A 72089-nucleotide genomic window follows, 5' to 3' on the forward strand; every position below is an offset into this window, starting at 1 on the left:
GTCGGAGACTATCCCTATCCGTTTCAAAACCGGTAGAGAATGTAGTTTTAGAGCCGGCAACCAAGCTCATTTATGTAAGTAATATCAAGTATTTCGATAGTCTTGCGTGTAGTCTTTACAATACTTAATAAACTAAAAAATAGGAGAGCTTTCAAAAAGCCAATAAGTAAATCACGACATCAAAACCTCGAGTTTTTTTATTTGCTAATCGTTGATCTAGTAAATCTAGCCACAAATGCCTCAAATATACCTCCCGTCAGGGATATATAGCAACTAAGCCTCTCTCCTCTTCTCCAACGTGGAATCGGGGTGAGCTTAATATTAAAGATCTACAAAATGCTCACATATCTTTTGTATTTTTCTGTGTTTTAATCCTCGTTCGGCTGCTCAAATGGAACGAAATATCTGGGACCTATGAGCTTTGTTATTTAATTTGTTTTGACATACTATTCAATTACACAAGAGCAATTCTTAAAGAATAGGACCACAAAGGGATATGTTCGGTGGAGACGAAGGTGACCATTATATATAACTTGCTAGTCAAGTGTTTCGTTGTTTTAGGTTTGTGCCCTGTGCACCTAAACGAGAAGTTGGTAGGTTACCTTTTACCGTTGCGTAACTGAAAGCATGAAAGTCGAATTGGTCCACGTCCATTAAGGTGAGGGAACTGTGGTGTGTTTATATATATATATATATATATATATATATATATATATAGGAAAACTAGTATGTACTTCTGGGTGTATGTACTTCCATCTCTCATATACCACTTTTACACATGAGTTATACTTCTTTATCATTTTAAATATACTTCATTAGTAATTATAAGATACTACAATACAAATCCCACGAAAATTTTTATGAAATTCCATGATTTTTATCTTAATTTGCGTATATACTTCTTTTATGTATAAAAAAGAGTATATAGTAAAAATGAAAGGCTAACATTGAATTTTTTTTCATACAACTCATATTGGAGTATCTTAGAATTAGTATTAGAGTATACTAAAAATGATAAAAGAGTATAAAGTGTTTGTTTAGGTGGTATATTGCATGTGGGAGTACATACTCCTAGGAGTATAGAATAGGTGTCCTATATATATATATATATATATATATATATATATATATATATATATATATATATATATATATATATATATAATGTGCCTAACCGCACTGTAGTTCACTGTTGCGTAATCCTGTAATTATGATTAAAAAATAGTATAGTTATGACTCATAAGATAGATTAGTTACTACAAATATATATGATCGTAACTGAGTACATTATCTAGTCGTAATTATGCACTTTTTTGTTATGTGATCGTAACTGGATCATCTCTACGTACACCCTCAGTTACGATCCAAAAAACAGTATAGTTGCTATCGTAACTGACTTTTTTGTCATGTGATCATAACTCAACTGCATGTGCTGTCGTAACTGACTATTTTCTTAGTCGTAACTGTGATCGCAACTGAGTCACCTTTGTGCACACCGCAGTTACGATCCAAAAAGTATTATAGTTGCTATCGTAACTGACTTTTTTTGTTATGTGATCGTAACTCAACTATCTGTTCTGTCATAGCAGACTATTTTCTTAGTTGTAACTGAGGAACAATACTTCTCGTAATTATACATTTTTTATCATGTGATCATAACTCACCTATATGTGCCGTCGTAACTGACTAGTTTTTTAGTCGTAACTATGGTAGTGTGAAAGTGACTCCAGCAACTAAGAGTGACACAACGTAGTTCACTGTTATGCCTAGAAGTAGAATAAACTCGCCGTATATATATAGTCATCTCACAAGCAATCATGAAGTTTAGGGGGTTAACTTCAAGCTGTAAGGGTGAATTCTCTATTTTTGAAATGGGATGGTCCAAAACAAAGAGAAAGATGCCCTTTTGAAATGAAAAGGCAAAAAAAATGACAAATTATTCTATTTTCACGGGTGGAAAATGGCGTATTCGTTTGTTTATTTTACTAATGGCCCAAGCTATGAGTCCCTACTATACATGTATAACAATCTGACCTGTCGAAGAGATGGCTGATAGTTCAGATAAAAGCATTGGATAAGAACAACAAGCGAATAAAGGTTAGGTTATGTGGAAACCAAGATAGGGTTGCATGATTGTCAAGAGATTTAAAAGTCCTGTCGATGTTGTCTAGATTTATCCTCCATATTGATCTTTCAAAAATTCTTTTCTTTTTCATGATGATTATTGTATTCTACTGAAGTGTTTTTTTTTCCTTTTTCTTTAAAGTTAGCACAAGTACACCAGTGAAGAATTTGCAGCACGGAGTTGAGCCGGTGGCGTAGCATCTCTGTCGGAGAAGAGAGGAGGAAGCCCAGGTCAAGACAGCATATATTCCTGTCGCAGTTAGACAGCATGGATTAGCCTGTAGCCTACTTTGTACATGACAAGGTGGGCCCCACAGGATTGGCTGCTGTCAGGGACGCTGCCAATACTCAAGGGAGCCGGACAAGCGAGCTGGTTGGTGGCGTGCTAGTCTTAATCCAACTGCTGATCGCCAACGGTTGGTGTTAGGTACAGTACTGCTAATATATATATCAAACGAGTAGTTATCCTTTAGAAAATTAAAAAACTGTTGGATGCAGATGGGAAATATTATAGTGCCTGGGCAATATTTATATGCATTTATATTGTGAGCGTCACACTCTGAGATATTTTTTTCCTGGAAAACACCCTGAGATATATAGGTTCTTTTTGGTGAATATTGAGGTATGCCGTAGCCCGGGTTTTACACTTTTACTATTCATGACTTACGAGTTGTGACCTATTTGATATGCTGAATTCATATGATAGTACTAGAGTAACTGTATTGATTAATTGGACATTTATACTTGACCATTTGTTCATACAACTTGTTTTATTTTCAGAAAATAGGGCTCCATGACTTTTTTTTTTTTTTGAAAAACAATATACTTGCACTATTTATAGATGAGTATTTTTTTCTTTCAAAAAGAAAAGAAAAGAAGAGAGGAGTCAGCGCGTGTTAGCAACTTCCGCGCAGAAATGGACTAAGGATTGGAAAAGCCATGACTACTAACCGATTATCAAAATACCGGACTTGTGTAACCTTATTTTGCAAAGTTACAATACCAAAATTTGAAATAATAATAGTAATAATAAAAAAGTATTTCCTAAATTAGCCACTTCACTATACAATTGGCTCTAGGGCTAGCAATTGGACCCGTAAGCTCTAAAACCTGTGGGTTCTACGCCTAACGGGTTCGAGTTCGGGTATAAATTTTCACCTAGAGGTCTGACAGATCAGATACCAAAATAGGTCAAGTCGGGCTTAGGTTTTTGAATTCGCATATGGGTCAAATTGGGTTGGATACTCGTGAAATCTTGTATGGATCATTTAATTTCTACTTTTCACCTAGCCCATCTATCAGCCCAACACTCCTCTCTCTCTCTGATTTGGACTTTCGGTCAGATGCGTGTTGGTCCCTAGCTCCGTGATTTAGATCCTGCACTGCTGTCGTCGACCCACGCTGCCCCTCACGCTGTCGTGGCTGCCTTATTCCACCACACGCTGCTACCACTGTCACCCCACTACCACCGCCACCACACGCCCCTGCCTTCGCCCTGTGCAACAACCACCGCTCGGTGCCTCCGTCTCCACTGGCGGGCTGCTGAGAGAGATGTAGATTGGAGAGTGAAAATCTGGTGGATGCAGATTCGATACCAGTTTTCTCCAAATCAGATTGATACTGACGGATTTTGAGTCAGACATAATTTTACTCCACTCAAACTCGATTCTACCCATTACTAGCCCTAGTTGGCTCTTTAACCGAAACAGAAAAGAAACCCAGTCTATTAATTCTCACTCTCTTCAAGGGCAAAATCGTAATATGATCGCCCATAGCATATCATTCCACCTCACCCTAATCCTCAACTAATCCATCTTCCCATTTCTTAACTCCAAAAACACCAAAAAGGAAATTAGGCCAACAAAAATAATTTAAAAGAAATAAAAAAGAGGCAAAACCACTTCTTCCCCAGTCCACCACCTCCCCCTCTCCTCCAGCGAGCGCACGACGCAGGCAGCAGGCAGCAACCAGCAACCGAAGCGAGCCCGCTTTGCCTCTCCCCGCGGCAACACCCCCCTCTCGCGGCGCAGGTGCGAGTGCGCAATGGAGTGCGGAAGCTGAGGGGCGAGCGCAGGAGTAGAGGAGCGCGCGGCGGGACTAGGCCTGGCCCAGGCCCGGCCGGATCTGCCTCGGGGCTCGCGCCCGCGGCGGGAGATCGAGGGGCGCGTGGCCGGCGAGGCCGGTGAGCTGCGTCCCCGGTGGACTGGGGGCCGCCGGTTGGTGGAATGCGGGTGCGTGGAGTGGCGTCCTGAACTGCTGCTCTTCTTCCCTTTTTTTGTCAGTTTGAGGTGGTGATCTTGTTCTTGATTTTGTGTGTGTGCGCCGAGAGGGGGAATGCGGGACACGGCAGTTGGATTTTCCGTGGAATTGGTGGCGTTTTAGATGATTTTTCGGGTTGGTTTTCGTATGCTGCTAGCTTCTGGGTCCAATTCGGTGCTATCAGATTTCGAGCATTTTTTTTCGCTCAGGATGTGCTGGAATGTGGTTTTGGGAGTACGTTGCTGTTTGCTGGTGTTCTCTGGGGGAAAAGAGTAGAATTGAGCTCGTATTGTGCTTCTGTGGTCACTAGATTCGGTATTCAATTGTTTGTTCTATTAGGCATCGATCTGGTGTGCGTCCTTTTTACTCCTTATTGTTGATTCAGTTGATCAGTCCTGGCTCGTGTGTTACTTTGCCATGTGGGGGGCTATGTTTTGCGATATGAGTGATGCAATTTCGTGTTTAGGCTCATGGAGAAGTGTTACAAGGTCGAGTTTTGGCTCAAATTTTGCTGCTTGATTTCCGTATGGTCTAATTTTGACTGAATCGTACTGATTGTCGTCGTCTGCAATGTGATGTCCTCCAATTGGCTTGGTGATTTAGCTGTAACACGGGGTGGCGGAGGGCATTAAATGTTGTGTCAATTGTCAAAAGAGTAAATTTGGGACCTTTGTCTGCTCATAGTTTAATTGGATGCGCCATTTTATTATTCTGGAGACACTTTTGTTGTTCATATGCTTCTTTGAGGAACTCCTTGACTGATTGTTGTGGACTTTTTGGGAGACTTATCTGAGGGGTGTTTCTTTGGTTCATTTGATGCAATAAGATGTGCTGTTGATTGTAAAATAGTAAAGTTGGATGCCAGGAACTCGTCATTATGTGAGCTATTTTGTTCCAGTTGGGTGGATGGTTTCATCTAGATGTGACGGATTCGGCAGTTTGGGTACTTTGAGTGGGAGAAACAACGATAGCTTCTACTTTTTGTGTGCTTTCTGGGGCATTTTGGTTGGTTTATTCTGTTTACGTATGCTAGCTTCGTGGGTGCAATTGGGTGGATTATTTCAGATGGTGGTGTGATGGATTGCTGTTTTGGGTAATTCATGATGGAACGATGTTTTTTATTTCTGTTCATTCCTTTGCCGTTTATGTATATTGTGCTATCCTTTTTTCTATAGCTTTCATAAGTTTTTCCTTTTGTTTTGGTGCATTTTGGGACTTTGGGTTTGTCCAGTTGTTCAATGACACTGCATTGTATTGCAGGTCATGATATCTGTTCCACTTGATTTTGATGGAATTTGACTGCATTCTACCGTCTCAGAGAGAAGGATTGTAGTAGCACTTAGAGAGGCTAAAAGGTCAGAGAAAATGCCGCCATCACCCTCACCGAGGAGATCTCTGGCACGGGATAATCACAAGAGGATCAACAGTTTTGGAAGTGGGCTGCCTGCGAAACCAAAGGATGATGAACTCATTTTGTTCTCTGATATGCAGAAAGTTGAGAGGGAGAACTTCTTACTGGAACCGTCAGAGGATTTTGATGAGTCGATAGGTAATGCTTACAAATGCCATCCTCCTCCCCTTTATAAGATAGTATTATTTATTTGTCTTTGTTACTTATCGTTTTCTTTTTCATTTTCTTCTTTCTACCCTTCAGCTAAATTGAGCTATTTCCCTGAAGTCAAGCTTGGTGTTAACATTCCTGCACGTGGAGAAAGCCATGATTTGCTTAACGTGGATGGTGATAAAAATGATTATGAGTGGTATGCACACTTGATTGCACGTGTTACTTTGTCTTGTTTCAAATGGTATACATGTTGCAATGACTATCTTAAAAGCATTTTTGAGGATAACACATAAGTCGAGCTTATGGGGGTCGTCGGTCCTGGGGGAGATACTTCCATCCCACCAGTTCCCACACTTCTTTTATCGGTGGACACACAGTCCAGAATACTCAAGGCACATAGTCAACCCTTTTTGAAAACACGAGCACACTGCCCACTCACACGCCAAGGAGGTACTCACGCCGAAAAGCTAATTATTGTGATCAAACCATAGCATGTCCTTTACCGAGGACACAGCTATCCGGATAGATTTAACACTCTGCAGATGTTGTACACTTTACTTACAAGATATGTATAGACTCCAACCTTAGCAACTGGTGAAACTATCATGACGAGACGCAACGACCTCACAACGTAGTCACAATATTCACCCATAGGGTACTAAGATACCAGGGGCCTTTGAAGATCCACAGGAAGGACCACTTAGCAATCCCAAGGCTCTGATATAGCCTTAACAATATCACCAGCCGGACCTTGGGCTACGTACTACCCAAATCTTCTCCTGGTCCCCATTGCCACTACCAGCCTCCGAGTGGGTACCGAACTAAGTTGGAGGGGTTGGGTCAAGTCCTACCCATTCAGATCATGTGCTTATACGATTGGATACTAGATAGGATGTTATAGCGAACCGGTTCTTATACGACTGAGACAAATGTCTCCCAGCAAGAACACCACAAAAACGAACCTTGCTCTAAGGTAGTTCCCACCTTTGTGGGGTACCTTACTCACCCCCTGTCAACAATACACTAGAGTTCTCCAGAAATACAAATCTCACACGCGCACACACCAAGCACACAACACTTCACATTTTTGAAAATGCATGATTAACATATGTAAATATCCTGATTCTTTCTTTTGAACAAAACAATCCTAAGTATGCTAGTAAATAAGCATTCATCCAAACAATCATTATAGTTGATGTTGGGGACCTTCTAGGGTTTTAACAGAATAAAGGTGACAATATCAAGGCATGGTATAAACAAGCTAGGTCATAACTATATTAACATATTCTTTAAAATTATAGTCATTAACTTAAGCATGCATATCCCTATAATTTGAAATGGCTCTACGGGTTGTATTTAAAAACATAGGATCAACATGATCAACGGTGTAAGACTTGCTTTCGTTGAAGTCCTCATCCGCTCCTTCTTCAAACTCCGGATCCTCTGGGTCTTCCTCGAACGCGCCTTCCTCTAACAAACGCAACATACGACAAAAGCGCACACATAAACAATCAATCAAATGATTATATTAAAAACTCGTCGAAAAACGGAGTTAGGACGGAGGAGAAATGGACTTCGGAAGTTTTGCCAGGAGAGAAAATCAGGAAAAAGGAAAAGGAGAATATAACTGGAATATTCCGGTTTTGGAATCGGCTCGGCTCGGGGTCGGCTCGGCTCGGGGGCTCGGCCGGGCCCACCTGTCAGTGAGGGAGAGAGAGAGAGAGAAATAAGGGGGAGAGAGGGGAGTTGGCCCGGCAGATTGACGGGGAGAGCGAGAGGGCAGGAGGGAGAGAGGCGACGGGGCGACGGTGAACGGCAGTGGCACGTCGATGGAGGACTGCGGCGGGCGGAGCAAGGCGGCGGTGGCCGGATCCGGCCCGGGTGGGGGACGGGGCGAGGGCGTCGGCCGGCGACGGCGAAGAAGCGGCGGCTGGTGTTGTCAAACAAGGCGGCTAAGGTATGTTTCTCTGGGGGGAAGGGAGAGAGAGGGGAAGATGGTGGAGCTCACCGGCGGTGGCTTCGGAGCGATGGCGGCGGCGGCTTCGGAGAGGAAGGGAGGGAGGCAGTGGAGGTGAGGGAGAGGTGTGGTACTGTTCATCTTTATAGGAGGAGCGACGGCGTGGGCACGAGGATTGCCTGTGACGCGCAGCGACAAGACAGCACGGCGCGGCGTGGCGCGGCGCAGAGCAAGGAGCGGCGCCGGGTCACGGGGAGAGAGAAAGAGAGAGAGAGAGATTTTTTTTTTTATTTATTTTTCCTTCCAAGAGAACACGGGTGTGACAACTACTTAGATTTTCATTCGAATTTGGTCACAACTCATGAGGTTGTTGCTTCAAGAAAAGAAAAAAACTCGCATGGTTATCCTGTAGCTCTGTTTCAATCTTTTGTTGCACTGAAGGAGAAAAGGGCAAATCTTTAAATACTAATAACTTAATTATTGGTCACTAAACACTCTTGACGAATGTAAGTTAAGAAATCGGTATTTTTAATGCTGTTCTTTCTTGATTTATGGCAACTTCATATGATAGTATGAATTATTAAAATCTCGCTTCGTGACTTTCTGTATGCATCCCATTTGATGTTCTGTATTAAGTAGTTCATAACAGCTAAACACGATTATTGTCATCAAGGAAAACATGGAATATCATTGCAAAAATGCCAAAATTATTACATTTGGACTTTGAAGAATGTAAATGATGACATAGTTAGTTACCTACTATTGATGTACTGCTTTGGATGGGTAACTATGATGCTAACCACCCATTCACTCTTGTTATCAGAGGATCATTGCTCAGAAATATTCATAGCATAGCTCTGTATCGTGATGCCTATGTAGTTTACCTTACTCAAAATCAAATTTAATTAATGAATTTCTGGCTCTGTTCATACTTCCTGTGCTTGTACTTCTATCCAGCATTTATAGCTTGGCAGCGAGCAATGACTTGACCACCATCTATTTTTCCTATTAACAGGTTGTTAGCTCCTCCGGAAACTCCACTATTTCGTTCATTGGATGATGAAGAAGACCAGTCCATCACTCAGGTTTCTAGGGGCAGAACTCAGAGCAAGCCCATACAAATTTTGAGGTCATCTACGGTGAGTGCTTATGTCCAGAAGATTTTCTTCCAAGAACTATATCAGGTTGCATCCTTTATCTATCAATTTGATTCTATTCTATTGACATTCAGATGGATAATACTCAAGGGTCCAGAAGAAGCAGTGCAAGCCCTAGTAGGCTTAGCCCGTCACCACGCTCTGTGTCAAGGACAAGACCATCTAGTTCAGCTTCCCGCTCAAGTCCACCACTTGTTCTTCAACCACCTACGCCACCACGGAGATCTTCAACCCCTCCGGCTGCTAAAACATTAACACCTCCACGAAGGTCTCCAAGTCCTGCCTCAAGAAGGATGAGTACTGGGTCAAATGGCCCAACTTTGAATGGAACAAGAGGAGCTTCGCCAGTGAAAGCTGATCGCAGATCTTCTTCTCCAAAATTTCATGGATGGCAATCAAATGTTCCCGGTTTCCCTTTTGATGCACCTTCGAACCTTCGCACATCTCTACCAGATCGTCCAATATCCCGTTCAAGGGGTGGATCCCCTTCGTCTTTCAATAGACTAGACACGGGTTCAAGAGGTAGGAGACAATCAATGTCTCCTACTCCATCTAGAAGAGCCAGTTCATCTCACAGTATTGAGCGGGATCGTATGAGCTCTTACAGCAAAGCTTCCGCAACATCATCTGGGGAAGATGATCTGGACTCTATGCAGTCTGTACCAATTAGCTACTCCAGTAGCCCAGCTGTAAAAAAGAGCTTGGCTGTGATGAAGACCAGAACTATTGCAGCATCAAAGAATCTGTCCAAAAATTTCTCCCCTAGTCCTGCCCCAAAGCGGTCATTTGACTCTGCAGTTTGGTTGATGGTAAGCATTCCTCTGCTTTTATGTAACAATGGTGGATTATTTCCTCGTGTCTTGCATATTAGCATTATATGTAATTGGTAATTCATTTTTTAAATTGAGACACTATACATACATTAGTTTTTCTTTAGACTTGATTTTGGTCATCTGGTGCATTTCTTTTGTGTTGTAGATACTTGGCACCTTATGCAAATGATTCATTTCTAACTTCTAGTAAAAACTACGTTGACATGGTGATTGTTGCATAGTTTTATTTGAATGCTGCAGCGGGTGTGCTTTTACTGCAAATCAACACTGTACTTCTGTTTATTGTAATCTAGATATTTTCAAGTTGAAATATGAAACTAAGATGAGATATATGATATCCCTTTCCAGGATCATCGCAAAGCTCCTCAAGATAGGTTTCGACCACTTCTATCATGTGTACCTGCCAGCACATTTGGTGCTGGCAAAGGAAATAATGTGCGCAGGCCTATGTCCTCACACAATTCCTTGTTGACAACTAACAGCAATGCAAGCTCTAGCCATTGTGCCACTTTTGGCTCTTGCATGGATGGCAACCAAGAGCAACATGATTTGGTTGGTGAATGGGAAGCAGATGATAGCTGTCGAGGTCATGAGGACATATTTATGTTTGATAAATTGGATGAGCTTAATGAAGAAAACATTCCTGAGATGAGCACGAAATATACGGATAACTCCCCTATCACAGGAAAATATCTAGAAAGTGACAGACAGGACTTTGACATGGAAGGTAGCAAAACACCTTATCGGTCTTTATGCAGCGCTGCTAATAGTTCTCAGGTTGGCTCTGATAAAACTGCAACTTGCCCAAGATGTGGAAAGTTCTTCAATGTGATGGATGTGGATGAAGAAGCTGACTATTGCGATGAATGTACTTCAAAGGTTGGGAACATCTTTACTGATCCTATTGTACAAAGTATTGAAGAAGCAGACCAGCAGGATGATAAAACTATCAATTTTAAACCTTACATTGCATATGATCCTCTTATAGCCCAAGATTGTGTAGGCTATAGCAGAGAAGTATCTCTTGATCATCAACTAGTGAACAATGAACCTCACACTGATTGCCTGGATAAGTGCCCTCTTATTCACTCAATGGCAGACACAGCTGAGGAAATGTTACTGGGGCAGGAAGGAAAGAATCATGCAGAACATATAAAGCCAGTTGTTGGAGACTCCTCACTTGCTAATAGCAACATTCAATCTAGTGGAAATGACCGCCAACAAACCGAACCAACATCTGTGGAGCACGACCTTTTCAGGGACCCAATGGACAACCACAATCATGGATTATCCCAATGTAATGAACCTGTCTGTGAAACTGTGACCAGTGATAATTTTCATCAATTGGGATCAACTGCATATCTAAGCCCTATGCTTGAAAGTACTGAGGGTACTGGGATATCAGTACTGTTACTCCAGAGGTCAAACAGCAACAAATGGCCTGTCGTAGAAGGGAGGGCCCTGACTCCTATAAATATGCTTTGTTCGGAACCCTATTATGCGAGAGATGGTGTCAATATTATGAAGCGTAGCTATGGAAGGGACAGCTCTTCAGCTGCTTCTTCCAGTGATCTTGGGTCTTCAAGGCAATCAGTAATATGTTTTGAGCGCCTTAGGAGCGGTAAGAGGGGTGACTTCGAAAAGTCTCAGATAAGCAGTACTATGAGTCATCAAAGCATTGCTTCTGTGTCAGATATGTCAATTAGTAGTTCTTCAGCTTCACTTTGCCCTCAGAGCAATGCAATAGGAGGTACTTGTTTCCCAATTGACATTTTAGAAAGCAGTGCTTCAAGAACAGTGATCTCTTCAGAAGAACATGATGGTTCTTGTAAGGATGCTTTGTCAAGTGCTATGGAATGTTCTTCTGCTGCACAGGCTATTGTCAATGACAACAGCCTTGTTGACTTGAACACCTCAAGCTTTGTAAGCGAGGTAGAAGGAGATGCAATAATTGAGAACCATAGTACTGTCAGGATGGCTGACAATGATCATTTCAGTACAAATATGTGTTTGTCGGATACCGAAATGCCAAGTGATATCCGAGAGTCTTCAACTCCAGAGGAAAGTTGCATACCAAGAACTGAAGAGGATACTTCTGCCATCAGTCAGTGCTATACAAGTGGCGCGCGAGAATCCCCAATCGATGAGAACAACTTTGATAATATTCAAGTGCAGTCCGAAGCAGTTCAGGACTCAAATGAGGAAAACAGATTGGATGATTGTTGCATGTCTGCCATCTCCGAGGAGGATGTGTTGGTTCCTGAACCAGAAACTAACATAATGAAACTTCTTAATGATGGTATGAATTTCCATATTCTCTTTTCCACCTCCAAGAGTTCTGCCTGTTTCAAAGCTCATGTATATCTGTTACTTGTGTTACTTGCTTTATCCATGCATTGACCCTCTATTTATCTTGTCTGGGACATAGTTTTTGTGGTTCGGAATGAGCTGATATTTTATATCTAAGATCATTTTTGTGGATATGATTTATTCTTTGAACCAAAGAAAGAAAAAGCCCAAGATGGACGTAGTTCTGGTATTAAGTAAGTAGTCAGTTCAAGTGGTGTGTCATCATTTCAGGCAAGGGGCCATGCATAAAAATATCTTTAATGTGTGAAATTTACATCATGTGTGGGGTAATTTCTAAGTGATTTGGTTCAAAGAACATCTTCGTGAGTTTTTTTTTTTTTTTTTTGCCATACTGTTCTACTATTTCTGTGCACACTGAGCATGGGAGCTGTTAAGTATGAAATTCCTAGCTCCTACTCTTAAATGCACCTATCTGATTGATGCATTTGTTTCATGGGTTGTTTTGAAAGGAAAACAGCGGGGGAAACCCGCACTGTGGTGTGTGTGTGATAAATTAAAAAGAACACAAAAAGAAAACTGTACAGGAGGAGAGAACAGGAGGGAGAAGAGAGGAGGAAACTATACAAGAGAGGAGAGCCAAAGGGACACCAATGATTTCAAAGGCTCATGAACCCTATTTAACTGTAAAAGAAATTCAGAATTGAAGCAATCCTTCCATCCAGGGAGGGAAGGCCTAATATTTTTTAGGATAAGGTTGTTTTTCTGCTTCCAAATGCTCCAGGTAGCAATAATGAAGATCTCCATAAAGAAAGGCTTATGTGAGTCATTTGCAGCCTTCTGTATCATCATGAAGAATTGAAGATTGAGATCTCAATGCAATTGGATAGAGGACCAACAATTGGCCGCTAAGGTGCAAGCGAAGAAGAGATGGAAGGCAGTTTCTTCAATGTTGCTAGAGCATAGGACACAATTGTAGTTGTTGCCCTTAATCTTAAGTTGCTTCCTTTTTAGAATGTTCCTTGTGTTCAGAGTTTCCTGCTAGATGAAGCCTTCCAGAGCCATCTGAAAGGGGGTGGAGGTTGGATGTTTCTGAAAGGGAAGTTGTAGAATTTCTTTGCTATGTATGCTCCATTGCCCTAGATATAGTGCCATTCATCGTTTTGGTCTGAGCGATACTATGAGCTCCTGGAAGGCCTGTTCAGAAAGAGGAATATGAAAGTGCCTGTGAATTGACATGTTTTCTCTGAAAGCCGCTATTGAGACATGCTCATTTTTGACAAAGGAAAACAGTCTAGGCAACTGATCCTTAAGCAAGTCATCATCCCAAAGATCCAACCAAAGAAGCACATATCGTCATTTGCCAAGGCTGCATCGAGAAATGCCTCGAAAGTAGTCAACAAATTTGGAGATGTCTCTCCACCAAAATGAGCCCATATCATTGGCAACATGGGGCACTGAGTGATTGGCGTAATATGTATTCCAAATTAGCTGAACCCAAGGGAGGTCAAGAGATGCTTCAAGAGCAGAGCCTCATTCTGCAACTAGAGATTGACCACTCCCAATCCTCCATTTCTTTTTGGCCTACACCTTTTTCCAGGCCACTAGGGGTTTCTTAGAAGTGTTAATGTCAAAACCACGCTAAAGACATTGTCTTCTAGCTCTGTCTATACTTTGAATGACTCCAGAAGGTAATTTGAGGGTGCACATGGAATAGGTTGGAAGGGTTGATAAGATGAATTCACCATTTCCAATCTTCCCGCCATTGTAAGAAAGTTAGAAACAGCCGATAACCTTCTTTCTACATTGTTCATGAGAGGAGAATGGCTCTTAACTTTTGGATGGGTGGTCCCGAGAGGCAAGCCAAGGTATAAAGGGAGCTTGCCAATGGAACAGCCAAAAACACTAGCCAATTGAGATGCTTTTTCATCATCAATATTGATAGGAACTAAGCATGATTTATCGAAGTTGACCTTGAGTCCGGTGGAGGCAGTGAAGGAGTTTAGGTAAGCCTTCAAGCAGAAAAGCTCCTTTTGAGAGTCATTTAAGAACAACAGAGTACCATTTGCATACTGAATAATTAGGAAATCTTGATCCACTGCCATCTGAATAGACTTAGAGAGAGTATCATTGGAGTGAGCTTTATTGAGAATATATTGCAGGAGGTCTGCTGTGAGCACAAAAAGTAAGGGTGAGAGGGGGTCTCTTTGCCTTACCCCTCTTCTGCATCTAAAAGTTTTCTCTAGTGCCTCATTGAGAAAAACGGCAGAGGAACCAGTGCTCATGATATTCTCCATCCAATTGATCCATCATGAACTGAAGCCAAGCTGCGCAAGCATGAGGATGATAACATTATGCTTAATAGTGTCAAAAGCCTTTTCGAAGTCAAGTTTTAGATGACAATCTCCTTTTTTGAGTGATGGTATTGATGTAAGTATTCATAAGTCCAGGCCAAACAATCTTGAATAATTCTTGACTTAATAAAACCATATTGGTTCTTGTGGATTAGAGGAATGATCACTCTCTGAAGCCTATTGGCCAAAAGCTTGAAGATCAACTTGAGATTGATGTTGAGCAAAGAGATAGGCCTATAGTCTTTCACTGCCACTGGGTTGCTATTTTTTTGGATAAGAATGATGAAAGAGCTATTAATGGCCTGCAGGTCAATGGAACCATGGTAGAATTCCTCACAGAGCAAATAAAAGTCATCCTTGATAATGAGCCAACACTTCTTGAAGAAAAGGTCATTGAAGCCATCTGGTCCTGATGATTTATCAGAGGGCATTTCTTTGATGACCAAATCAATTTCTAGCTTGGAAAAGGGATTTGAGAGGCTGTCAAGGTGATCATAGGACTTGACAAGATCATTTAGATTGAACCGCATACTTGGACTACATGATGAGTCCATTCTTGACTTGAAAGCTAGTACGGCAGCCTTTTCTTCATGGTTATTGGCAAGCCTACCCTCTTGGGAGTCAAGCAATGTAATTGTGTTCTTCCTGAACCGTTCAGTAGCTACAGCGTGAAAAAAATTAGTGCATTCATCACCAAACTTCACTCATTTGATGGCGCATCTTTTCCTCCAATATTCATTTTTGCAATACAGGAGCTTTAGGATATACCTTTTGAGGATCAATCTGAAGTTTTTCTCTTGGGTGAAAAAGGATCTGGCCTCTTCAATTTTGTCTAACGCCATAAGAGTGCCGCTGCACTCAGAGATCAGAAGGTTTAATTGATATAGGCTTTTACTTCGTCTCTTGAGGACTCTCCTCAACAGTTTAAACTTGGCTGATATCTTCTTTGCACTGTTAGTTTCACTAACGGGAGCCATCTAGACATTGGCAACAATCTCCATGAAGCCCAGCTGATCTGGCCAGAAGTTTTCAAACCTGATAATCTAGGCTCTTGGGATATTTGTTCCAACCTGTACATAGCAGGGAACATGATCTGAGGTGGGCTTTGAGAGAGGAAGGAGGGTGCGAGGAAAGTTAATAATGTAGTTAGTGGATGTTAAGCACCAATCGAGCTGCACCGGGAGAGGATCGTGCTGCATGTTACTATAACTGAACTTTCTCCCTTTCAGAGGGATTGACATTTCGAATAAAATGAGCCCCAATCCATGCCACAAGGAGGCCGCCTGAAGCATGGGTTGTTGCTGCTGACTGCTATCTATGTTTAATCTTTCTGGCATTTCTGTCACCCTTAGATGCTTCCACTCTTGCAAACTGAATTCATATTATAGTGCAAAGATTGCACAGATTCATATTAAATTGTTTGATCCAAATACTACTTTGTTGCATCTATCATCTTTACAGTTGCTAACACTAGTGTATTGTCACAGTTATGCATCTTCACAAAACCAATGGCAATTTTTGTGTTCTTTGGTGAATGTAAGTATTTAGAATAATATTCCTCTCTAAATTGCAGAAGAATCATCTGTGACAGTAGAAGGACCAAGGAAACAAATCCAGAGATGCTTCACATTAGAAGAAGCTACTGATACAATTCTCTTCTGTAGTTCTATTGTTCATGACCTTGCATATAAGGCAGCAACAATTGCCGTGGAAAACGAGAAGGAATGTGTTGAGTCTATTCTCCCAACTGTTACATTTGTTGGAAAATCTGTTCCAAAGGAAGATAGTTTACCAAAGCTGCCTCACAGACGGACTCCAAATCGTAAGGTCAAAAGGAAAAGATTGGAAGGCGAAACAACCACGACAGAAACTACCGAGAAAGATGATATTGCTAAAGATTCCTCACCTGTACGTTCCTCTTCCGGCATTACAAGGAATTCTGATAGCATGAAGCCTCCAAAGCTGGAGTCCAAGTGCAACTGTATAATTATGTAAGTAACTCAGTCATCCAAAATGCGAAGGAGATTTGGGATATTGGTCGCAATCCATGTGTGCACGTTTCTTTTCGCGCACAAGCTGGACACAGAGCTGAAGCGTGCCTATCTGCTTCACCCATTACCAGCAATGATGGAGTTCGACACGGATCTTCTGTTAGATTATTTTCTGATGGTGCATTTGCTGTGTTTTAGGTGACAGAATGCACAGCGAGCTATTCTTTTGTAAATTCTTTTTCCTCATTTTTTCTGTTTTATGAAAATTTCTGCATGTCATGTGGTCGATAGCGGTTTGTCTAAAGTGTGAAACTACTAGAGATGTGTCAATAGCATATTTTCTTGCAATGCACGTGTTTTGTTGTGAAAGCACACGACCTGAGCTCAACTTTTCTGCCAAGCATGTGTTTACTGTGGGTACCTGTTTACTGTACTCTCAGCAATTTGGATGTTGTAGGGGTATCTATCCTTTTAGGTATTTAGGTATTCTAATACATCATAGAAAGTTATGCAATAAAGATTGGAGGATCATAGAAGAGAAATTTGAGAAGAAGGTGAGTAGTTGAAAAAGTAAGCACATGTCGGTTGGTGGTAGATTGATTCTAATTAATTTTGTACTAACTAGTTTAGCAATATTTATGCTCTTTTTTTAGTTTCTAGAGGAGTCATATAAAAATTAGAGTACTTTAGATCGAGGTTTTTTTTAAGAACGATGACTATAAGAAAAAAAATATAGGCTAACTAGATAGGACATTTTGTGTCAACCGAAGGATCAAGGAGGCTATTGACATACAAAATTAATGTCAACTATGATATGTTTTTCACTCCATCTCCCCTCTCTTCAAATAAAGCGTCGATAGGTGTACCATGTCACTTCTAAAAGTAGTTTTGATAGCCCTCAGGTGACTGATATTTTACAAATATCTCAATCACAAAAAATGAAAAGAAATTGTGATTATGGTTGGATGATTTTGGATTTTGGTACAAAGATTTAGGATTTGGGGGGTAGGAATTTATCTCTTCAGACGGGTGGTTTAGAGGAATGTTGATGCCAGGAAGCAGGTTGGCTTGGCAATGGCAGCGAAGCAGTATGGGTGCCGTAGGCAAAGGTGGTGGAGGGTCGGCAGTGGGGAGGGTTAATCTTCGATGAGTTAGTTGGCAATGCTTGTGGTGGTGAATCTGGTGGCGAGATGGAGGGGGGGGGGGAGCCCGCGTGTGTGATGGTGATCGAGCAACATCGAGTTAGGGATGCGATGGCGACTTCTGGATCGGAGGCGACATTAGGTGATAAGGACGGGCAAGGGTGGTGGGGTGAGGATAAGGTTAAAAAATGAGGTGGATTTAAGTGGTTAGATCTAGATATAACGGTCTTAAAAATGACTTGAGACCAATACAAGATCTTAGGCAACTTAGAAGTAGGCAAATGCCTTAAAAAACCTAGACAAAATCTTCTCTAACCAACCAGGGCACACAATATTACTCCAAAAAAAGTTACTTTAACTTGATCAAAACTCATTTGTTAATCTTAACATATGGCATGTTAATACCCTCATTTAATAAAGAAACTGCAAATACACCCTGCAAAGTCACTTCAAGTTACAAATACCCTCACAAAAGTTGCATTTACCACCCCACGGGTCTAGGATCGATGCAAAATCCCCCATAAGTGTTCTTACTTGATTCCATATCAACATATTTATCGTGATGTGACTTTGAATTTGTTTGGTCTAGTTTTGTAAAGTGGATTGAAATGAAATAGGCGATCTAGTAGGCTTCTATGTATATTAAAAAGCCAGCCCAAATTTGAGACGTTTTAAAAATTATTTTATATAAAAGAAAATAAATAAACCTATTATATATATATATATATTAAAAAGGTTCTTAAATTGTTTGATAATGGTTTGAATATATGATTGTATGATTTTGTGGTGTATGATAAATAATATATAGTATATATGCATACATATGTATATAGAAATCCAGAAAATAAATACAAAAAAGAAATAGAAAAGGGGAAAGAAAGGAAAACCTCTTTACATTGGGCCGGAATTCCTCCCGCGGTCCACCCCTCTTCCTTCTCTCCTCTCCTTTCAGCCTAGCTGGCCCATCTTCTCTTCCCGCTCTCTCTTTCTTTCTAGACTACATCAACACTGAGCCGACTGAGCCAGTCCCCTCCTCTCTCCCTCCTGCTCACCTCTCTCCTGGGTTGAGCCGCGCTGAACTGTCCAATTAGAGCGCGAGGAGATGCAACCCGTTTCGTCTGTCACCACTCATCTTTCACCTTTGGTAGGACTCCTCTGTGCTTCGTTTGAAAAGGAAAAACGTGGGGCTCGACAATGAACTCAGTGCCAGATCGACTAGGATCAAGTGGGGAATCCATCTAGAAGATCGCAAGTGGGATGAACAAGAACTTTCTAACCAAATTAGATCCTTATCTCCAATTGGGAGGGATTCAAATGTGCTAATCGAGCTTGAGATAAGGTCACTGGCACCTTAAAACGCTAACCATGTCAATCTCAAATTTGATCTCGATCGGGCATAATTAGGTGCCCAAGGCCCTCCTTGAGCTATCCCAACTCGCCTTGAGTCTTTCCCCTAACGCACCGTCCCAAGCCTTGTACCAGAGGACCCCCACTACGTAGAGAACCAAAGCCACCGTCGTTGCCAAGACGTAGCGTAGTACCTCGATGCCCAAATTCTCTTCAAATAAGTTCGTTGAAGCTCGATCTTCATCTTCTACCGCTCGTCTGAGCAATCTGAGCAGGGCAAGAATATCTCGACGAAGCTCCGACCAAGCGCCGCCATGGGAAGTAGTTGCCGTTGTCGCCCAGTACCAGAAATAGAGAAGGTGAGCTCCTAATCGTACGATTTGAGATGGATGGCCATGATTAGTTTCCCCCGTACACCTTTGGTTATTCCGATATGGGTCGTTGGATCTAGATCCGACAAGCCAAATTTAATGAGCCATAATCTGACTTAGCAGTGCCATGTCAACAGACATCGCTTTCATGACTATCCAGTTGGCATCCAGTTAAGTGCCATGTCAGCCCTATTGTATACGTAGCATCCCAATCAAGTTGTCCAATCATCTGCCATGTTGCTAGCTACGTCAGGGCCATATCAGCTTCTGGTACCCATGTGTCATTGCCACCTTTACACAATTACCCACGTGGCAGCCTAGATGTCAGTCCTAGTCAGCAATTCTAGTTTTAATAGTTTTAATATTCTTTGCTGATGTTATAATTAATTATGATGGCGCAATAAATAAGGTTTTCAATATTATATTAATTTTGTTAATCCTAGAAAATAATAAATAATATGTTAATAGTTTGAATAATGTTTTTCTCTAGTTAAATAATTCAAATAAATTCCAAAAAAATCCTACAAAGTCCAAAATTCTAGAAATTTGCTAATCGCTTAGTTCACATGTAGTTTATCTTTTGTCCCATTTTAATATTTAGAAAGCCATAACTTATCAACTGTAGCTCCGATTTGATCTGTTATTTCACCAAAATTCCAAGAAAAACCTAAACTATCGAGTGGTATTGTTTGTTGTGTGCTATTTAGTTCTTTTTAATCTTGATGTTTATTTATTATCTTTTTACTTATTTTCGCGAGTAGACACTAACATTCCAGAGGAGCAAGAAGGACTACAAGACCAAGACTTTGAAGATCTAATTAAGTATTGTGAAGGCAAGTTGTGTACTTGACCATATTGATCTCAGTTTTTAAAATATTTTATTTTACAAATATGCATGCTAATAATATTTTCAGAAAACCAAAGTTAGGTTTTACCCTACTTTTTCCTTTATGGTCATTGTGGATGATGATAATGATAATGACTCAATTAAATATGATAATGGTCTTGTGCAACTATGATAAAAGATGATGATATAATTTGTAGAAACATAGAATTAGGATTTGAGCAAGTGGTGTGGATGAGACCGGTACAGGTTGTATGGTTGTGTTTATGGTAGTCTTGCTCAAATCTATGGACCAGTACGTGGAGCGATCATTCTGAGTCAACGGTATAACCACAAGCCTAGTATGGGATGTGCCTAGCCGATTAATTTGCTTTACTCTTAGCATGGTGCAGACCATTTGGTGGTACGAAATTGAAGAGGTGTACTTCTTCGGATCCGTAATGCGCAAAAGGGGGCTTCCGTTGTTGAGATGTATTCACACGACGGTGAAATCTTTGCGGGTATGCACATATTAAGAGGGGCTTTGTAAAGTCTTTGTAATGATTCATAGCCGCACATCTTGGAAGTGTAATGAAAATCATGACTTATGGATAAAGTGTACAACATCTGCAGAGTATAAACATAATATTTAGCCATGCTCACAGTTAAGGATGGCTAGAAACTCTCACATGATTAGAACTTGATGGTTGATGTGTTGGTTTGGTCAATCACGGTGGTGGAAAATATGATTTAAGTGTTCAACCTTGGTGGTTGAGGTGTGATTTTGGTCAAACTTGGTTGGATCTATGGTTGAGGTGATGGAATATTTGGTTAAGTCAAGATGTGGAAATCTTGAGATTATTATTTACTTTATGGTCATTCACTTAATTATTTTACTCACTTTTCAACTGTTTTGAAATAATTGATGTTTTTCTGCAAATTACCCTATCAAGCTTTATCCTTGTTTAAACTTGCATATGAATTCCTTTTTCCTCACAACTTACAGTATGATATATGCTCACACTTGCTATACCCAAACTACACTCAGTTGGTGAAGATCTTGAGGACTTCATGTAAGGAGGTGCATTCTAGGGAGGTATTATCCGTCGATTGTTTGTGAAGTTGTCCAGTAAAGATGAAGGCTACGATTAATATCGTTTCAGTTATTTGATTCTTCGACCCTTGAAGATATCTTTTGTAAGACAATTTTAATTCGATTAAGATAAATATCATTATGAATATCATCAATTAAGTCATTATATATTGAGGTTGATTCATAGACTCAACATATAGATGAGATTGGATTGTTTTCTTGATCCGGTCTTGACAAAAAACTCAACATTCCTTCATTCCCATGTTTACCGCCTACATTGACCATGCAAGGTCACATCATGGAAAATATATTGATAGGTCATTGTTAAGCACCCTCATGGTGGATTTTGCTCTAGTTTAAACTTATAGGGTGATAAATATAACTATTTTACTTGTAGGGATATTTATAACTTAAGGTGATTTGTAGGAGAGTATTTGCAATTTCCCCTTTAATAAATCTTAGTTTGTCTTGATAATATCATTGCCTCGTAAAATCCATTTCATTACCTCCAATCATGACGTCTGCATCATCTTTGTGTTATTTGTCACCGTTGCCACATGAAATTGCATACCCCATCTCGTATTGTATAAAGTTGCAATAGACTCTTCATTCTCTTTGTCATTGCGAAACATGCTACGAGTGATGTATCCTCTCGCAATTGTGGCGGAGCTCGGCATGCTAAGATTTCCACAGGAAAAGATGACGGAACATGTTTGGCATGGTCTGGGTCAAGAGCACGTCATTGTAAGTATAACGGCGAGGGCTTATCACCTATATTCGTCATAGGTCTGTTAGGCATAGCAGTATGGTCAAGGAGACGATGTAGGCCGAGCATAATGAATTAATGATAGAGATGCAAATAGTTGATATCACTATCATCACATATGTCATCTTATCTAATGAACACCAATAAACATATATTTTTTATGGAGATTACTAAATCCTATTGATTCCTCTGACAGCATGAAACCAGTCTGAATCCACCTCTGAGCATAGGAAGGTGTATTAATATAGTTGAGCATCATGTTTCTATCATTAGATAACATTTACGGTATCTTTTGGTCAAATATTTAAGATCTCTTTGAAATACGTTTTCCAATTTATGTGAAATTTGGTATACACCTCGGTGGGATTTAGGGTTTATTTTGTTCATGTCTAAGTTTATCACGTTTAAAGTTAGTCACGCTATATATTTTTAGGTATCTGTTTGTTTTATTATCATAATCGTGACAAGTCACACTTTATTAGCTCTTGGTTTACACATTATACGGTTAGTATTTTATTAACTTTACCACACTTATAACTAAATTTCTTAATTTTTAAAAAAATCATAATTAACTAACTTTAAACCTAACAAATTTAGGCGCAAACTAGATATGCCTTTAGGGCTAAACTACTGGTTGGCGTAGTATAATATCTCGCAACGGCTGCAACGGAAAATCCACGCTTTTCGGGCAAAAAACACGCTGAGAATCTGGTGACGCAAACGGCACCGGCGAAGCGTGCTGGTGCTGCAATCTGTGTGACGCTGACTCCAGTCTCCAGTCCCAGCGCAACGCAGCCGTGCACGACGCCGGCGGCCCCACCGTCTCTCCGCCGGATTCTCCGCGCGCCGCTTCCTCACTCTTCTCCGGCCGTCGAAGCCTCTCTCCGTCCGTGCACTGGGTGGAGTGGTGAGATCCAACCCGGCAGCGGATTCGTATCTTCGTCCGTTGGTAAGTAATCCTGTCCTAGCTTGCTCGGATGGATTCGCTGTTCTAGGAGTTGGTTTTGTTCCCAGTCAGACCAAATCTTTCTTTCTCTCCACTCATTGAGGTGTGGATTCGTGTGCCCTGCCAATCCGTTCTCCATCCATCCATGGTTCGATTATGTTCTTCTTCATCTCCGGCGTGCAAGATCGACACAAGTCTAGACAATGGGGCTTCTTAAACCCAATATGCTGTTTGCTTTCCAAAATTTTTTGGGGGTTCGATTGTCTGGAGCTCAATTCTGGGGGGTTTATGAGTTTGGTCGAGCTTACTGGGTGTGATTGCGTAGGTTGGTACCTTAATTGGTGGTGGCATTTTGGGGGAAGAGGTGAAATTGCTCCTTGTATGCCGCTTGAAGAACTCATGGTTGATGTCACTGTTGCTCCTGCAATTTGGTTTGGCAGTTTGGTCTAATACAGTGTGGTAAAACTTGAACCCATGAAATGTGTGTGCGCGTCTGTGGTGGTGGTGGTGGGGGGTTCAAAAGAGTATAGTTAGAAACCTTGTTCACTTAGTACAATTGAGTGAAATTAGTGATTAGATTGATGGTCGCGTGTTCTTTCACAATTGGAAGGGTTATGAGTATGCACATTTGATATGCTTTGGCTGATTAGTGCATTGTCACTTTCTGTGGGTCTGCTAGATGCAGTAAGTGGTGTCGTGGATTGTGAAATAGCAAGCTTCAATGCAAGTACCGGTGCTGTCGTATTGGTATGCCTTGCTATCCAGCTTATTTTCGGGGACATGCCACAGGGTTGGCTGTTTTCATTTCCTGCCCGTCACTTGCAGTGTATCAGCAACTCTTCATATCTTTCACAGTGATACATGTCAAATGCCTTTTGAGTTTTGGTGCATTTCTTGTTTATCTTGTTCTTTACTAACAAAAGCGTATGTTGCAGATATTTTTAATGGATTATGGTCTCAGTCTGATATCTCAGAAAGAAGGAGCGTAGCAACATTCCCTTGAGAGACCAATAGGCTATAAAGATGCCCCCCTCACCATCACCTAGGAGATCCCCGAGAGAGATTTGCCACAAGAGGGGACACAGTTTTGGGAGCATTATGCCCGCTAAATCGAAGGATGACGAACTCACATTGTTCACGGATATGCAGAAACATGAAAGGAATAACTTCTTACTGGAACCGGTAGAGGATTTTGATGGATCAATCTGTAAGGCTCACAAATATCATCCTTGTTATCTGCCTATAGTTTTTGTAACATTGTATTTCCTAGTGTGAAGTTTGTGACATGATTGATATTTACTGTTCGTTCTTTATTTCCGACTCTGTGTATCAGCAAAGTTGAGCTATTTTCAGGATTTAAAGCTCCATGACAACATTGCTGCACGAGGAGAAAATCATGATTTGCTTAATGTTGATGGTGACAGAAATGATTATGATTGGTATGTACACTTAATTGCACATGTTTCTTTGTTTTTCTCCATGCTTCATACACATGTTGCTTTGTTTTTCCCCTCAGCAAATATAGTTTCTATTAGATGTTTCAATGAATGTAGTTTATGGAGCTTTGTGATGGATGCCATATCTACTGCATAACATGTCTTCGTTATGTATAGTAGAGACTGATTCTCATCATCTGATGTCTAGTAGCTAAGAAGTGAGTTCCAAATGGCTCAGTCTTCTGGTTAATTGTGTGGTGTGGTTTAGGTAGTTAAGCAGATGAGATAGATCCTCATCATCAGACCTCTGAAATCAAATGCAAACTGCTCTTAACATCAAGTAACTTGAGAGCAAAACATAGGATCTGAGAGTAGATAAGATATGAGTGAGAGGTGCGAGATCGGGGTCCTTGCCTTCACCATTAGCCTGGAGCTGTGGCGTGGAAAGGAGAGTGCCCCCCTTGCCACAGGAGAGAGACGGGGGCTGGGGGCTGTTCCTTGATAATCCCTTCTTGTTTTTTTTTCTGACTGAATTGATAATTCCTTCTTGCCCTTTATTGATGATTCCTCCCCGTTGTATATAGAGGGATTGGCCTAACAATGATATGCATAATGCATAGAAAGTAATAAAATCATTTAGCGAACTCAGACTCTCCTTATTTGATGGACAAGAAACTAGCCATGCAGCAGCTTATGCTGTGCTGCCCCTAGGTGGAGCTTACTGGATGCGCCCAACCAGTAAGCTACAGCTGTACTGAAGGCCCACCAGAACAGCGTGGTGATTTTTTTTATTCATCACTACGCATTCTGTTAATATTTTGGACTTTCAATTAAATTGGTGCTATTGTTCAGTTTTCTGAAATCTATTCCACTAGGCCGCATACAAGGAAAGAGTGCCTTTACCTGTCACTGTATAATTGCTGGCTAGGCAACATAATTAGGTCGGTTAGGCGCATAGTCACTACTAACTGGTTGATCAACAAATAGTGGTTATCAATCTGAGTACCAATAACTGGTTGTTAGAACCTTTCTGTTATTGGTTCTGCTCATTCTTGACATGCAATGAGTTTATATGACTAGTTGAGTTCTCCCTTTTTGCAAACATGGCATACGATGTTTTTTTTGAGTAGTTGCTTTATAGCCAAACATGATCGTTTCTGTTGAGTGATTGCTACTGATTGGTATGTGATTGACAGCTGACACTAAGCACTCCTGTACACCTCAAGAAGCTTCCTGAGCTAGATTCCCTTATTCTTTCTGTCACTTTGTTTTAGGTTTTCTTATTTGAAGTGCACACAAAAAATATAGCATGGCCCTGACTATCCCTGTGTATTCTAATGCTTCCAGACTGTACCTTTCACATTTTTTGTTCGACTTATAGGTTTTTGACCTGTCTCAAACAGTAAAACTCCACTTGACTATAGTGATGTTTCAAGAGCTAATTGTATCATCTAGGGTATACTCAAGCACGGTGACAGGGGCAGTCACAGCCGGCTCACAATCTAGGGCCACACAGCCTAGGGCTGGCGGCTAGGCCTGGCTTTGCCTTGCCCATGAAGTTAGGGAGTTTGAGTTTCCAGACACCACCTCCTCCACGTTTCGAATTTTGTCGAGGCCCAGGGCCTAAACCACCCGCCAACACAATATCATGTACTCGGATGCGGGGCATGCCAACTTGCCTATAGTTTTATTGACGTTTTATTTGTCGGGTGTAAACCATAACATGTCCATCATCTAACTTTTCACTTAACAGGTTGTTGACTCCTCCAGAGACCCCACTTTTTCGTTCATTGGATGATGAAGAAGACCAGCACATTGGTATGGCTCATAGGGGCAGGGCACATATTAAGCCAATATCAATTTTGGGGTCATCCGCAGTGAGTGCTTACCTTACGACAGGTTCCTGGTGTTCAAAATTTTCAATTGACAAGACCTACCTATCAAGTGTAATTATTTTTTTCTTTCTGATTTTACACAGATGGAAAATAATCGAAGGTCTAACAGAAGCAGTGCAAGCCCAAGTAGGCTTAGCACATCACCACGCTCATGTAGTAGTACTGTGTTAACAAGGACAAGATCATCGAATTCATCTTCACGATGCAGCACACCAATTTCTTTGCATCCATCCACACCATCACAAAGATCTTCAACTCCTCCAACTTCGAAGATATTAACACCTCCACGAAGGTCACCGAGTCCTGCTTCAAGGAGGATGAGTACTGGTTCAATTGGCCCAACGTTTAACGGAAAAAGGGGAACTTCACCAGTTAACTCCAGTAACAGGTCATCTTCACCAAAGCTTCAAAGTTGGCAGTCAAGTGACCCTGGTTTCTCTTTTGACGCACCTCCAAACCTCCGTACATCTCTATCAGATCGTCCAGTATCCCGTTCAAGGGGTGGATCCCCTTCATCTTTCAGTGGATTGGACATGAATTGGAGAGGTAGAAGACAATCTATGTCTCCTACTCCATCCAGAAGAGCTAGTTCATCCCATAGCAATGACAAAGATCGTTTCAGTTCATGCAGCAAAGCTTCTGCAACATCTTCTGCTGAAGATGATCTGGACTCCATGCAGTCTGTATCAATTAGTTACTCCAATAACCCAGCTGTAAGAAAGAACTTGGCAGTAATGAAATCCAGAACTATTGCAACATCAAAGAAGCCATCCAAGAGTTTCTCCCCTAGTTCAGCTCCAAAGCGGTCCTTTGACCCTGTAGTTTGGTTGATGGTAAGCATCGTTCTATTTACTTTTTTTATTATGATGATGTAATATTTGTTTTAGCATCACATGGCACGATTAACCTTGCATCTAATTGGTAATTCGTTTTGTAAACTTGAACAACATTGCTAACCTTACATTTTTTTTTTGTTTTTTTAACTGATTTGGGCCAGCTGATGCCCTTATCTACTGATGACACTTTAAAGTATGTTGTCATTGCCTTTGTTTGAAATAAAGATAGGATTTGTACTTTGCTAGTATGTTGTGGCCAATGCTATATTTGACCAGTCGTGTTGCTTGCTTCATATGACCTTGTACATGCTTACACATGGTAAATTATTCTGTAATCATTTCATTATTCAATATAGCTTCTCTTCTAGAACTGCACTTGTTAATTGTTATGCACTTAAACTGATGTATTTGTGCAGTTGGTCTGCTTTTAATGCAAGTGAGAGTCGTTTCTCTTGTTTCATGCCTTCCTTTTGGATTGCTCTCAAGATAACAAAATTATTATACTCCTTTTCTAGGATCATCACAAAGCTCCTCAAGATATGTTCAGGCCACTTCTATCTAGTGTCTCTTCCACCACATTTGGTGCTGGCGAAGGAAATGATGTGCACCTGTCCATGTTGTCGCATAATTCCTCACTCACATCAAGCAGTAATGCAAGCTCCGAGCACGGTGCCACTTTTGGCTCTTGTATGGGCAATGGCCAAGAACAGCATGATGGAGTCAGTGAATGTGAAGCAACAACTAGTTCCGTAATTCACGAGGACATATTTATGTTTGATAAAATGGATGTGCTGAATGAAGGACCCAATTGCCATCAGTGCAGTTTATCAACTACTCGAAGTTACCCAGAATCTCCAAGCACAGTAAAATATACAGAAATTACCAGACAGGACCTTGATATGGAAAGAAGCAGAACAACTCAGACTTCATGCAATGTTGCAAGTAGTTCTGAGGTCGGACATGTTAAAATAGCCACTTGCGCTAGGTGTGGGAAGTTTTTCAATGCAATGAACGCAGATGGAGAAGTTGATTATTGTGAAGAATGTGCTATAATAGATGAGGTTCCTTTAGTGGACCATAAGATACAGACATTGGAAGGACATCAACACGACCACAGAACTACAAACTCTGAACCTTGCATTACATCAGAAGCTCCTCATATAACCCCAGATTGCAGTAAAGATATCAATGAGTCATCTCTTGACAGTCAACTAGAGAATGATGAACTTCAACCTGATTGTCTGCAAATGTGTCCTCCATCTCAGTTAACAGTAGACACAACTGACAAAATGCTGTTGGACCAGCATGTGGAGAATCTCGCAGAAAATACGAGGCCACATGATATTGGTGACTCTTTACTAGGAAATACCATTGACATTTCATCCCATCAATGTAGCGCAAGTGACTGTCAACAAACAGAACAAACATCTATAATTGAGTGCGACATTTTAAGAGACCAAACTAGTGGCCACCATAATGAGATGCCCCAATGCCTGCCAGAGTCAATTTGTGAAAGCATTGAGTTTGTCCATGATACACATACCATTGACAATTCTCATAAACTGGAATCAATTGGGCATCTAAATCTTAAGGCTGAAACTATTAAGGGTGCCGGGATTTCAGTACTCTTACTGCAGAAGTCAAGCAGCAACAAATGGCCTGTTGTAGAAGGGAGACCCTTGGCTGCTGCAAACATTATCTGTTCAGAACCCTATTATACAAGGGATAATGTCAGCATGCTGAACCGTAACATTGGATGGGATAGCTCATCAGCTGCTTCTTCCATTGATCAAGGGTCTTCAAGGCAATCAGATGTACATTTGGAGCGCCTTAAAAGTAGTAATCGTTATGACTTTGAGAAGGCTCAAGTAAGTAGTACCGTGAGTTGTCAAAGCATTGCATCTATGTCAGGTATGACAACTAGCAATTGTTCAGTTTCACTTTGTCCCCAGAGTGATGCAATTGTAGATACTGGATTCCTAACCGACAATTCAGAAAGCAGTGCTTCAAGAACAATGATTTGTACTGATGAACTTGATGGATCGTGTAAGTACACTCTCTCAAGTGCTATAGAGTGCTGGTCTGCTGCACAGGCTATTGTTAATGATGTCAGCGAATCATTTGGAGATGTTCTGATTCAGAACCAAAGTGCAGGCGAGATAGATCATGAAGATAACTTAAGTGCCAACTTGTGTTCAACAGATTCCGAAATGCGTAGTAATATTCCATTGTCTTTGGCTTCCGAGAAAAGTTGCCTACAAAAATCTGAAGAAGGAACATCTGCCATCGCTCAGTGCTATTCAGTTGGCACTCCAGAGCATCCAGACGATGAGTGTGGCATCAATAATTATCAAATGCAGTATGAAGCAGTTCTGGCTTCTGATGAGGCAAATAAGTTGGATGATTGTTGTGTGTTTGTCATCTCTGAGAAGGATGTGTTCGCTTCTGCAACAGAGGCTAACACAATGGAGCTTCCTGGTGATGGTATGAATTAATGACTTGCTAATTTTCATATTCACTTATCAGCTCCAAAAAGTTCTAGTTTTCTCAAATTCATATTTTCAGTACTCTGTCAGGATTGGTCTAAGGATAGACTAATACCCATGCCATATATTGAGCCTAGAATCAATCTCAATATACGGGGACTTCCTAGATGACAACAAAAACACAAAGTCATAACTTAACGTGAATAGTTGTTATTACAGAGGGGGCCTTTGGGAAGTCAAAAAGCAAATAAACTCCATAGCTAGCGTATTCTTATTCCGCATCTCCTACAGGCAGTTGATGTAGAGCACCACCTCATAATTCGTCGTCCTCAGAGTAATCCTCAGAATCTTCCCCGAGTGAGCATTATGGTTATAGCAAGTGTGAGTACGTCTCGTACTCCGCAAGTTGTGGTAAAAGATGTAATAAATGCTTTCACAATATAAAGCTTACATGGGCTCATTTGCATAAAGGTAGAATTTAACAAAAACAGTTAATAAAAGCGAAAGTAAATAACTGAATGAAAACAACCTCAAGAATTAACCCTCTTGAATTAAGTCACTTCAATCGAAGTTGACCACCTCACCCGTAACCATGAATGAACCACCAAACGAAAGTCAACCACCTCAAACCATTACTAGTGAATTCTAATCATGTGTCATTCCTCGCTACCTATAACCGTGAGCATGGCTGATTAATCAGTTTATCCACAAGTCATGATTGCTGTGCCCTTTATAGAGGTTGTACATTTTATCCACAAGTCATGATTGCTGTGCCCATGTCGATCAAACACTTACACATTTTCGAGGTGTGCGACTAGGAAAATCACCACAAGGCCTTTTCAAAAATTCTCCCAACAAGTGTCTACCTGTTGAGGTTTCACTCTCTCGTGAATAATTACCTCAACAACGGAAGCCCCTTCTCGCACCATACGGTTCCAGGAAAAAATCTACCTGTGTTCCCCGTTTCACTCTCTGGTCTACACTATATTGAGTCAAAACTAATTACTTGGCCAGACCTGTCCCATGCTAGGCTTATGGTTGTACTGTAAAACTCGGTCCGATCGCACCATGAATATGGTCTGTGCAAGACCGCTATCATCCAACATATGAAAATCACCAATTCCGACAAAGTCCACAATTTTCCTAGAACTTATCAATAGGCCTACCAGCATGCCAAACTTGCTCAGACCCTAAGTTCCATGTTGCTAAAAGCATTACCACCAAATTTTATCTCATGTTGCATAATACATTATCAAAATTATTATACCAAGTGTTATGATCCAACTCCCAAGCAAGGATAAACAATACTACCCTTGATCCCATCAAAACCGAGGCAACAAGGTAAATATGGAAAAAGCTAAGTTAAGCCTAACTTTGGGTTTTTCACCAACAACTATAAGCATGCAACTTTGCAAAACAAAACATTTAGAAAAACTTAGGAACAAAATGCATCAAGGACAACTTACCTTCACCTTGTTGCTTAGTGGGTTCCTCGAACTCCTGATCTTGGAAACTTGCAAATTCGTCCTCCTAGACATTGGCATCTAAGCGCAAAAGAAAATAAGACAATAAACACCAAGAACCAAGAAAAGCCAAAAACACATAAGAACAACACAATTTATTATTTTTATAAGTTTTAGTGAATTATTGGAAAAGAAGACGATTAGATCGGAGTTGCAACGGTGAGATATGCCTTGGAAGGGTGAAAGGAAGGTGTATGAATTTTCTTGGAATTTTCTGGAAGGCTTCTAGAATTTTCTAGGATTTATTTGGATTTTCTAGCAATTATTTGGAATTAAAAGAATTGTTAAGAATTAAAAAACCTCTAAAAAGAATTAAAACAGATTATTCAAAATTAATTTACTAAAGAAAACCCATTTATTAATTTATTTTAATTATTTGCTAATTTTCAGAATTTAAAACATTAAATAAATCTTATTTAAACATTAATACAATAATTCTAGATTTATTAAAACATTATCATAATTAAAAAATTATTTTATTGATGGAAAACATATATAATGGATTTAAAGAAATATTAAAGATTTTTCCAAAATTTTCTTATTAAGAAAACCCTATTTTTTGGATTTATCGTTTTTTATGAATTATTTTTATACAGGAAAAGTGATTTATTGCGCAAGACTGATGTCATCTGTTGACTGGGCTAAGGCGAAAGGGTACGTGGTGTTCTAACATGGTTCCCGTGCTGCCGCACTCGTCTGATTAGGCGAAGACCTCATCGCGGCGCTCAGGCTTCGACGGCGAGCGGCGAAGGAGAATCCTTGGGTGACGATGGACCCTTTCTGGCGACGTGTTGTCATCGGGGAGCGGCGGAACGGCTTGGCGGCAATGATCTGAGCTCGTCGGGAGGGCTCGCATGCATCTCTAGCTTTCTGGAATTCAAGGGGAAACACTGAGGTGTGTGTGTGTGGGGTGGGGGGGGGGGGGGTGGTCTCAGGGTCCTTATATAGGCCGGGCGCGCGGAATCGAGTTGGGTTAGGGTGTGGGGCCGCCAACGAGATTTGTGTGAACGTTTCTGATTTTCGAGCTCGAAACTGTCGTGTGATTGATCTCTCTTCCTTTTCCTCGGTCGCACTTTCCATTCTTGCGAGCGCACGACGATCTCCTTCCGTCTTCAGGCACGGATTTGGCGATGATGTTGGGTGTGCTACAACGGGAGAGAAAAGGAAGTGGATCGGGAGGTTGGAGGGGAGTTTGACAGGCGAACCCTGGCATGGGAGAGAGGGAGAGCGCGGTCATCGGCCAGCAGCGCGGCTGCGGCCCAGAGGCAGGTGCGCGCACGGGGAGAGAAGGAGGTAGGGGTGCGGGCTGGCCAGTGCGGAGCGCGTGTGGGCATGAGAGGGGAGGCGGGCTGCGCGCGAGGATGAGCTAGGGGGGGGGGGGGGTTGGGTCGGATCTGGCCGCCGAGAGGGAAAAGGGAAGGAGGCCGGGATGGGGATTGGGCTGAGAGAGGGAGAGAGAGAGGAAGACCGGGCCTGTGAGGGATTTTTCTTTTTCCCATTTCTCCAAAATTCTCTTTATTTCTCTTATTGAATTATGCAAAAAGGACATCTATTCATTATTTTCTTGAAGAAATTTTTGGGTTACAAATTTGGGCTGTCACACTCTGCTTGCAACTGAGGCGCATTGTCCAGCATTTTCAATATGAACATAATACATCCTTGTTTGACAATCATATTTTCAGTAATACTAAGGATCTTTCGCTAAATACTTGAGAACATTGTCGAAACAACTACCTCTGCTGCTGTAAATTTGTTTTTATTGATATTTCATGATCTTTAAGACAGGAGTTGAACCATTAGGTGTAGTAATAAATTATTATAATTCAGGAAAAATACGGTACCAAGAAAACAGTTTAATATCAGGGTTTGAAAATACCAGCAAAAACAGACCGTTTACCTCAGGTTTCCCACCAAACTGGTGGGCACTAGTTAAATTTGTAACTGGTACCCACCATAGGTCAAACTTACATATCCTGAAAAGATTAAGTTTGCAAATTAATGTATGGCAGATGACAGTTTTGGGAGCCAAAAACTCGCTGGTTTCGAGGCTAAAAGAAGAATTAGCCTGGTTTTGGTTTTTATTCGCTAAACTACTTTGTAAATCTGCTAGTATTATAATTTGTATATGGGAGACCAAGATATATTTGTGTATGTGGAGGTGAAATTTGAAATATTTTACTGCATGGATTCTGAAACAACAGTTGAAATAAAGATAGTAGTACATAGGAACATAGGATAATGACTAGCGGCCCACATAATTATATTGAGTGTCATATTGTATTATGACTAAATTCGTGGTTCACACTGGAACGGAGAAGAAAGGATTGCGAGTGGTCGGTTAGCATGACAAGGCAGATGCAACCCTGCAATGATGCTAATGCAATCTGCCGTCCATTTAAGGAATTGGATGGCTAAACCTGAAAGCAGCTTTATAGCAATAATTGCTTTTAACAGGTGCCATTTGTATAAGAATATAGGCTAACCTGTGAAATTTACAAGAGGGAGAGAAATCTTGGGTCTGATGTGAACGATAGTTTCATTTTCCTTATTGTAATTTACTTGAAGATACCTCATAACTTGTCATTAAAGTGTGACTGTCTATAAACCAGATACCAACTTTGATGAAGATCATCAATGCCAAGAAAGTAATTTCTTTATGAGTATACACTGGAACATTTACTGTATATATGTAAGTAGTCTGAAGGAACATATACAATCCAAAGGGTGCCCTTGAGGCTTCAATCTAACTGGCAACTAAGAGATGTATCACAGACAGTCGGACACAAGCTTCAGTCTTCATGCATTAGTAGTGTTTGATTTAGGGAGAGGAATATAATTTCAACTGCATATTTATCCATATTAGGTTTAGAAAATATACAAAGGAGAGATGGGCCGCATGGGCCAAGGTAGCATACACACGGCACATGTGGTAATATTTAGTATGATACTTTAATGCATTTGTTGTGCTTAATGTCTACCAACTAAAGTCAATTATGCATTTCGGTCTATCCTCACTATGGTTATGCTGCAAGTCCAGCACATTTTCCATTTGAATTTATTAATCACATTTGGTATCTACGTCAATGAATACAACGACTAACATTTATTTATGTCTGACATGTAGAAGAATCACCGGTAACAGTTGAGGGATCAAGGGAACAAACTCAGAGATGCTTCACTTTAGAAGAGGCCACTGATACAATTCTCTTCTGTAGTTCCATTGTTCATGACATTGCATACAGGGCTGCAACAATTGGACTGGAGCATGAGCAGAAACTAGGACTTTCTTCTGCTCCTCGCCCAACAGTTACTATGGTAGGAAAATCCATTCCCAAGGGGGATAGTTCTCTGAAGCTGCCCCACAGACGAATGCCAAGAGACAGGAAAAGACCAGAAGGTGGAACCATCACAGAAACTTCCAAGACAGAAGTAATTGCTAAAGATCCTGTACCTGCGCATCCGGTTCCTGAAATTTCAAGAACATCTGATAGCATGAAACCTCCAAAGCTCGAATCAAAGTGCAACTGTGCAATTATGTAGAATTGCCTATCAACCCAATGTGCCAAGGACACTTATGATCTCTGTTGAAATCCATGGTTGCGAGTTATCTTATGCTTGCAAGTCAGTAATGCAGAAATGCACCCACCTGCTTCAATCAGTATCAGCAACCAATGAGTTCGGCACAGGTTTCTTGCCACAAAATTATCCGGTGATGTGTGTTTACTCTTTTCGTTTTGGGTAATAGAGGTGCTCAACGAGCCATTCTTTTGTAAATTCTTGCGTCTCCTTTTTCCTCCTTGTTTATTCGACGAAGTTTTGCTTGTCATGTCATCTGATTTTAGTTTCGGCAGGGTGTGCAATGTCAGCTCCTCAGAAAGAGTACGTGTGAAATTTCTACTTCAGATGTTTGTGTTAATTTGTGCATTCTTTTGCGACCAATGGCACCCAGATACCAAACAGGAAGTGAGGTGCAAGTGTAGGTTTTGACTCGATGTCAAGACAATGTATCTATATATTTTCATAGGAAGCTGTAAATGTATATTGTTGGTTTATATTCACGGTCAGAAAGAGTACATCTTGGGTTCAAGCCCGGGTGACCTTCCCCTAATTTCTCAGGAAGCTACTGCTCAGTTCATGGCTCCGAAGTCTTTTATATGGCCCCGCCATATATCTTACATGCTGACCTCAAAGGACCTATTAAAAAGTTCCATGTGGACATGGTGGTTTCGTCGTGCGAGGTTTTTGTCATCTACATCAGAGCAAGTAAAAATTTTGCAAGGATTTTATGATGGTATAGGATTAATCCTCCAAAGTTTCTGAAACAGCTGGTCTGTCAAGCCAGGTTTTTTTTTTTTTGGAACAAATAAACTAGGCCTTTCCCTTTTTGCTGGCCAAAGACCACATCAACAGAACAACAAATCAGGAGAATTAAACTTCTGGGGCTTTTGACCGGAAATTGCCCACCATGCCATCTATAGGTGGCATACTGTAACGGCCCAAACTTAGAATAAATAAAAATTTATTTTTTATACAAAGGAAATAAAAGAGTAGATAAATAAAACCTAAATAAAGTATATACATATAAGTGTATTTACAAAAGGTTTTATTTTGTTTGCAAATGTTGATTTATTTTTGTTTGAATTGCTTGAATATATGCTGATTGATTTATAGTGTATATTAAATATACATAGTATACATATACATGTATATATGTGTATATAGGAAATACAGGAAATGGAAAAGAAAAAGAACAATAGAAGAACCCTAAACCTACATTGGGCCAACGTATCTTCCTCTCAGCCCAAATCCCTTCCTCTCTCTTTCTTTCCCTCTCGTGCCTGGTTGGTCTGCTCACCTCGACCCTCCTCACTCTCTCTCCCGCTCTCTTCCTTCACTTTTGGGCTGAAGTCATGTTGAGCTGGCCCACCTTCACACGAATACACCAGCCCAACCGCACAGTGTCGTAATCTTCCTTCGATTAGGACTCCTATGCAATATTCGACAAGAAGCGGCCCGAGCTAATCCTGCCTAATTCAAACGATGCCGCGGGGAAGATCTTCTAGAAGACTGGCTAGAGATTAAACCCAATCTCTGCAACCAAATCCAACTCTTATCTCTGACCAAGGAGCGTTCAAATGTGAGATCCGCTCGGGATAAGATGTGAAGTTATAGGACTTCGCCTAAAACCCTAGCCGTGTCGGCCTCGACTTCCTATCACCCTTGGGTATAAATTAAGAACCCTCAGACCCTACCCATTGCGTCCCAAACCTTTTCCCTAATCTCTCAACACGAAATTGCTGCCGGAACCCTCTCATCAACAAGCTCCGAGGATCCCCGCCATCGAGCATCATCGTCGAGCCTCTGCAAGATCCCATGTTGCACTTTGAAGCTTCAATTGGGCTCGCCTTCACGCACTCGACATCTTCCGCCGCTCGTTGAAGGAGATCCAACACTGAAGCTCAATTCTGGCAATACTCCGGTGACACGCCGCTGCAGCCGGGTTATCGCCGTCGTCTATTGTGACTAGAGGAGGGGAGGTAAGCTCTTCATTGACCGATTAGGAATATGCGACCATGATTAGATCCAAAACACCCCTTCGAACGTTACACTAGAGCCACTCGATCTTGATCCGACCGCCCATGTTTAAATCAAGTCATCATCCATGTCACCTGGCCTGATTGCATGTCAGCCTAGTGGACAGAACCACGTTAGCTCTCTAGTCCACATGGCATCCTAGTCAGAAGAGCCACGAGAGCAGCCACATGTTGCTAAGTCAGTAGACATGTCAAAGCCACATGTGTGCCACCTCAGCACTTCCGTTTACATGCCAGGCACATGCTAGTAAAGTTAGAAGCCCAGCTAGCTTTTCTTTTTCTTTTGTTTTATGTTGCTGACATTATAAATAGGATAATTGCGCAATAAATATATTTTCTAGTGTAAAAATAATTATGATAATTAGGATTAATTTGATAATAGTTTTAATAATGTTTTTAGTAATAAACAATTGTTTATTAATTCTGTTTAATGCTTCCTATGGTTAAATAATTCAAATAAAATCTAGAAAAAGCCTAGAAAATCCCTGAAAAAGCATAGACTTCTCTGAAAAATTCCTAATCGCTTAGTTTCACTTGTAATTAATATTTTTTCTATTTTAATTTTTCAGAAGCCATAAGTTGTTAACTGTAGCTCCAATTTGATCGGTTCTTTAGCCAAAATTTTTAGAAAAATATAATCTTTTGAGTGATGTTGTTTGTTGTGTGCTATTTAGTTCTTTTTGATCCTAGTTTTTATATGTTTTTTTTTCTACTTATGTTCATGAGTAAATACCAATGTTTTAGAGGAGCATGAAGGACTTCGGGACCAACATTTTGAAGACCCAACTGAGTATTGTGAAAGCAAGTTGTGTCCTTAACCATACTGATCCTAGTTTTTCAAATGTTTTGTTTTACAAAACATGCATGCTAATAATATTTCTAGGAAACCAAAGTTAGGTTTTACCCTAGTTTTTCTTTTATCATTCTTGTTGCCATGGTTATGGAAGGGTAGATCATGCTTAGCTTTGCTTTGGGATGTTCAAATACTGTGACAAAAGAGGCAACTACAATAACGGCTGTAGGGCCGAGAACGGCAATTAGAGAGGGTGAATAAGTGTCTTACAAGTTTCTTGCGAAATAGATTACCTACTTCTTGTTCACCTAATGCTCCTAAAAAACACACAAACGGAAGCATAAACTTTAGAGAGACAAAGCGAGAAAAAAAGTTTCATGACAACATGAATCCACGGATGGGATATGAACCATAAGCACTATTCATAACTATTCCATGTGTCTTTGAGCACAAAAGCTTAAAACTTGAATGAAGAATAAAGCAAAAAGACAGTCATCGAAAGAAGCAACTCTTCAAGTTAATGGTCTAGATACAAGAGGATTCAAGACGCTCTCAAATCTATGAGTATAGGAACATTTATGCCTCTAGCAATAAGAAAAATAACTTCCTAAGTTTGAAAAATCGCAGCTCAAAGATAAAAACGAAAATCAATAAGAAAATCACAACCGAAAAAGGAAAACTTGTAAACTTGCAAGGAAACCAATAGAGACAGACTAGAAGGAGGAAAATTCAAGTATATATAAACATATAAACTTCATTACTCAAAGAGGTCAGCCCTATTTTAGGCAGATTAAAAAGAGTTTTCTCTCAAAAACTCTCAACTATTACATAGGCTAAGCACTCATCTTTCTCTTCTCTAAAACCCTAGCACTAGGCTCTCAAATGAGTGTCACAAGAGGCTCAAGTGGATGGTTCAAACTATCCCATAGCCCTACCCCTCTATTTATAGGACTAGGAAACTTGACCTGTAAGTTTTCTAGATTGTTACCAAAATACCCCTCTCATGTAGTACACTCCTACCTACCACCGTGGGCATTTTGGTCTATTTCTTGCTCCGTCCATTGAACAGTCGCGGTGCCTTCACGACTTACTTTCACCTCGACACAAGCTTCGTGATGATGCCACATACTCCAATCCTCCCACGGTTTTGAGGTCCAACTGTGAAACCCTCTACACGCTTCTCAAAGCGTGACTCGCCACTTGCTTACACCTTAAGCAAGGGCTTTGATGTCGACACGTGTACTCTGTCTGGTGATCCTGATCGCCAGCAAGTCTCACCCGCTCCCGATCCCTCGAACCGCCTTGTCATTGCACCGGCATCCCTTTCGTTTGACTTTATTAACACGTCGTCTTCATCCTCCATTTAAAATCAAATCATGTCTGTTAAAAGGTTGCCAAAGTTTTCATCAAGGGGGAGATTGTGAGATCATGTGATGAAAAATTGGTTTGATTGATGAAATTGACAGAGCAAAGTGATTTAGCATAATGACATTTGGTTGATATTCATGAGGTGCTAAGATATGCTTATGTTAGCATGCTAGTTTTGCTTGGAGTTTGTGTGGTGTTGCGTGAACTGATCTTGAGTCAAGTTGGGAAGGACTTGTGCTCGTACTCGATTGTTGTTTGATTCATGTGCAGGTGTTGCTCGAAGGCGAACGTGGTCAATGACGGATCGACGAACTAAGTTTAGAGAGGAACTGAGGTTCGATGACTAGGTTCAGGAGGAACTGAGGTCGTGGTGATTGAGGATGTCATGCGGGACGTTCGAGCTGAGAAAATAATGCATATGGAGACAAGGCTTCGTGATGGTCGCAGGAAGCGATCTGATCGTGAGAGGACGTGAACCCTAATTCATTTTCAAATCAGAGCATACACGAGGGAGTCATGTTGTGGATAGACCTGAGACAAAAGTTAGTGTCGGAGACGGACTCTGAGTTGGTTACATATATGCATGTGTGCATGGGAGATGTGCATGCATGATTGCGTAAGAGTAGTTGGCTAATTAGATTAATTAGCAGAAGTTATTTGTCCTCTTGTGATTAGAGGAGGATATAGACCAGATTGAATATGACAGATAGTTGTAGCTCGATTTGGGCACGTTTGTGCGTGTGGCTACCCTATAAATAGAGAAGTTTGTTGTATTGGGTAGAGTACAACAGAGCACAGAACATGACAGCACAACGCAACAGAGAGATAGAGAAACTTGAGAAAGAGAATTGTCTTGGGATTTCGTGGAAATACTTATTGGATGCTTTGGAGAGGCATCTTGTAAACTCATCTATGCAATGAAAATCAAGTTTCGTAAGTTGATGAGTTGCTGATTTGGAATTTTCTCTCTGTTTTATATTCTGCATGCTTGATTTTGGTTTTCAATTAATTTCATGTGTCTATGAAGTTTCATCTTAGTTTAATCCATCCAAAACCTTGCTATAATATCTAGTGTTCAATATGAGAAAATTTCGAGTGGATTTGGTTTGTTCTCGAGTACTTTTTGTCAACTCGACTAAGTTTTGATCTACTCGATACTGGTTGACATAGTCTGCTTCTACCAAGAATAAATTTTGATCCACATATCTGATTTACTCGATACTTGTTGGGTTAGTTTCATGCTTGAATCTAGTTTCTTCTGACCAAATTTTAGAGCAATCCGACTAGCAGATCTTTCTGTACATTGTTTTTACTAGAGCATGTACATTCTATTTTGAGTGGAATACCGAGTTTAAATTGAGTTTTGATTTGGGTGAGTTAATCTTTGAATTTGATTTCCACAATCATTCACCCCCCTCTGATTGGTATTTTGCGCATATTCAATCCTACATCATTTATTTCTCCCCCTTTGGCAATGCAAATATTAGGACAAAATATTATGCAATGCATGAACATGCAAATCTAATGAGCTTTCACAAGTATACCACAAAGTATTTGTAAATGCTAGAAACGTCAAAGGGCTACGGAAAGTAGAGGATGGAGCTCACAATTGTACAAAGGCTAAAAAAGAGACAGTGACAGAAGAACATGAAGCTTCACAAGCTAAACCCAATGAATTGGTTGGTGCATTTAATTTCACATAGCTGAATCATGTTCAAAGTGACTACCACATAAGCATCCACTCGTGCCGAGGTAGTACAAGCATTAAGAACTAGCCAACTTCAATCTCAAACTAGTAAAATAAGCATTCTTGACAGTAGGCTTTGCAAACTCTTATATATGAAACCAAAACTTAGTTAGGTCAAGTGATTAAAATAAAATTGATCTTTTAGGCACATTTCTTTCATTTTAATCCTCAAGTTGCCTCTTATGCAAGCGAAGTGTCGCGCGACTGGGTATGGCAAACACCTCGAGGCTTCAAGACAACCATATTGGATCACATTTTGTGCAAGAAACTTGATTTTCATAAGATTATTCAAATTTCATAAGTTATCAAGTTTTCACAAGATCAAGTCAAGTAGTGTCTTTGTAATACAAGGAATGCATGTTCCCCAAGGTTCTATCATGAGCTAAATATTTGACAAAGATAGAAAATATAGTGTAATGTTCCTCAATCCACTGATTCTAACCAAGAAGCCTAGAGCAAAATATTCATCAAACTAGCTTTAACATAAGCATTGACTAAGCTAAAGCAATTATGAACATGGTGATCAAGAATGTAACATTTCATAGTCTACAAGATTCATAAAATAGCCAAATTTCATTTTAGGGAAAGCTAGCTTGCTTGAAGTGTTTCATGTCAAAGCATTAAGAGGAGTCTAAGATTTAAATCTTGCTCCGCACAACTACTCAACTTATTCCAAATTCAATTCTAGCAAATGAAAATACTAAAGATATACAAGTCAAAGCTCAACTACTATGATTATCTTACATGATGCGATGCAATGCAAATGCAATACAAGTAAGATAGAGTATATACAAAGGCAACTCTCCTCACACACCAAGCTCTCCCCTCAAATAGGAAAATCTAGTAGCATCTAGAGTCTTGGTGAAGATATATGCAAGCAGGTGTTGGGTATCAATTTATTTCAAGTCTATGTTCCCCTTCTCATTGTGGTCTCTCAGAAAATGGAACCTCACATCTATGTATTTGGTTCTGGAGTGTTGGACTAGATTATTAGCTAGGCTTATGGCACTGGTGTTGTCACACAAAAGTGACACACTCTTGAAATCTAACCCAAAGTCTCTCAAGGTAGCAACCATCCATAAAATCTATGAGCAACAGTTAGCAGCAGCTGGAGGAAGGTGACGAGCGCGCTTTCCTATTTGTCGCCTAGGTCACCACCGATTCGGATGACCTGGGATGAGTCTTCGCCCACCGCGACCTCCTTTGTGGGGATGGAGGTGTCGGCGGCAAGTCGGGGTTTGGATGAAGAGGGTCCCGGGCCCCCTGGGTGTCCTTCGACCTCGGCTCGAGCGGAGACCAAGGCCGAGTATAGTTGCTCGGTGCAGGAGACGGCACTACCAGTTTCGGCGGGCATGGAGATGGGGCTGGCTGGGCCCGACATCTTGACCGTGAGGTAGGGGTAGTGAGTCACCACAATGAACCGGGCGAGCGCCGAGAGCCCGAGGATTGCGTTGTAGGGGAGAGGGACTTCCGCGACATCGAAGACGACGTTCTCGGTCCGAAAGTTGTCCCGGCTCCCGAAGGTGACGGGCAACTCAACTTGTCCGAGGGGTAGTGTGTCCCGGCGTCACCCCATAAAAGGGGAGGGACAACTTTAGGCGCCTGGGACCGATCGGCACTCTGTGAGATCGTGCCAACCGGTTTGGTGGATTTCACACCATTTTCCCGGCTCAGACCTCGTGGGAGCGGGCTTCTTGTCGACAGCCACCCGGCGTGCCGGCCTGCGGGTAGCGCCTTCTACCGGTAGGACGGGGGCAGCGTCGCGCTTCTTTCTCTTTTTCTTTTCCCACTTGTTGAAGCGGGAAGGACCTGCTTTGTCGGCAACGGGTTGCTCAGGGCGCGGGACATGCCACGCCCGAGCTTTCGCCATCTTGGTGCACTTATTGGCCAATGCGAAGAGCTCCGCAGTGGTCTCGACCTCGTGCGTACCTAGCTTCTCGAGCATCCGCTCATCGCGGACACCCTACCGTAAGGAAACAATGATGGTGTGGGGGATGATCCGCGGGATGGTGTTGCGGACCTAGCTGAAATGCTGTATGAATCGCCTCAGCGTCTCCCCCTCCTGCTGCTTAACGGCGTGGAGGTCGCACTCTAGCCCGGGGCGCGCGAAAGTGTCCTGAAAATTAGCCACAAATTGGTGGCACAGATCATCCCATGAGCAAATAGATCCTGGGGGTAAGTTCATAAGCCAAGAGCGGGCAGAGCCCCTCAAGGCCACGTGGAAGTAGTTGGCCATCACCTTTTCATTCCCGCCCGCCGTTTGGACGACGGTGATGTAGATTTAGAGGAACTTGACAGGGTTGATGGACCCGTCGTACTTCTCCGGTAGTTCTGGTCGGAACTTCGTGGGCCAGTTGACCCGGCGGAGCACGCTGGTGAATGCACGACAGCCTGTGCCGTATCCCACAGTGCCGGCCGTGCCCCTGGGGGGTGAACGCCGGCGCGCTGGGGAACCTTGGCAGTCGCGGGCTGACATAGAGGAAGCTTGGTCCTCTGCCTCGGCCTCGCGCCGGGACTCCCGGTGGCGCTCGAGAGTAACGTGTAAATCCTCGATGGCCCTCCGCTCATTGAGGTGCAAGCGGAGGTCCTAAGCTCCTGTTGTGACTAGGGGGGCGGCGCTTCGCCTGGAGCCCCCCCGACCGGTTCTGCCGTCACCCGAAGATGGTCCGGCTCTTGTTGCACCGCGGTGGGAGGTGGCGCAGGAACTTTCGGCAAGTACCTGCCGCTGAGCCGTGCCCACCAAGTCGGCCACCTCCTGCAGCCAACGGCCCTCCGGTGTTTCCCCCGTTGCCTAGACAAGCGGGTGCCTAAGGAGTGCTTGCGCTGCAAGCAAAGCACTCCCAAGGCTGGCGTCACCGAAGGTGAGTTTACGCCGTAACGGCGCCCAGCGTTGTCCATATGCCGACCTTGCGGCAGGGACGTTTGCCGCTTGCTGAGGGTTTGGCGGCCCGCCTGCGGCGACGGTGGCCCTGCTAGGCCTAGCGCCGTTGTCCCCGATGTAGAGAGACGCCGTACGGGTCGACTGTTGCTGCTGTTGAGGAACAGCAGGAGCTGGGGCCTCCTGGGCCACGTGTTCCACTTCTTCGCTCGAGTTTGAGCCACTGCGCTGAAGACGATGTCCGCCCGCCATTTTTCCTGCAGAAAACAAGGCAGATTCAGCGATGCAACCCCCTACCTAGCACGCCAGCTGTCGGTGGATGAACACCGCAAGCGGGGATCCTGAGGGAGCCCTTTTGAGATTTGGCCAGGGGGCTGATTCTGGATCTACCTCGTACGTGGATTTAATGCGAATATATGAGATCTAGGCGGGACAGATGATCGTCGGCTATTAGGAGTAAATGCTCAAGGGATTTTAGACAGGTTCGAGCCGCACGGAGCGTAATACCCTACTCCTGTGTGTATGATGTGCTATTAATGCTCTTGGAATGCCTTTCTCTGGATCTTTGTGTTACAAGGTTTTTTTTGTCTAACTCTAGAGCTTCAGTCTTGCTTCTTGCTTCGAGTCACCCTGCCTAAGCTTGTTCGAAACTCGTTCTTCTCTTCCGAAGTGCTCCCTCCCCCCTTTTATCCTATCAGGGGGAGGCTCGGTGTGCCTAGAATGGGGGCACAGGTCCCCGTATGCCATAAATGGAAAGCAACTATTATGGGGCTACAGTTTGATGTTACAGGGGTTGAAAATGTGCCCTTCGACCAGTCCCGTCGCCCATTACGCCCAACTTTAGCAGGTGCACGGGGGCCCACTGGCCAGTCGCCGAGAACCCTCGCGTGCTCGCTCGGTCAGGGTAGACCTGACACGGTCTGACGCAGCAGGGTGGCAGGCGATACGCCTCGAGCCCAGCGACCACATCTTCAAGCCATTTCCTTTATGGGCCCCGCAGGGTGACGTGCGATGGGACCCATCGCATTAAATGCCCCCACGCCTTCCTGCCAGGCAGTGGCAGGGACTGACGTACTCAGTGCGGCAGGCGTTGGGGGTGGGGGAGTGGTTGGATGTGACCGGCCACACTCCCTCTTAAATGCAGCATCGGGCCTCCCACCGATTGACACCTCACCGTGGAGCCTTTGTGGGGTCCACCGGAAAGGGGCTTCTCGGGTCCTTGGGGAACTACGGGTGCTCGGGGGCCAACTGTTCATGGCCCCGAGCATCCCTCCCGAAACTGGCTGTTCTCGGGTCCTCGGGCAACTATGGGTGCTCGGGGGCCAACTGTTCATGGCCCCGAGCACCCCTCCCGGAACTGGCTCTTCTCGGGTCCTCGGGGAACTATGGGTACTCGGGGACCAACTGTTCATGGCCCCGAGCACCCCTCCCGGAACTGTCTCTTCTCGGCCCTCGGGGAGATAGTCCCCGAGGGAAGGCGCCACGTGACATTCTGCTCCTGGCCTCGGGACTCGGGGACCCCTGGTTCCCATGTCACCAACAGAATTATTTAGACGTTCACTACTCTATTGACCTCATGCATGTGGAGAAGAATATCTGCGATAGTCTCCATGGTACAAAGCTCAACATGAAGGGGAAAACAAAGGATCATGAAAACACATGAGCTGACCTTAAAGAAACGGGCTTAAGGCTAGAGCTTCATGCCAAGGATACAGATAAAGTAAAATTCCTACCCCCATCTTGCATCACTCTGTCTAAAAAGGAGAAAAAAGAATTTTGTTAGTTCTTGCACGGTGTGAAAGTTCCATCCAGTTACTCGTTCAATATTAGAAGACTTCTTTTATTGAGAGAATTGACAATGATTAGCGGCATGAAGACTCATGATTGCCATGTGGTGTTGACGCAAATGATTGCGGTTGGAATTAGAAACATGTTGCCAATCATGTTCAAGAAGCTATCACGAGCCTGTGCTTTTTCTTCAATGCAATTGGTCAGAAGGTACTCGATCTGGAAGCACTAGCCGAGCTAGAAAACACTTAGAGTCTCTATGTCTTCTCGAGATATATTTCTACCATCTATTTTTGATATCATGGTCCATCTCACTACTCACCTTGTGAAGGAGATTTATTTCCATGGCCCTATGTTCCTGCATTAGATGTATCCATATGAGAGATTCATGGATGTTCTCAAGTCATACATAAGGAATTGAGCTTTGCCTAAGGGTTGCATCGTGTAGGGTTACACTACAGAGGAGGTAGTGGAGTGGTGCGTTAATTATACGGACCCAGATGACCCAAGTGGTGTGCCTCGTTCTCGCCACGAGGACAGGCTCGGAGGTCAAGGCATTCTGGGGGAACATGCAATTACTCCTGAGTTGAAGGCATATGACCAAGCTCATTTTCTCGTGTTGCAACAAATGAGCGAAGTGCCCCCTTATATCCATGAGCACAAGCAGTTGTTTCTTCAAGAGAATCAAGGGCATATCGAAGCTTGGCTTGCGAAGCAACATATACAAAGGTTCAACACTTGGTTTCGAGATCAAATCAATCAATAGAGTACTCCTAGAAGTGATTTGATTAGAAAACTAGCAGTGGGCCCTATATACACAATTACAACATATCAAAGGTACGATATAAATGGCTACATATTTTACACGGTTGCCCAAGATCAGAAAAACACATACCAGAACAGCAGTGTCTGTATAGATGCTTATGATAGTAACATGCATATGACCACATACTACGGTTAGATAGAGAAGATCTGAGAATTGGATTACTTGGAATTCAAGCTACCCCTCCTTCGGTGCTGTTGGGTACACGGGAAGAAGGGCATTACGAAAGACAAGTGCAGATTCACTAGTGTTAATCTCAAACATGTCGAATACAAGGACGAACCTTTAGTACTCACTAAACAGGTTGCCCATGTGTTTTATGTGACTGGCATGACAAATGAGAAACTCCATGTGGTTTTTGCCTGGAAAAGATGGATCGTCGGAGTTGAAAATGTGGTTGATGAGGATGTGTACAATCAATTTGACGAAATCCTCCCTTTTGCTACTACAACCATGCCATAGGTTGCATAGAACAAGAAGACTTCATGCCTGCGTTCTGAACATAACAAAGGGATCTATGTCAAGAAAGCAAGAAAACGGCAAGTACATGCCAAATGATGCACGAATCAATGTAACCTCAAATTTCTAATATTTGTAATATTCAGTTAAGTCTGAATTTAATATGGATTGAAACCCTAATTTTGAATTTATGCCTGTCAGTATCTTGTTATCATACTGTGATAAATTTAGATTACTTGTGATGAATTTTCATGAATATTGCAATTAAATAATCATAATTTTGCAATCGTAAAAAATTCATAAAGGAAATAATTAAATCAAAAAAGAAATTCTATTCTTAAAAGAAAATGTCCCAAAATCCCTCTGAAAGTCATTAGTGATGGGTAGTATACACAGTGGTGACAGGTGACAACTATCTGATGATAAAAATGATTTTGCTCATGCTAATTGCATACTTTTTCCATAACTACATTCAGTCATCAGGAATTCAGCTTACCAAACGGCAACATTGAGGAGTCTGCACTCTTCAACATTCGAGGACGGATTGCCTCGTTAATAATGATCAAACCGAGTTCCATTGTAGGGAGACGGCGTACTGACTTATGTAATTTGTGGTTGCACTTTCGACTTATGTAATTTGTAGTTATCTTGATGTACATAATCGCCCCTCCGTTCAACTTGTGGTTCCCCATTGAACTTATGTACATTATTATTTAAACTTGAGTGACTTTGATGTTTTACCTGATGTCGATATGGTGGATATTTGCTTGTGGATATGTTTGCTGGTGGATATGATTGTTGGTACATATATATTTTTGCTGGTGGATATGTTTGCCAGAGAAGACGACCGTCAAATCTTGACTTTGCTTCAGGATGCAGCTAGAAAATAGGGAAAACCGGGGAGGGGGCTAGCACATTAGTGACGGGTGAAACTATCACATGTCACTTATGTTAGTCAATAGTGACGGGCATCCTTTAGATCCCCGTCACTGGTTTCCATCGCAACCCCGTCACTTATGATGTTCTTTAGTGACGAGTGTCTTCATGAACCCCAAAATGATGACATTTAGTGACAGACATCTATACTCTATCATCACTAATGATGACACATTAGTGACGTGTGTTGTGGTTATCCGTCACTACAGACCATCATTAGTGATGGTCAACAAACCTCCACATGCCATAGGAGACACACGTTAGTGATGAGTCTCAACTATGACTAGTCACTAATGACCGTTATTAGTGACGGATCAGCACCTGTCACTAATGTGTCATCATTAGTGATGCGTTTGAAGTGATGGCTATAGGATGATCCGTCACTAATGACAGTTATCACCCGTCACTAATGTCCCATTCTGACATATTACCTAAACTTGTAGCGGAAATAAAGTAACAGATTTTTCACAAGTGAAAAACCTAAATATGCTAGGATCAACTAGTACACAATCACTCTAAACAAATGTGAAGGTTACAATCCTAGGGTGACAAAGATTGTTCAAATCTAGCAACAAATGCAAGAAATTCTAATTGAAAGGTCCGATCCTACTGATTGGATGTTCTAATACAGTTTATCGGATGTTCTGTACTGTTCATCAGATGTTCCTATATATTTAAAAACAACTAGATTGAATCTCACGAAATTAACTCAATGCACATACATATAAGCATACAAGCAATTAAATCAATGTAATGCACAAGAATAAAGAAAATAAATGATTTATTACCGAACTTTGGATATCCATCGATATCCTACACCTCCATTGAGGAAGCTCGGTTACACTTGAGCCGGATCTCTTTCAACCCTTATCCTCACGAGGTTGCACAATACACTCCTCGTTTTCACTATGGCCAAATCTTCCTCCACCCCGGAGGTGGTGAGTTCCGCTACCACTTTCGGGCCTTCTCAAAATTTTCACTTGAGGAGATCTATGGCAATCCACCACCAAGCCATCTAGGAGATGGTGAGTAACAAACTCTCGAACTCACACACAATCAACACTGAGTGCTCAGACACATGCAACTAATGCGCCAACCATGGGCTACCAAAGCAACACACCTCTCTCTCTCTCTCTCTCTCTCTACTCACTAAGCCACAAAGGCTTTGGATATCACAAAGCAATCCTAGAATGAGAAAGGGAGCACTCAAAGGTGCAACACCAAGTTCCAACACCTCTCAAGCCATTGCAAGCACAAGAAAAACACCTTCAAACCCCTCCAATGATTTGCCCCCTTGCACAGAGGGAAAGGGGTATAAATACCCCAACTCTAAAAACTAGCCATCGGAAAGACTCTGCACTAATCGGAACATCCAATCCTTCGAATCCCAACGGTCAGACCTGAGAAAAACAACACATCAGAACATCCAATGTATGGATCAAACATCTGATCCAAAACTAACTCGAACCTGAGAACACCAAGTTTCTGAGAATCTGAAATCAGGATCGGAACATTCTATTAGCATAGCTGATAATCAGAAAATTAGCGATAATTTTTTATCCCGATATCTGATATCGGTGATCTTGGACTCTACGAAAAGCTTACTCAGAAGGCTACACATCCTAACTGATTTCATGATCTCAACCACATAGGATCAAAACCAGGAACAATATGAAAGCCGATTCAGACACTTTCACCCATTGTACAAAGCTTAATCCCCCAAGATTAAACTATGTATCACATGGAACATGCTAACACCACTAAGGCTTGGCCACAACCACTTTTCGCAACTAAGGTCAACAACAACAAAGGATTAAACCTAAAACACCTTTTAGTACCTAGACTCGTAAAATGAGCTCTAATCACAAACCCATCCTGCACCACGCACATGGTTTGACCACCCAACACAACAATCGAGCAACACTTTCGGCATTTCCTCTTGATAGTACGACTATCGATCATATAATCTGGTCTCCCACCAAATTCCTTGAGACTGGCAAAACTAGAGAACCTATTCTAGTTATATCCTTGCCTTGAGAAATCCTATCGGACCTGATGAACACATCATCCAAGCCCTGATGCTTCTCATAGCTCTTCAAGGCTCATCATCAACTCCTCTTCTCTTGATGACGATGATCATTCTTGCTTCCATCTTTATCTTCATTCGATCTCCAAAAGCTTAATGAAGCTCTCTTGATAGCTTCCCATGCACCAATATAGGAGACATCACTTTTCGCGTTATCTTCATTTGGTTCGCCACCAAGGCATGAATCGTAAGCATCAAGCATGTAAGTTGTCCCTTAAGGTTGTCTTGATCTTGCTCTTCCAACTTGGCATATTGAAATTCTCAATCAACTCATGCCTTCTTATGGGACCTAACTCCAAGTCACTCTCAACCACAAAACACATGAGTTAGTCCATAAAATCAAATTGACAACTTTATATCTTAAGTCATTTAATTTCCACAAGTAACTTAGCCTTCACACTTATCATTGATATAATCTTCTTGAACTTTTGGTTTATCTCATGAGTATCCCCTAGAGCTCAATGACATCAATGTGTTTCTTTGATCTCATAGAGTTCCTCAACGAATCCATGATTTATCACTTATGCATCTCCTATGGAGCAACATACTAGCAATTCTCAACATAATTATAATAGTCTATAGGTATTGTCACCACTTACTCGAGTATCATCTAAAGCTCATTCATCTTGATGCATCTCTCTTAACCACATGGTATTTCTCAATGAATCCATACTCAATCTTCCATGTATCACCTATGGAACAACCTACTAACAATTCTCAACACAATTATTAGTCCATAGGTATAATCATTAATTACCAAAACCACACTTATAATCTAGATAAACCATCATGGACCTTGACGATTTCTCACGCAGATCAATGGTGATGATGTATCCAAGCGTAGTTGATGGAGAAATCCTTACCTTCAGTAGTGGTTCACGTCATGGCTTTGGTGGTTGCTTCACCATGGTGTCATTCATTTTTGACTCCAATGATTTGGATCCCACCACCCTGCCATTTTTTTGGGAAATGGACCCAGCCACCGAGAGCTATCCCTAACCATTGGCGGGAGGCGCCTTCCCAGAAGCATAGAGATGCAGGGCCACTCCCTTCTTAGGTGCAGCGACCCTGCTAGCACCGAGGTGTTTGGAAATAGCCTCAACAAGACGCAAGGCCAAAGAGAAGTCATCCCCTTAGGTAGTACCTTCCTTCCCCCGGAGTATCTCTTCATCAGAGAAGCTGGTGAGGCGCGCCACCTGAACGAACTCACAGGTGGTGAGGGAGTGATCATCGGTGTCACATGCCTGCTGGATAGGGACATGAGATCCGCCGTCCATGCTTGAAGTGCCCTGTGTTATCCTTGGTGCTTAAAACTTTATTATATGTCACACCTGGTTTTAACGGACAAAACCAGATGCGGTTTCTGTGTGCCCAGGAAGTTCAACACATATAAGGACATCATAGGTGAAGTAACAAAAGCAATAGTTAACTTACAAATGATTAAATCTTACATTAAAGACTTCACCTAAACAACTCTATTAGCTAAACTAAAGCAGCTAAATGATGGCAGCGGGGTGAAAGCATCGGTGACCAAGCACTCCACAGGCACCAACCGGAAGATACAATCCTAGAACACTAGGTCGTCATCTTGGAAATCTTGAAAGTCCTCCACTTAGCAGCATATGTATTGTGGGAGATAGCAAGGGTGAGCACATGGAATACTCAACAAGTGTGGTAAAGTAATGACATGCAGACTTTTGACAAGAATATGCTAACACATGGTATATTTGCGTAAATGCGAGATAAGGAACAATAATGTAATTAAAAAGCGTTAAACTGTTGTTAAGTGATTGTATCCCATATAACCAACCAACCAACTTAGAAGGCTCCCCACCTTGTAAACCATAACCATCTAGTACTTTCTGTACTATAACCAAAACCAAAACCATAACTATAACCAAAACCATTCTCATACCCAAAACCAACTAATCATGTGAGGATCCAAGTCTCTCATCACTGTGAGCACGGCTGCTATAACAATTTTTACACTCTACATAGGTTGTCCAGCTTTCCCACGAGTCGCGATTTCATCACCTGCAAGCAGACAACTAGAGTCTCTATGTTGCAATGCCGGCCAAGCACTATACACACGCCAGTGGTGTGTTGCCAGGAGATCACTACGAAGCCTTTACAAAGAATCCTCCCAGTATGTGTAACCAACACTCTAGGTTTCATTGCCAGGTGCTGCCACCCAGAAGCTCCCTCTTGTGCCATGTGGTTTTTGAGAATTAACTTACCTCATCCACGCCTCCTACCCATATCAGTCTCATGTTTGTATGGAACTTCTCGGGTTATCACTCCACAAACCGGTCCTTAATTAGGTTAGTTGAGCAAACACTAAACCAACCACATAACCATGACCACTATCACCAACATCCCTATGCTCAAGGCCTAGGGTTCCATGTTGCTAAACCATTAACAAGTTAACCACCATTATTGCATATGTTCATTAGTCAAGATTATGATATTTCTCAGTATCCCAAAAGCATGGCTAAGCAATGTATCCACCAAAGATACTTAACCATAAACCATCTATGTTCCAAGGGATGACAAGGGAAGATCTAAGGAAAATCCTAACATAGGTGGCTACCCATCATATTGATAGACACTGCATGCGATTTTGTAAAACAAAATAGTTTAAATCATAGGCTCAAGATGATCAAGGACACTTGCCTTCTCCTTTCTACTGCTCAGTGTACTCTAGCTCTTGGTCTTGATCTTCCACGAATTGATCCAAGGCATTATCGTCTAATCGCACAATTACCGATAAAGCACACAAACAAAATACACTAAGAAAAGAATATAAAACAAAATAACAACAAGAGAAAACCTATCTAGAAAGATAGAGCTAGGAGAAACGAATCTGACAGCGCAAGAATTGCTTAAAATGGAGCTATGATGAAAATGTTATGAAACTTTTACTAAACAGGGGCTTTTTTGCAAAAAGGATGGCTAAAATCTAATTTATTAAAGTCCAATGAGTTTTATGTAAAAAGACATGACCTAAAATGAATATTTAAAAAGTCTAAGGGGTTTACTGCAAAATTTAGGACCTATATCTAATTTATTAAGCTAAATAGGGATCTATGTGTTAGACTGAGGCTGACTCGACTCTGATGGCTTGCGTGGCGCGCACACGTGTCTGATATGTAAGTAAATCGGTTGAGGTGTCACTGACATGGCATCCACGTGTCTTCCACGTAGGCGATGACTAGATCTAGGGTTGACTGGTTGGCGGGATGAGTCTGAGTCGTTGGATCCAGATCCGACGGCTTCGGGTTTGTGAACCGAGCGCACGACAGTGATGGGTGGTCTATGGACTCGGCATAAGAAACTCCGACGAGTGGCGGAATCGATGCACAGGGCTCAGGCAACTCAACCATGTCGTCGGCAGGGGCGAAGGACCACCGGAGAAGCTCGACGACGTGCAACGGCAGCCACAGGTAGTGGAGCTACGGTGTAGAGGTGCTACGGCGTCTAAATTGACTCGGCGAGTTGAGGAGGCGAGGGGATGCCGAATCATGCTTGTTTAGGACCATGGTGGCGGCGGGTAGAATCCGAGCTCGATTACCTCGTTTAAACATGGAAACGATAGGGATAAGACAACAATCGGACTCGTGGGCTCACGAGGATTCGACTAGCAAGATTTGAGATGTTTTCGCATGCGGATTGTGCACGGATTCCATGGTGGTGTGGCGGTCTCGTGAATGAACCGGAGTCCGTCCGGTGGTAGGAGACGGCTTGACAGATGGGCCCCACTCGATAATGGTTCAGAGCATAGGTGGAGAGTCTGAGGGCACCTTCGGCGGAGGGAGGCGGTGGGTGGCTTAGGCGCGGGCTGGCTGGGTGGGCTCGGCACAAAACGGGCGCAACCCAGGTGGGAAGGGAAGGGGAGGAGAGTGGGCTGGCTAAGGTGGCTGGTTTGGGCCAAGGCGGGGAGAGAAGGGAGAGGGAAGGTAGCCTCGGGTTGGATTAGGATTTATCTTTTTCCCTTTTTATTTCTTTTTTTCTAAATCCTTTTCAACTTCTAATTTCTAATCTTTTTGCTAATTTTATTCTAAACCAAACAATTCAAACAAAGCCAAACAAAAATCCTAAATGCCTAACTCCAGCATGAATGCATCCAACCAATAATAATCCTAATTCAAATTTGAATTTAAATTAGAAAATAGGCATTTTCCTATTCTAATTATTCAACCTATAATCTAATCTTGTAAAATTTTAGAAATTTGCAAAAATTGAAAATCAGGGTGTGACACTATACCATTCCCTGGATCAGTTGCTAGTAAATACAAGTCTTACAATAGGTGATACCATAGTCATACAATAAAAGGAGTGGTGAAATAACTCCACCAAGCTAGTAATACATAAAGTACTATGCTAAGGCCTGTGAGAAACATAGTCCACGACACGAAGGGCACAACAGGGCCAACATGGGGAACATGCCAACTCCACAGGCAACTCGGGTGCGGATGCGACCAAGACTTATTCATCAGCCTCACCATTGGCGTTGGTGAAGTTCATTTCTTCCTCTGAAATCATTAGCAAGGGTGAGTAACAGCAAGTCCCAACCCTTGTCCTACATCAAGGAATATAAATACACGCATATAGTATTGACAAGGGTAAAGTTGTAAGTTTAACTTTTGCGGAAATGCTAAGTTTACACATGCAAGGGTGCATTTTTATAAGGTGGGTTTTGCGAAAACATCATATCATCAATATTAAATGTATGTGTGTGTGGGGGGAGGGGGGGGGGTTGGCCGCGACGGAAGTCACTAGGGCCCAAGTTTTAATGTTATTGGACAGTCCGTCCACAACAACCCATGGCAAACTGCCGGACCTACATCTCAAAATGGGCACACCTTGCCCATTCACACTGCAAGGAAAATACACACAACCCAAACTAGTTGTTGTGACCGAACCATAGTCCGTCCGTGACCGTGAACATGACTATTCGAATAGTTTTACCTCTTCAAAGTGGTACACTTTACCCACAAGTTGTGCTTAGTAATAAGCCACCGTTCTGGCAATGTGACTCAACAAAGCCATTATCCACCATAGCGTCATCCCACTATCCACCTACGGGATCTAACCAGGGGTTCCTAACCTATACTAGGCCTCCAACCAGGTCGACAAGCCTACATCTACTTGCACCTGCTGTTCCATGGTCTCCTGTTGCACTTCTACCTCCGAACATCTAGTTCACTAGCTGATGGGGTTTAGACTAAGCCCTGCCACATACAGGGTCGAGTGACTGTACGATGAAGATTAGGTAAGATGTCACATCAACTCGGTCCTTAATCAAGCTAAGGCAAACATCTCTACACTAAGCCTACCACATAGGCAACACTTAAACTCGCAAAGCATTCCCGGTGGGGACCTTGATTTGCCCTAGCTCTAGCAGACTCTCTATTGTTATTAGTCATCCAGTAACCCTTTCTTTCTCGATGAATCACACAGCACCGAAGCACCAAGTTTCATATATTTCGCAAAACTAATCATGATTATGTAAGAAATAACAGTAAAGTACACAACCTAGCATACTAATACCAAGGTGTTTGTCTTAGCATAGTAAAAGTTGCTGAGACAACTGTCCTAGAGTTACCAAGGTTATAAGCCAAAAGTAATCTGATTGGGTACTCTAAAATATGACATAACTAGCTCAACAATTTAAATTATGCCAATACATAATACTTCATGCAATTATCTGGTGGAAAATGGTTGCTACAGGTTGTGGTGATAAAATCTGGGTTCAATATGATCAACGAGGGAAACGGATTTGGACTTGCCTCCATCGAAGTCCTCGAGGGGGTCCTACTCAAAATCCTATGCTCTCGGCCCCTTCTCTTCCTCCTCGGTCTCTTTGGCATCTAATGCGCTGCACACCACACACAAACAAAAACACACATAAATACCAAGAAAATACAATCTAATTTGAAATAAATATTAAATTGATGGAAAAAGATAGGATTTGAATTTAGATGAATATCGGTGAAAGAATTATCAAAATCATATTTGAAATGGAGGAGATATGGGCTTCAAAAGTTGGCCAAAAAATAAATTTGATAAAAAGAAAAGGGGAGAATATTCCCTAGAATATTCTCTAGAAAAAAGGATTTTCGAAAACCAAAAAAGGTTACTGTGTTGTAGACTAGGTTCATGGATCTTGTGGACCGAAGGGTATCTAGTCTATGATCTTCGGTGGATCAGGGCCGTGGACTATGTTGATGTGGTAGCTGACTGGGTTAAGAGGGTTGGGGCGGAGCTGAGGTGGCGTTGACATGGAGGGACACATGTTGGAATGAGCAGCTTCAGTCATAGGGGCGGTGTAGGGATGGTGGTGCAGGGATGCCGTGGCGGGGCTCACCGGAGAGCTCGTCGACGGCGGCTCCTGAAATTGGTTTGGACTGAGAACTGGTCCAGGAGATCCAACACGACACGATGGAGTTGGTGGCGGGCATCTCGACAGCAGGCGGCAACAAGAGCAATGCCAATAGCTCATCAGAGTTGGGAAAGGCAGTGGCTGATAGGGGAAACTACAGGGAGGTGGTTTGGGGTTGCGTTTCAGGGTGTCGGGAGTGTGTGCGGGATGTGAGGAAGCAATCTCCACACTCGAATTGTCTGGTGAGGCATCAATGACAACCGGCGACAGAGGCAGAGGTCGGTAGCCATGGCAGCTCAGTGACAGCTCCGAGGAGAGGGGGAGAGGCTAGGCAGAGGGGAGAGGGAGGTGCAATGAGGTAGGGTGAAGCTCTTCGCAGGCCCAATTGGCTAGTGGTGGCCTCTGGTAATGGATCAACAGTGGGTGCTATCTGGGGAGGGGATGGAGACAGTGAGAGGGAAATAGAGAGATGAATAGCAGAGCTTGCCTTGGCAAGCTTGATGAGCGACAGTGAGATGCGGAGGAGCTAGTGGCTGGCTTTTATAGGGGGAGGAGCGGGGATAGCCGCAGAAATGGCTCGCAATCACAGCGGTTGCCAGGCCGTGGCGTGTGGCTTTAGCTAAGCGGCGGGGCCTGTGTCAACTTGCGCTAGTGACCTTGCACATGTGTGCAAACACTAAGAGAGCGAGAGAGAGATGAAAGGGGAGGGAAGGCGGGGACCTACTATTGCTAGTACGCAGCTTGGTTCACGCGGGCATTGTGTGCTTATTGCTGGCTCCTGTGCATGGAGACCACGCAGAGAGGGGAGGGGAGATAGGGTGGTGGAGGTGGCACAGTGGTGGCAGAGGGTAGGCAGGTGGTATTGTTAGTAGTGACTCGACGCGGGGTCCATGGCTGGCAAGCTCAGAAACAAGCACGTGTGATGGAAGCGGGAGGAAAACGAAGGAGACAACGGGCTGGCTAGGCTAGCGTGAGCGAGACGTGGGAAAAGTGAGAGTGGGCTAGAGGGAAAGAAAGAGAGAAGAAGAGAGAGCGGGCTGCTGGATCGAATTGAGCCCAAGAAAAGGGAGGGGGGAAGGTTTTGGAATTTAGTTTGAATTTGATTTCTTTGAAGAAGATATTTGAATTTCATAAATTGCAGAAAATTAGGATGTTACAAACTTGCCCCACTTAAAAAGAATCTCACCCATGATATTCGGGGTCTTCCTCAAACAGATAGGGAAACTCTTTTCTCAGGGCATGTCTCATTCCCAAGTGGCTTCTGCTTCGGTGTGCCTACTCCACTATATGCGGCATAGGCGTACTGTCGATCCTCTCGTTTGCCAGGTGACTTCATCCAAAATTTTCACTGGCACTTCCTGGTACCAAAGGTCATCCTAGAGATTCAGTGTTTCCACGGTGACATGTTCTTCTAGTATCGTCAGACATTTATTCAGCTAGGAGACATGAAAGACATTGTGCTCATCGGCCAGTTCTTGCGGTAGTTGTATCTGGTAGGCCACTGCACCAACTTTTCTTAGAACTTGATATGGTCCTATATACCGGGGAGCCAATTTTCCATGGACTCGGAACCTCCGTGTTCCCCGTATTGGTGGGACTTTAAGGTATACATACTCTCCAACCTTGAAGTCTGGGTCCCTTCTTCTTTTGTCAACATAGCTCTTCTGACGAGATTGAGCTGTCTTCAGCTTTTCTCTTACTTTCGTGACTTGTTCTTCCTCCTCTTTAAAGATGGAGGATCCTAGTAGGTATTCTCTCCAACTTCAGACCACATTAAAGATGTTCGACACTTTCGACCATAACGAGCCTCAAAAGGGGACATCTTCAAGCTGACTTGGTAGCAGTTATTATAGGAGAACTCTGGATAGGCCAATCTTTTCTCCCAATCCTTTCCATAGGTTAGAGCACAAGCTCTCAAAGTGTCCTCTAGGATCTGGTTGACCCTTTCGATCTGACCATCAGTCTATAGGTGATAGGCAGTGCTGAAGTCTAGCTTGGTTCCCATCGTTGTTTTGTAGTCTCTTCCAAAACCTTAAGGTGAACTGAGTACCTCTGTTAGAGACAATCCTACTGGGGACTTCATGAAGCTTTACTATGTTGTCAATGTACAGCCGTCTAACTTATCTCCCCTATAGTTTGTACTTACGGGTATGAAGTGAGCAACCTTAGTGAGGTGGTCCACTATTACCCATACTGAGGTATTTCCCTTCTTTGTCTTGGGGAGTCAGACTATGAAATCCATGCCTACTTCATCCCATTTCCATACAAGGATCGGAAGCGGTTAAAGTAATCTGGTGGGTTTCTTGTGTTATGCCTTGACTCTCTGGCAAGTGTCGCATTGGGTAACAAACTTGGATATGTCTGCCTTCATCCTATTCCACCAGTATTTTCCTTTTACGTCTATGTACATCTTTGTGGCACCGGGGTGGATGGAGTATGCCGAGTTGTGGGCTTCATCCAAAATTATTTCCCGAAAATTCCCTTCCTGGGGTGCACAAAGCCTATCCTTATTCCATAAAACCCTCTTTCATCTACCCTAAAATTTGGAGCCTTATCCTATCCAGTGTGTTTATGTATCTTCATCAATTCCGGATCCTTGTGTTGGGATTTCTTGATTTGCTCATCCAGAGTGGGTTGTACACTCAATTTATAGATATTGGCCTAAGCTATTATCTCTAGGTTTATCCTCTGCATCTCTGTCTATAGTGGGGCACTTTGGAACTCTAATTGATGGCAGTAACTTTTCAGCTTAAGGCATCTGCCACAACATTAGCCTTGCTTGGATGATAGCGTATTTCCTGATCATAATCCTTGATTAACTCTAACCACCTTCTTTGCCTCAAGTTCAAGTTTGGTTGAGTGAAGATGTATTTTAGGTTCTTATGATCCGTATAAATTTCACATTTGTTTCTAGTTAGGTAGTGCCTCCAAATCTTAAGGGCATGCACTACTACTTCTAGCTCTAGGTCAAGTGTTGGGTAGTTCTGCTCATGGGGTTTAAGCTGCCGAGAGGCATATGCTACTACCCTATCATCTTACATTAGGACACATCCCAGGCCTCGCCTTGATGCATCACAGTAAACTACAAAGCCTTGGTGGATGTTGGGTAAGACAAGCACTAAGGCAGTTGTCAGCTTATCCTTTAATCTTTGAAACATGACTGGGTCCATTCAAACTTCTTTTCCTTCTTGAGTAGCTCAGCCATAGGTCTGGCTATCTTGGTGAATCCTTCAATGAATCAGTGGTAATATCCCGCTGATCCAAGAAAGCTTCTGATCTCAGACACATTGGTCGGTTGCGGCCAGTGGGCAACAACTTCTACCTTTTCAAGGTCTACAACAACTCCTTCTGCTGTCAGGATATGGCCAAGGACGGTAACCTTTTCTAGCCAGAATTCACACTTACTAAACTTGACATACAACTTATGAGCTCTGAGTTTCTCCAGAATTAATCTCAGATCCTATTCATGCTCTTAGGCATTTTTAGAAAAGATCATTATGCCGTCAATAAAGACTACAACAAACCAGACTAATTCTTCCATGAACACCTTTTTCATGAGGTTCATGAAGTATGTGGGTACATTGGTTAAGCCGAAGGATATTACAGTAAACTCATATTATCTATATCTGGTTACAAAAGCTGTTTTTGGGACATTCGCCTCTCTTATTTTCAGCTGTAGTAATTTGACAGGAAATTTTGCTATAGGACACTACTCGTATGTGGCCTTAGTAGTGGGACACTCAATGTCCTGTAGCAAAGATATTTTTGTAATATGCAGTTCACACGTAGTGTCCTACAGCAAATATTTTTTTTCTTAGTGTCCCACAGCCAATATCACATAAGTGTAGTGTCCCGTAGCAAAATAGTCCTAACCTGATCTAAGGTCAATCTTGGAGACATACTTTGCTCCTTTTAGTTAGTCAAAGAGATCATCTATTCTCGGCAAAGAGTACTTGTTCTTAATGGTTACTTCATTTAGGGATCGGTAGTCTACAGACATCTTCATACTTCCATCCTTCTTCTTGACGAAGAGAACTAGTGATCCCCAGGATGATGAGCTAGATCTGATGTGTCCTTGCTGCTAGAGTTCCCTTAATTGTTCCTTGAGCTCGGATAGCTCTCTGGCTGCTATGCAGTAAGACCTCTTGGCTATGAGGGTTGTCCCAGGGATGAGATCAATGATGAACTCAATACCCCGGTCTAGTGGCATACTAGGTAATTCCTCCAGGAAGACCTCCGAGTATTCAATGATAACTAGTACATAATCCAGAGCATTAGCCTCTAGACTATACACCATGGTGTCTTGCTTACACCCAAGGGTATGACAGGTTACCCATATCCCTTCATGATTGGCCAGGGTCACTGTCCTAGCCACACAGGCTATGCCATCATGCTGGGTCAACCAGCCCATTATAAGGATTATATTTACCCCTTTGGATTTAAGCACCACTAGGTTTGCTAGGAATACTACCACACTTAAAGTGATCCTTACCCAAGAGCATCCCAACTGAAACTTAATATCAGCTCTGGGTGATCAGGTTATCAAGGGATTTTTAAGTAACACTGTATGTATAGCATGCTTTGACACAAAACTTGATGATATGGAGTGTTGAGAGGATCGGTGATATACTAAGAGGGGGGGGGGGTGAATTAAGACACTTAGAAACCTAACCTAATTGGCTCCAAAAACTACATAATATAATCCTATATCAATTTCTATCTAAATGTGCTCTAAGTTTATCTAGTGTGTCGACTCTACCGCTCAAATAAGATTTTGCAACCTGTAGCAAATCCTAGCAAACTACTCTAGGAAGAGAAATGCGCAAAAGTAGATTGCAAGTATGTAAATGTAGAAACATAACTAAGGTAGAGAGAGCAAACTTGGTACAAGAGAATTTTATCCTATGGTATCGATGGCAGGAATGCCACCGCTAGTCCATGTTAGAGCTCCACAAAGGATATGCTTTCGGACGGCACACGGTCACAGCTCTTGAACCACCAAGGCCTCCAGCCGAATGAGCCACTAAGCCACCAATGCAAGGCCTCACCACAAGCCTCTCTTCCAGTCACTTACCGCCATGATCACTTTGGAGCTTGAGTCACAAAGGCAAGAGTCTCTGCATCTCCACACAATCACCTTGCTGCTGCTCCACACCAAGTCAGAGGGTCAACAAGCTTGAGAAACACTGACCCAAGTTGTCGGCAAGTCACCAAGACTTCAAGGTGTCAGCGTACCATTTGGTACAAGCTAGATCACTCTTTGATCCCTTGTTCAAGCTGCAACACCTAGCTACAACTCACTCTAGGCCTATAAGCACTAATCACTCACTAATCTTGTATTTACTTGCCTTGAATGATAACTTTAAGCACTTTGGTGGCTTGGATATCTTCTCAAGTGTCTCTACGTTTCTCTGAACTCTAGCACTTTCAAATGACTAAGTGGGTGGGTATTTATAGCCTCAAACTCACCAACTAGCCGTTAACCCAATGGCTCAGAAAAGCTGTTAACACCAGATTATCTGTTGACAACAGTAGTACAAACATTGGACAATCCGGTGTGTACATCATCAGAAACTAGCTGTTGGACTCCCACTCAAAGTCATCCTGAACACCGGATGCTCTAGTGAGATCTTTAACTCCATCACTGGACCTTCCGGTGAATTCACTTGAGTCAGACCGTGCCACTTCTTCTCTGCAAGAAATTCTTCGGTGTGTTGATCTTCAGAGCACCAGACCTTCCTGTGCGTTGTTTTTCATTCTTCAACACTTTCCATTGCTTCTGCAAAAAATACTCCGGTGTGAACATTCCAAGCACTGGACTCTCCGATTAGGTCTTCATCTTTTCCTCTGCACTGGAAAATACTCTAGCGCACTTCCTCCGGTGTGCACAAGCCAAACACCAGGTGCATCTTGAGCTTCCTATGCATGGACGTGGTTGACGCGAGCTTGCCTGAAGAATTACCTCTGAAGCTTCTTTGAGATCCATCAATCGTTGGAAATCTACATTTTAAGCTTGATTCTGAATATGTTGTAAATGTAAACCAGTTTGACATAGAATTTTCCTACTATTTTCACTTTAGCAACGTCACCCGTATTTATTGTCCTGTGTTGTAACTTTTTTTTTTTTTGGCCCAAGTCACTATAATCTATGTTCTTATCTTGCATGTGGTATTGTCTTCTTTTGCATACGGTAGCATAGCTGTAGCTCCTCTGTAATGAAATGATATGCATGGTTCTCACCATTCTTACATTGTGTATGAGAAGAAACAAAAAGCTCACTGCAACAATTTTTAACTACCTCTGTCAAAGTTTGTCTGTGTTAGCACTTTTTCAGATTAAGAGGAACATAGCTACACTTGATTAGCTATCAAGTTAAATTGATACGAACTGATGCTACTCTGTTCTTAATCTTAATTATTATTTTTCTTCTATTGAAAACAGAATATACTACACTTGATCTTAGCTTCTCTCCTCTTCCATTTTAAATGATAGGAACATATACACTTGCTCTTGGCTAGCTAAGGATGATGTCTCACATCTGAATCAACAAGCATACACCTTTGTGTGCAAGACAACTGATAAGAACAAAATTTCTATCTTGTTTTAAAAGTCAAACGAGGTATGTACAAGCGACTGGTTGACCTCACCTTAGGATATCGACGTTTTCAATAGAATTAGCGACGAGGTATGTACTAGCTTTTTTCAATTCCATGTTTAAGTTGTTCATAAAACAAATAATTACTGTAGAAAATGTATTTTGTTTTCTTGGTGGTAGAACATGAAAGGGTGAAATTTGAGTAGTACTATTATACTAATTAAACTGAATAAGTTCAATGCTATTTTGATGAAGCGGGGATTTGCCAGTTTGACTGAAAAGTGTTATGGAACCAACTATTACTCCCTCATATACTGTTTATTGTCACTTTCTTGGAAATCAAAATTGAGGGATCTAGTGTATCATCTAGATTGTTTATAAATTCTCAGTTTTTCTAGATAAACAATAATCTAGTGATCGATTAGGTACTATAGGGTAGAAGAGGACATGTACCCTTAAGAAAACACAAGCATAGAGAATGCTCACACTAAAGAGCGCCCTGACACAAGATGGGGCAGATGCAAGTATGAGGTTGGATAGGAGCCCAAGCCTGTCATCCTCCTCCAACAACAGTGAAAGCGAACACTCGTGGCACAGTTCGAGCCCTGTTCCGTAAGAGTGGGAGAGCCGACGTCAAGAAAGTAGCGCCGACTACGATCTCGCTAAAGAAATATTGAGATGAGTCAATATATTTTATATTTCTTAAATAGAGAAATATTTTTTTTATTTATGTTAACTCCCCTTGTTTTCCCTAGAGGGTGGAAAGATCTTTGCGTCAATCATCTACGCCACAACCTTGCACTCTCTCTGTGCCTGAAACTTTGAGTCCCTCTGGGTCACTAGTGATACTATTAGCATATGCAATCCTTTTAATATCTACTATTTGAAACTTCAAATGATTATTTGGATATCTAAATGACATCAAATGAAAAACCATTCAACTGTTATAGATCTCGTCGAGGGCTATAGTTTTGATATAAAGTTTGTCCCCATACAACTTTGTATGAAAAAGTTATGAATTTTTTAAAATAAGCTGTCATCCATTATCACTGCCGGCTCTAGCCACGAGCCGACAGTGATAGTATCACTGGTCTTCAGTAAGGTAAATGACATTTACATTTACACATAGCAGGACAATTGGTCTTTAGTAAGGTAAACGACATTTTAGAACTGAGAACCACATCCCTACTTTTCTCAATATCTGTGACCTGTGAGCTAGACGACAAGGACGACGTGACTTAACACTTATACGCAGCATGCCTAAATTTTGGTGTGACTTCACACTTACACAAAGCAGAACAATTGACATGACCAGTGGTGACAACCTGCAGGTGTGTAAATTGTAGTGTGACTTCACATTTACACAGAGCGGGACAACTGATCTTCAGTAAGGTAAACACAATTTAAAACTGAGAACCACGTCCCTGCTTTTCTCAATATCTGTGACCCATGAGCTAGACGATAAGGACGGTGTGACTTAACACTTACATGCATCATGCCTAAACTGTGGTGTGACTCTTCACACTCAGTAGGCAGTCACACACATCATGCTTATATGCAAATGTGGATAGAGCCATGCATATGCACTTACACTTACTCAGTAGGCTCTATAAAAGGACATGCATAGTTGATGTGGAAGTACCAAGGGAGACTCATCGTCAGTCTACATGCAATAAGGAAACTATAGAGAACAAGGTAAGCTTAACGACAGCAAGCACATTCATAGATTTATATGACTTATTCTAAGTCTAATATTAATTCAAATGTCCATGGTTTTATTTAAGATATGATCTATATTGTATGCTTGGCATTTCTTACATAAGCGGTACCAAAATATTTAGACATAATTTGCCTTGATTGTACTTCATAGAATTAACTATGATTCCAGGAGAACTACATGGCAAAATTAACCATAAGCTACCTGAAGACCCTATCGCAAAATGTGGATCAACTTGGACTGGAGAAACCAAAAATAACATATGAGGAAAGAGAGAATAGGATGTTTCATGCTGCCGTAGAAGTGGACCTTGTTAACCGGGTATCTAAGGGATTTAGAGGCCCACGAGAATTCACAGTAAGGTCAGCAATTTCTGCAGGAAGAGCTATTGGGAAGGCTGCTCGTAATGCTGTCAACAGTTTGGGAAAATATGGCCTCGTTAAGATCAATGATTTCAGCGGGAAAGAGTTGAAACTATGGAATAAAAGAGGAATAAGTATCACCATCACCTGGGTAGGGCTAGGTATGCCCCCAAAATTACTGAATGGAGGAGACAAGAAGAAGAGGCTGCCCGGATTGAGAAATTTAACCCATTGAAAAATTGTGATGAGCGAAGTAAGAACTGGGTGTACGCTCAGTCAGAATGTACCGAGGATGGGGACTTAGCCTTCAAAAGCCCCGAGACCATGGAAGTGACCCAGACCATACGAGAGACTGCTAACATAGGCTCTTTAGAGCCCAACAGGGAGAAAGACCTACTTACCTAGGCCATGAGGAACAAGAAACACCCAAGTCGCACTCAACAAATAAAATCAAAAGTGGGCTAGAAGCATGAGTTTCTAGACGCTGTGGGCTAGTACAAGGCCCATAATAGATACAAGAAGACCAATTCATGAAAATGTAAAATGAAAACGAGAAGAAAAGGACGACATTAATGACTACAGAGCAACCAACCAGCCTAGGCTTTCAGAGTAATGTCGGGTCCATGCAAGTCGATAACTGGAGATATCATGTGGATGATATCACAGAGGTTACCCCTTGCATGATACATGTTCTGGTCAACAAGGGAGACTTCGCTGTCGAGGCTGCAACAGGCTAGACCATTCTAGGTTGTGTGTTCTACAATCAAGACATTTTAGCCAGTTACACTAAGGTAAAAGTGGATTCAGTACAACCACTTTTTATGAAGTACAAGCTAGACAACAGCACACCTGAGGGTATCGAGATTTCAATGAGGCTATTTGCATCTTCATTATGTAACCAAGACGAGATATCATCTTCAGTCGTGAGCAGTCGCAATCTCCAGCGTTTTCGCCTCCGGCACCTTCACCCCTATGCCTAGCCTCTCCGCCTCCAGCACATTCGCCTCTGCAACCAACATCATCTTCACATCTGGCACCTTCGCCCCCGCGCCGCCCAGCATCTTTGTCTCCGCACCCAACCTCTTCGCCTCTGGCACATTCGCCCCCACGCCCAGCATCATCTTCACATTTGGCACCTTCACCCATGCACCTAGCCTCTCCACCTCCGGCACCTTCGCCCCCGCGCCCAACAACATCTCCTCATCTGGCACCTTCGCTTGAGCATCTAGCACCTTTGATTGCTCAGGCATCTTTACCTCATGCTTTACCGTCTGTGACTTCGGCACCTCCACCTCTAACACCTTCACCTGAGCATCGGAGAGTCCCTATCATGGTTACCCCAAACGAAATGACCCTAACATCTCTGATGAAGAGGTAGATTTTGTCCTCCGAAACAAAGGCATCATCTACTCAGGAATCTCTAGCGGAGTTCAAAGCCCGCTTGGTCGCCAAGGGATATGTGCAGCGTCAGGGTATCGACTATGAGGAAGTGTTTGCCGCGGTAGGGAGGATGGAGTCAGTGCGTGTGTTGCTGGCCGTGGCTGCTCATCGGGTCTGGTTCGTGCACCATATGGACGTCAAGTCAGCATTTCTCAATGGAGAGCTGGCAGAGGAGGTGTATGTCGTGCAACCTCCCGATTTTGTCACCGCTGGGCATGAAGGCAAAGTCTGAAGCTGCACAAAGCACTCTACGGACTTCATCAGGCTCTGAGGGTGTGAAACACCAAGCTCGACGCTAGCCTGCACACGCTCGGCTTCATAAGGAGTGAGTGCGAGCACGGGCCGTACACATGCGATGTCCATGAGTCATGTTTGGTGGTGGAGATCTACGTAGACGATCTCATCATCATGGGAGAGTCCGCCAACGAGATTGAGGTGTTCAAATCAGAGATGAAGGCACTCTTCCACATGAGTGATCTGGGGATGCTCTCCTACTACCTAGGCATTGAGGTGAAGCAAGGGCGGTGCAGCATCGAGTTGTGTCAGACCGCCTATGCCAAGAAGCTGCAACCCGTGTTCGACACCAATGGAGACGCACCTGAAGCTTTCCAAGCAGAGCACTTCATGACGATCGACGCGATGATGTACCGCAGCCTCATCGGCAGCCTGTGGTACCTGGTGTATGCATGGCCTGACCTCGCGTTTGCCATGGGGTACTTGATTAGATTCATGGAGGAGCTGAAGCATGAGCATATGACGGCGATGAGGCGCCTACTCCAGTATGTCCCTGGTACAATCAACTACGATTTGGCACACACGAGGAGTGATGCAGAGCTCTGTCTTGTGGGCTACAGTCACAGTGACATGGAGGGGGATGTCGACGACAGGAAGAGCACAACGGGGATCATCTTCTTCCTCGGTGGCAACCCAGTGTCATGGCAATCACGAAAGCAGCGCATGGTGGCCTTGTCATCGTGCAAGGCAGAATACATCACTGGAACAGCTGCGGCATGCCAAGGCGTATGGCTCGGGCGGCTACTCGGTGATGTGCTCGGTGCCAAGACTACCCCGCCATAGCTCCAGATGGACAACATGTACTTGACTACACTTAGTAGAAACCCAGTGCTCCATGACTGGAGTAAGCACATTGACACTAAATTCCATTATATTAAAGAATGTGTTGACAGTGGGATAATCAGCTTGGAGTTCGCGAGTACTCAAGAGCAACTCAAGGATGTTCTGACAAAGCCGCTCGAGGGGGGGGGGGGGGGCAAATTTCAGGAGCTTCGCGAGCAAATTGGCGTCACCAAGCTCAAATGAACAACACCATAATTAGGGGGAGATTGCCAGATAATCCAGGCATTGTTCATTACTCTTGTTTAGTTTTTTTTCAGTTGTTATCTTGGTTAGCGTCAGTATATTTTGGTTCGGTCAGAGCTCGATCCATTCGGTCCGAACGCATCCTTTGTTGGTTCGACACGTGCGCGTTCATGTGGGAACGGTTGAGTCTGAGTCATGCATGCGTGGCATGAGCGGAGCGGGGGGATGGCGTCACTCATGGAGTTCGTGGTGCGCGCGTCGCGGCCACAAGGCCACGTTCTGTAAGTTTGTTGCTATTTAAGTTGAAGATAGAGTTGGAAAATGCGGTTGATCACGCCGCACCAAATTCTCTGTATTTTCACCGTGTTCATTGAGTTGCAGTTCGTGCTCGTTTCCGGCGAGCAGACTAGCTCCTGCGAGCGGTGGTCCGAATAGAGCATGCTCGGCAGTGTGCGTACCTCGGCAAATGAAATGGGTGAACTGCATGTTATGTACCCAGCACCGAACGGCGAACGAGGCATTCGGGGCGGGATTGCAAACGCCTGAAATTAGAAGTAAATTTGCACAAATTTATATTTTACATTTGGAATTTTTTGTCAAAGCGGTATATTTTACCATTAATTCACTGTGGCAGATAAACTGAAGGAAACGCTCGCATTATATATGAGAAATTAAATACAATCGATCAGACCATTGTTATGCAGACAAATTAACACTCCATCAGAGCTTGAGGCTCAACTTATTCAGCCACGAATCAACGCGCGCTCAGACGACAGCAAGCAGCTAAGACGTACGGAAGACTATCAAGCAAGCAAGAACACACAGAGCAGGGCAGGCATGCAGTGCATGCAGCGGCGCCAACAAACAAACAAACACGCAATGACACAAACAAACAGGTAGCACACCGGACCGGACCCCTTGATGAATCAGTAACTCAGCGGAAACTTTCTCTTTGGCGGCTGCGTCTTGTTCTGCTCCTCGGTTGCTTGGGTATCAGTCTCCTTGTCGTCGCCGTCTTCCGGTTCCGGCATCTGCAGCTTGTCGGCCAGGTTCTTGGCCCCCTTGAGCGAGATGCCGAGCCAGACGAAGGAGAGGAACTCCCCGCCCTCGCCCAGGCTCTTGGCGTGCAGGTACCCCCTGCACATGCTGGCCGAGTAGCAGAGCATGCCCAGCCACACGCGGTACATCAGCTCCCACCGCGTCTCGTTCTCCTTGTCGTCGCGAATCTGCAGCAGCGCCTTGGCGAGCTCGCATGCGTCGCGGATGAGAGGGTATGACGCGCTGCCGCTTGCATACTTCGCTTCGCCTCCGCGCATGATCTTCTCCGCTATGCTGTTGTCGTCGTCTTGTGCTGTTAGCACGGTGTCGGCAGCAGCAGCAGCACCGTGCTTCTCCTTCTTGCCTTGGAGGATGGACTTGATGTTGTGCATGGCTTCGGTGAACAGATGCTGCCTGCTGCCGGTCATCAGCATCTCCGGATGAGAATACAGCAGGTACGCCATGTAGTTGGATATCGCCTCCGTGCATATCTCACGAAGCCGTTTGTCGTGCGGCGGCCGGCACCGGAAGCCATACGGGGGCTCCCTGCGGAAGACGAGGTCGGTGGCGATGTGCCAGATGAGGACGCTCTCGTCGAACGACGACTTGCACAGGTTGCGCCGTATCTCGGAGTCGGGGCCGATTTTGCCTTGCAGATCCTCGTCCAGAGTCCAATTGCGTTTGGTGAAGCTTCTGTAGCTGGCGAGGTCGGCGTTCTCTACATTTCTGGAAGCATCTACCAGTGCTGATGTGATGAACTCCGAGACCGTGCGGTACATGGAATTGCTCTCGTGAACGAAGTAGCCTTCCCTCAAGCCGACGCGCGTGGCGCACTTGCGCAGCCACCCGGTCCACCCAGCCCACCCGGCCCACCCGGCCAGCCTCGGGAGGACCGAGCCAATGAGGTTGTACGCGGGAAGCGTCTCGCACAGCGCTGGGAGATCTGTTGTGTACATCAGCCTGTAGAGCAGCTCACTGATCAGCACACCAAGGACGTCCAGCACGGCGGTGAAGCACAGGAGGATGTACGTCGTCCTGACATCGGTGCGGCTGTAACCCTGCTTGACGCTCATCGCAAAGAGCACGATGGCGGCGATGTACAGGGACGGGACCAGCAGCACATGGCAGACCAAGTACGCAGGAGTTAAGAGCACATTGGCTCTTGTGTAGATGAGCCCGAACGCTCGACGCAGCCAGCGCCTAGGCTCCTCCTTCCCTGTGAAGGGCCTGAACACCGCCAGAACTTGGTACTTCTTCTTGCTTCGTTTGTTGAGATGGGAGACAGCAGCGTACAGTGACAGGTCTGAAAGTATCATCTGGACTTTGTCTCCGTCCGACAAGATAGATGCATCCCCTCGTGGCATCTCTTTCCAACACTTATACCTGTCATCCAGCTCGGCGAAGCAGCACTCCAATCCACGAGGCCTTTTCCTCTCTCCTTCTATCAGGGACGACACGGCCACCAGCCGGTTGATGCTGGCCCTCTTGAGAGCCCATGGCTTCTCGCAGAAACTGAGGATCCCAACGATGAAGAGCAGGATTGCAGACACCAACAGCCTGCGGTCGCTGTCGCTGGGCCACGACTTGTAGAAGGCGTACACAGCAACCGTGACCTGGGACACGAGGGTCACGGTGTGCCGTGTCCAGAGCTCGTTGTCTTCGATGTTGTAGGCGGTGATCTCCTCCCGCCCACCGAGGTGGACGAGGATGACAGGAGCCCACAGGACCTCCAGGGAGCTCGCCTTGCCCCCGTACTCGCAGGCGCTGCTCCCCCTGGCGTGGCGGTTGAAGAGTGTGGCAAGAGCGTAGATCGACAGAGCGTCGCTACTGATGTACGCCAGCCAGATGATCTTTCTGAGCAAGGGCGGAATGATGTATTTGCGCATGGGGGCAGCCAGCAGGAGGAACCACTGAAGGCCAAGGCTGCCGAGGACGAGGATGCGCAGCTGCCACACGTCCCACCATTGCACAGCACGCGCGATATCGATCATCTTGTCTTTTTCCTCTCCCCCGTGTGTTTGTTTGTGGGTGTTTCTCACACTCTCATTCTATCACTCAAGGTTCGTACAAGCAGGTGCACAAGTTTAGAGGCCCATGCATGCAGCAGTGCTGTCAATTCAACGGCCGAACAAGTATAAATTCGTTGGCATATTCTGACAAGAGTTACATTGTCATACAAGACAAAGACAAAAAAGAAAAAGAATAAGAAAAGAGAAAAAGGCAGAAGACTCTACGCTGTGCACGTAAACTTTACTTCTGTCGCTCGCTGCCCTTTGCGTGTCCTTGGTAATATTCAATGCCCTTGCGTGTTAGCGGTGATATATATCTATTCCCTTCCTTATTTGTCAGTTATTCCTGTCCCTAACTTTGCATGCATGTTTGCCATCTTTCGTGACGATCACTGCTGTATGGATCCCCCAACCGCTACTTTGAAGAAATAGCATTTGATGCCAACTGGCCAGCAGTCGACACAGAGAATTTGGGGACCAAATATTCCCCCTGTTCTTCCTTATTGTCTTCTTCAACATTTTTTTGGGTACCTGTCTTCATGCAAGACCAAAGGTTCTAAATAGCTAGCTATAGGTACACAATAGTTGCAGAATAGTTGTCTTGCACCTCAAACACGTGAAGCAACGAGCAAATTAATCTTCCCCTCTGTGAGCTATAAGTGCTATAGCCCTAAATATCTCCGTTATTTGTTATAACTCGTAGCTGGAGATACCTCCATATGTACCCTTTAGCCCAAAAACAAAGTCAATTTTGTAATCCGACTTTGCTAGAAGGCCTAAAAAACATATTTCTTATAAGCCTGAAATAACCTAGTAAGATAGCATATCTTGCTCTTTTTCAGTACTCCAACATTTATACTTCTAACTGATTAAGTACTTATGTTAAAAAATATTATGACTTGTAGTCTTATTATATTATATTTAGTACTTTCTTATGTACTTTCACTTCATAAATCTTCAAACATGAACTATACTATGTAAAAAATTTAATATGTCAGATTTGCTAATACTAAAACGCTACGAGGGATAGCTCCTGCAATAGCTTCAATAGCTTTTCTAGGACCGTGCTGCAAAGCCATGAAAATCACGATTTAAAAGCTTGTGCGAAACAATGACGAAGAACAAGAATTTAAATGTCATTTTCGTTTTCTAAAAGAAAAATACCATAAATACATAAAAGAGCTAATGTTAGATCTTTGCATATTTCGGAGGGCAAATCCTATAAGGCAATCTTTGGAGTGTAAATTGTAAAGATACACTATGTGAAAAAAAAACTAAGGATGACGGGTCATAATAGATATGGGTGACAGTTTCCGTACCGTCACCTTAAACACGTCACTGATGATAAATCATTGGTGATGGGTCCTTACACATCACCAATAAAATCATAAGTAATGGGTTGTAATCGTAACTCCGTCACATATGATCGTTTCCCATGCACTGGAGAGAAAGACATAAGTAATGGATAACCACTTCACCTATCACTTATATCTTTCACCTATGAGCTGAGGAGAAAGACATAAGTGATGGGTTAATAAGTTACC

General features: G+C 42.9%; 4 protein-coding genes across 9 annotated transcripts; 3 read left to right on the forward strand and 1 right to left on the reverse strand.

Annotated features, from left to right (window-relative positions):
- The first annotated feature begins 3981 nt into the window (after positions 1 to 3981).
- Positions 3982 to 16925, forward strand: LOC133905899 (uncharacterized). 4 transcript variants are annotated; one of them, XM_062347696.1, is made up of 7 exons: positions 3982 to 4518; positions 5644 to 5932; positions 6038 to 6143; positions 8920 to 9043; positions 9136 to 9870; positions 10243 to 12193; positions 16129 to 16925. In XM_062347696.1, the coding sequence occupies exons 2-7, from the start codon at positions 5749 to 5751 to the stop codon at positions 16548 to 16550; spliced, it is 3522 nt and encodes a 1173-aa protein (XP_062203680.1). In that variant the 5' UTR covers positions 3982 to 4518; positions 5644 to 5748; the 3' UTR covers positions 16551 to 16925. The 4 variants fall into 4 exon arrangements, with proteins under 4 accessions (XP_062203680.1, XP_062203678.1, XP_062203679.1 ...); XM_062347694.1 differs by having other exon boundaries at positions 3982 to 4412; XM_062347695.1 differs by having other exon boundaries at positions 3982 to 4355.
- A 5854-nt stretch (positions 16926 to 22779) lies between these two features.
- LOC133906432 (uncharacterized) lies at positions 22780 to 35318 on the forward strand. Of its 3 annotated transcripts, none has more exons than XM_062348329.1 (7): positions 22780 to 23037; positions 23970 to 24241; positions 24368 to 24473; positions 26224 to 26347; positions 26449 to 27198; positions 27717 to 29685; positions 34335 to 35318. In XM_062348329.1, the coding sequence occupies exons 2-7, from the start codon at positions 24058 to 24060 to the stop codon at positions 34748 to 34750; spliced, it is 3549 nt and encodes a 1182-aa protein (XP_062204313.1). In that variant the 5' UTR covers positions 22780 to 23037; positions 23970 to 24057; the 3' UTR covers positions 34751 to 35318. The 3 variants fall into 3 exon arrangements, with proteins under 3 accessions (XP_062204313.1, XP_062204315.1, XP_062204314.1); XM_062348331.1 differs by lacking the exon at positions 34335 to 35318 and adding an exon at positions 31807 to 32079; XM_062348330.1 differs by lacking the exon at positions 22780 to 23037 and having other exon boundaries at positions 24096 to 24241; positions 24388 to 24473.
- Positions 35319 to 66586: 31268 nt separating this feature from the next.
- LOC133905694 (secreted RxLR effector protein 161-like) lies at positions 66587 to 67255 on the forward strand. The gene has a single exon (XM_062347456.1). It carries the CDS (start codon positions 66587 to 66589, stop codon positions 67253 to 67255), a length of 669 nt encoding a protein of 222 aa, XP_062203440.1.
- Positions 67256 to 68219: 964 nt separating this feature from the next.
- LOC133906488 (uncharacterized) lies at positions 68220 to 70627 on the reverse strand. The gene has a single exon (XM_062348411.1). It carries the CDS (start codon positions 70525 to 70527, stop codon positions 68425 to 68427), a length of 2103 nt encoding a protein of 700 aa, XP_062204395.1. The 5' UTR covers positions 70528 to 70627; the 3' UTR covers positions 68220 to 68424.
- Between the last annotated feature and the right edge of the window lie 1462 nt (positions 70628 to 72089).

This window comes from Phragmites australis, chromosome 23 (assembly GCF_958298935.1).
Source record: "Phragmites australis chromosome 23, lpPhrAust1.1, whole genome shotgun sequence".
In the NCBI taxonomy this organism is placed as follows: domain Eukaryota; kingdom Viridiplantae; phylum Streptophyta; class Magnoliopsida; order Poales; family Poaceae; genus Phragmites; species Phragmites australis.

Coding starts and splice junctions, on each gene's coding strand:
- LOC133906488 (XM_062348411.1), bottom strand. CDS start 70,527: ATGATCGATATCGCGCGTGCTGTGCAATGGTGGGACGTGTGGCAGCTG.
- LOC133905899 (XM_062347696.1), top strand. CDS start 5,749: ATGCCGCCATCACCCTCACCGAGGAGATCTCTGGCACGGGATAATCAC. Junction 6,144..8,919: donor GATAAAAATGATTATGAGTG/GTATGCACACTT, acceptor TCCTATTAACAG/GTTGTTAGCTCCTCCGGAAA. Junction 9,871..10,242: donor ACTCTGCAGTTTGGTTGATG/GTAAGCATTCCT, acceptor ATCCCTTTCCAG/GATCATCGCAAAGCTCCTCA.
- LOC133906432 (XM_062348329.1), top strand. CDS start 24,058: ATGCCCCCCTCACCATCACCTAGGAGATCCCCGAGAGAGATTTGCCAC. Junction 26,348..26,448: donor CAATTTTGGGGTCATCCGCA/GTGAGTGCTTAC, acceptor GATTTTACACAG/ATGGAAAATAATCGAAGGTC. Junction 27,199..27,716: donor ACCCTGTAGTTTGGTTGATG/GTAAGCATCGTT, acceptor CTCCTTTTCTAG/GATCATCACAAAGCTCCTCA.
- LOC133905694 (XM_062347456.1), top strand. CDS start 66,587: ATGGGAGAGTCCGCCAACGAGATTGAGGTGTTCAAATCAGAGATGAAG.